Here is a 72089-nt window from a genome sequence, read left to right as displayed (position 1 = left end):
CTCTTCCTGGGGAGTCCCCAGGACGAGCTACTGCCGAATCACCGAATGCAGCAGTTGTACTGTGGAGGCTCCTACTGTAAGCACATGCCTTGGGCACTCAAGAATCTGCAGTGGCAAGCTGTTAGTTTTCACCTATAATTACCAGAATGGCTTGGGATCTGCCTGTCTGCAAGACATTTCTCTCCCCAGGTGATCAGACTGTTACAGTGGCGCTCAGCAGATGCGCTCAAGCTGTCGCCTTGCCAGTTTAAGAAAGAGCAGGACCTGCCTGCAATGATTTTGCTAAAGAGGGCTTCAGGCTTTGAGGCATTTTCCTTTAGCTTGAACAGAAAGATAAAATTCCTGAGAATCTCTTGACTTTTACAAATACCCCACAAAATCTAACCAAGCTTTTGTGGTGCTAAAGAGGTGGCATCCAACCAGTATTTGTGAGTTGAACAGATGATTGTTTATCTACAGTTCCCTACTCAGCACTTCGTAAATAAAAAGGGCACCACTGGATTATATATCCAAATCGGAAAAAATAAAGGACTGTATGTTTTTGGAGAACTTTGAGTGGAGGAAGAAGAGTACACTGGCAGAAATCAAATTAACAGTGCAATTTTCACAGGCAAAGAGATTTTACATTCCAGAGTGGGACACAAGAGCCCTGCACATTTTCATTAACAAAAGATCTCATGACCTACTATTTCCAATCAATCTTCCCACAATGTTCAGATCAAACACCCAAACTACCAACACTGTGAGAACAAAAAATGTAGCCTGAGTTTAATTTAGTTCATTTTTTCCTTTGTAAAGCACTACACACCTTAGCCTGATACTTGTTATGCCTACAACTCTACCTGATTTACATGCACATGCCAATATTCCTGCTATCAAATTTGCTCACACCATTTCCTTGTAGACCCCAAGAGCTGAGCACGGAAAGTTAATGGTGGTGGTTTAATGCCTTGAGAGGGAGAATTAAAAGCTGTTCTCCTAGCGTCAAATTAACCCCAGCTTCTTTGAATGTAAAGTGTATAGCAAGGGGTGAGTCCTTTGATCCTTATCAGATGGGTGAAATACGCCCACATGTAAAGAGATTGAGATTAGCATGAATTTACATAAAACAATACAGACCTCCATGGAAGAGTGGGCTGTATGAGGGAATAGAAGCACACACACACCACCCATAGGCAATCACTATGCAGCAGGAATGGTCACATTTGTTTTGTGTGATGGATGAAGAGCAATTTAACTGACTGTGTTTTGACACTAATTTTGGAACAGATCCTTGAAATTAGCTGGTCTAGATAATGGGGTCAAAGAGACTGAGGATATGAACTTACTGACTCCAAATAATAATTTTCTCAGTTTTTAACTCATTCATAGAGCCATATCCTTGATGTATGTCCTACTTCACCACCTCTGGTAGTTGAAGAGAATAAGGTCCCATCTGTGGCTCTCTGGAAGCTCCCCAAACTCAAGAGATTTCTGACAACCTCAGAGTAGGGTAAAGTGACCTGGCCTTTGGACTTAGACACTCAAAGCACTAATAAAATTCTTCTGATATTTGTCCAAATTAGGAGGATCTTCACAGGATTTCTTTGCTGAGCTATAGGGGCTTTTAGACTCTTAATTCAAAGCTGCAGCTCATTCTGAGTTCTTATAGGAATAAGCCAGCAACAGGCTTACAAACTAAATTAGTTCCTGCCTTCTTTTGAAGCATTATGTTCCTCTGGGTAAAACTTTGTTTTACTTTACATGCTTAAGTTTGCTTTAGCTCCTTTATGGGAGATCATAAGAGATCTTACTCTGTCAGAAACAGAGCTTACTGGTTAATACTCAGTGATTAATGTCTCAAGCAAAGACATGTGGAAGAAAACATTAAGCAAACAACACTGTGGACCTTACCACAAAAATAAGATGCAATGTGCAACATTATCCACATTTGTCTTAGAAAGAGATGGAAAAGCTTCTGATGGAATTATTATTACAACAGGCTAGCAGTATTTCTTAAATGTCCTAGTCATAGTGTCTCAACTTGGTTGAGGTTGGAAGGGACACCTGGAGTTTGCCTAGCCCAACACCCAGCCCACAGCAGAAGCAACCAGAGCAAGTTGCTCAGGGCTAGGTTCTGACAGGTTTTGAGTTCTGACAGGTTTTGAGTACCTTTAAGGTCACAGACTATACAACATCTCAGAAGATGCCATGCAAGTGTTTAACCACTCTCAGTAAAAATGTTTTTCTTCTGTTCAAGTTCCATTTCCTGTACAGCAGCTTGTGCCCATTGCTGTCACTGGGCACCCCTGAGAGACGTCTCACTCCTTCTTCTTCATCCTATGTCCCATCAGGCATGCATACCTATTGATATATCTCCCCAGAGCCTTCTCTACTCAAGCTCTCTCGGTGTCTCCTTGTCTACCAGGTACTCCAGACCTTCATTGCATACTGATCTCACAGCAGTGCCAGCATCACAACTCTGAACAAGCACAGCATCATTTGACAATGCCAGTGTCTCTGTTTGTTACACTTGCCCCATGCCTCACTGTGCCCCTGCCCTGTCCCATGTGGAGCCTCCTCACTCCCCAAGATGTGCTTCCCTCCTCTTCCTCCTCCCTCTGGGACATCATGGCTGCCAGTCACCAAAGCAGGGCTGTTGCCTCAACAGGGCTGGTGAGTAATGAAAGACAGTACAGAGGCATCCACATGAGAAAGGAGGAAGGAGAGGGAGAGGGGAGAGGGGAGAGAGGAGAGGAGGGGAGGGGAGGGGAGGGGAGGGGAGGGGAGGGGAGGGGAGGGGAGGGGAGGGGAGGGGAGGGGAGGGGAGGGGAGGGGAGGGGAGGGGAGGGGAGGGGAGGGGAGGAGAAAATGTCCTGGTGCCATCCTGTGCTATGGCACCTACCATAGGTGTAAAACCCATCCTCCTCCCTCCCCCACCTGCCTGACCAGACCAGACAGGGAGCAGGAATTGAAACGCCACCCATCCTTTTTGCAGGTATGGCTGTATTTGATGGCTTCACAATATCAAAATATAGCCCATGTCTCTGCCTCCTCACAGTCCTGCACACCCTTCAGCCCTGAGATGTCACTCGGGCCAGTATTTTCCTGGCCTTACCCCAAGTGAGTGATTGACCTCCAGGAGCTCCCAATGGGAGAGGAAGTGGTCCACTCCTTGTCATCAGCGATTCCCATGGGTTAATTACCCCTCTTTAACATAGCAGTGGCAATTTTTTCAGGATCATATAAACAATGCCTGTCTCCTTATCTATTGAAATTTCAATCTAGCCCCTCATCACCATACTTTCTGGCCTGTAATTGTAACATTATTAATGGTTATCTATGCTCTGTGAAGTAAAGTAATCTTGACTACACCAGTTAATCAATACTTGGACAAATGAACTGAGCTTTTCCCTGGGCTAGGACAAGTAATTGTAATTATGAGATGTGATCAGCTGGTGAAGTATGGTTACTAACACATGCAACTGGCAGAGAAGTGAAGTTTTGAATTTTATCGAAAAGCTTTAGTTTCACAGAGACAGTATTTCTTTAAGTCTAGTTATGCACTTGTCAGAAACCATTAGCTTTAGCTAATCAGTTATCATCCTTCTGAGGAATGACAAGCAAGAGTCTAGTGGACTGGCTATTGAGAGCCCTTGCTGGCATCATAGTCCATCTGTCCATGCACGCACTGAGCAGAAGGCATCACATTCGCAGCGAGGTCACAGGGCATCGAAGAGGAAAGCATCAGAAGGCAGTGGATATGGACCAAAGCAAACAGTAATTTACTGCAAGTCTTGAACACTTTGCAGCATCTGGTAGTCAAGATGGGTTAGTTACATTATGTTTGCTCTGTTTTCTGCATGAGAACCACACGTGCAACTTCGCAGAACCCTGGGCAGCAATCATGACATAGGAAAGCATAGAAAAATCTGCTCAGAATATAATCTGGCCTCTTTTTAATTTACACATACATACATACGCACACTGAAAAACTGCATTGCTTAACTGAGGAACCACACATGATTAATTAGGACAAATGGTAAATTAAACACAGAGGGGAAGGAGGGCAATAAAATATCAGTTTCCTTGTTTGCTTGAATCTTCTAAAAAGACTAGAATAAGTCAGTTTTTGTTTAGGGCTTCACAGATCCCAGTAGTGGGAAGTGTTCAACAGCGAAGGATGTGTGCAGGCTGCAAGCACTTAGGCAAATGTGTGAAAGTAGATGTACTGTCTGTCATCTTACCACAAAACATTTTTCAGGAATCTGCAAGAAATAAAGTTCCTTTCTGCAGAAGCAAGGATGAAGTCATCCTCTGAAAGGGAAACACGAGTCATCTTTCACCATGCTGTAGCGCTCCAGCAACTGAAAATAAGGTTGCAAGAGGGAATCATGGGGAACAAATGCTGTCTACAACAGCTTCTGGGGTGAGAGTGCCAGGGAGGCTGCAAGTGGAGCAGTCGCTCTCTTGAACTTGTGGAAAACTTTTTTTTTTTCCCAGTTAGTGGTTTCTTTCCCTTATGCTATGCCCAGTAGAAAGCAGTAACTCCAGGATTTGAAGGAATCCAGAGAAATCTGCTGCACCTCCTCAGTCACAGTAATGGCTTTGTGCAAATTCTGCCCAGATTTACTTTAAGACAACCTTGGGGCCACCACGACCTAAACTTCTTAGCTCCAATAGCTACTTAGCTGCCAAGGACCATCACACCACGGTAACTCTTTGGGCAGATACTTCCTGCTCCTCCAGATATGTGATTTATGCCAGAGATAAACAAAATGGCAGAATTGACTTAAATTCAGACCACTGCCAAGGTTTGCCTGGAACTAGGGAAAGTCAGAAAAATACAGGGTGAGAGGCATCCAACCAAATGGAGACACCTAGTAATGCTACATTTGCAGTAGTTACCCATGGCTAACTTTACAGGGAAAAGCACTCACAGGTTGCATTTCATTTCATCCTGAACTAAGCACCTCATAGGACAAATTTTCCCTTGTTGCCCTATATTCACTCCTGCAATCCAAAGGGAATGCTGCAGTTCTCCATTTCAAAGGGAGCAGATTAATTGTACCACTGCAAATCCCAGCCATGAAGCCAGTACTGCCGACTTGCCCAGAAAACCCAGGCCCAGTGTGCTGTTGACAGAAAGGGCAGCAGTAAAATCAGCCAGAGACTCAACAGACATTTAACTGGACTCCTCTATTCCAGTGTCATTAAGGGAGGTAGCCCTGGAACTGTTATAAGAAACAACCAAAAAATGGCATTTTTTTTGCTAATTATGCTAAGATTGGTTAACTCCAATTCTTCTGCTATTGATAATCTTAAATTTCTCTCCCCTACCAAAGTCATACTGGCTAATTTTTGTTTAACTTTCTGTCCCTTTTCCATTCTACCTATAGGAAAAAGGCAGATATTTTCACTATGCTATGCAGAGCTCCCTTGGGTTTCCAGGAACAATGTGCAAAATGGGTGCTGTGAAACTCATGCTCTACGGTTGCTCTGAAGCCACTGACGGGTTCCATTCTCAACAAGGCAGATCCCCTCTGCTGCTGGTCCTACCTCCTCAGCAAGATCTGAGATTTCAGCACCCACACTGACTGCTGCTGCTGCTGCCATCAATTTAAGCAGCTCTTAGATTAAAAGCATTTTTAGCATCAACTTTATACTTGTTGTTTATGGAGAGCATAACGGGTGGACTCATTCTCCCATGGAGTGACAGTATCATCGCCATCTAGCGGAAGGGGCTGCCACAAGTATTATAATTGCTGCTACTGACTTCTGACTTTTGTATATTTTAGCTATGTAATTTGAAATAATACTCCTAAATCCCCAACTATGCAGGCTGTTAACCTTATTAATAGCTTTCATAACCATCTTTATAGCCATTGCCTGCTTCCACCCAACCCATTGACTCTGACTAGATTTTAAAAGCTCTGGTGAATAAAACTTTGGAACAAGAATTGCTCTTTTACAATATATTTGTCCAGAATCTTTTTTCTAAATAGCCCTGGTAAGCACTAATGTATCATAGTCAATATTAACAAGTGACTAATTACACTCTTCCAGAAGGCTGTTCCTAGATTTTCCTTCATTCAAACACTCTGATCCCACAAGCAAGAAATTTATGCAGTCAGGGCCAGCTCACAATCATTTCCAGATTAAAAACTAAAACTCTTTATAGTCCGAGTGACTTCTATTCTCAATAAAAATCGGGTTAAAGGCAGAAAAATGTCATCCTGTCTTGTAAAGCAGCTTAGTACATTTACTAAATGCCTCTGGGAGAACCATCCCGTTTTAACCAGGGCTTTATGTGGCCAATTCAGCTGTAACAGTTCTGGCTACTTTACTATCAGCATTTTGACAAGTGGACTCATACAGGAAATGTTTTGTGATTTCCTTTCACAAACCTGGATGGGGAAAACATTAAATAGAAATTGAAAACTGAGTTTCATTGTCGTTTTTCTTTTGGACCTATTTTCCCAGGGAATTTAACTTCACTTTTAGAGGAGTGTTCCAATAGACCACTGGAAAGATAGCACTTGCTTCATTTCCCTTCCCTCCAGCCTTAAACAACCAGGATTTATACAGTTATTTTTATTCTTTTCAGATACCACAGCCTTGCCTGTTTATAAAACATAAGAGGTAGACAGATAATTGTACTATTTCACTAGTAAACAGGGAGCTGAATATGAAACTCAGCTCAGAATTGGAAACCCTGTCAGAGTGTTGGTGAATCATTGTATGAAACAAATTGTTCACTTTCTGTTCAGTCCATTAGCTACAAGGATGGAAAGAATTGCTCTCACAACGCATAATGCTGCAATTTCCTATATTCACTTAGCACTTCCCCTTTCCCTTCTGCAAATCAGAAGCATTAAATTTGAGATTTAATTCGCTCCCTCTAACCACGTTTTCATTCCCAGCTCTTACAAACCAAGCTAGCTATCACTCAGTGAAAATGCAACAGCTTTTATATAGCATTCAAGAATACAGTGCTCTTCCTCTCCTTTGGAAATACATTAATGGCAGGAAAACACAGAGAATTATATACAGGTGCCTGTGCCTATCCAGCTGCAAACAGCCTCCTTTTTGCTTCTCCTGAGCTTTGTGAGAGAGGGCATATCAAAATTTAATTCACATGATCCCCATGTCATTTGTATGCCAGGTTTTGTGCTGACATTCTGATGAGAAAATAAATACTTGCCTACAGGTATCACACAGTTCCCCATGCCCTTGTGTTTTTAAGTCTGGGGGAGCTGTTGACATTTTTAATAGTCCCTAAGTGCTATGCTTCCTAAGCAAGGAATTTAAAGCAATTCAGCCCTTGAAATGGGACAAGGAAGATTGTATAGGTACATCTGAGAGCCCTGACTATCCTGGAGGGCTTCACTCCAGCAATGAAGCTGAGCTTACCACCTCAGGCAGAACTGTGAGCTACCACGCTCTGTTCACCCTCAGGCCTGCCCCGGGCTGCCTGCCCCAGCATGGCAATGATGTCCTGTGGGGAAACAGCCCCGGCTGAACAGCTGTGAGAGCTCACGCAGCCCTTCAGATCCATCGTTCGCTACTACTGGCCTCAGAGAAGAGGGGGATGCACTTGGACAGGCTGAGAGTGACCACCTACATGGTTTCTGCAGGGTGACTGAAACGGGAGGGAGACCTGGAAAGGGTGACTATGTCATCTATGCCTAATAGGGGTGGTGGTGATGGACCTCTGTTGTCCTTTTTTTCAATCAGAAGCCAGGTATGAGAAGAAAGGATTTGAAAGCAGACCTATGAAATAAAATTCTTGGCACTTTTCAACCTCTCTTTACTACCTTTCCTACAAATATGACAGCACACATTAATTGATCCTGCTACACACACATCCACAGGCAAAGCCTGAGGAGTTGCTCTGTGGAAACAAGTCACAGAAGACAGTGGGCATTTGAGGCCACAGGAGCAGCTAAGAGTGGCAGCTCTTGTCTGGGACTCAGGTGGCTTCATAACTTCTGCCCCCATCAATCAGTATGGGCCAAGAGTCTTCCCTTGGATGCGTGAACTGTGCTGACCAACGCTGCAGGGGAGCAATGAGATCTCAGCAAATATCAAACCTCATTGCCTCTAAATCTTCTGCAACAAGATAACATTGTAAAAGAGGTTTTTAAAAAAAATGCCTGCAAATGAAATAAGGAACAGGCCTTGTGTGTATGACCTACAGCACTACCTCCTGCTCTGGCAGATACAGATCTATGTCAGCCAACAGTGGGTAGATTGAGACCTGAAGGTAAAATGTAGCCTTTCAGTCCAGCAACTATGAAATCTATTTTGAGCTACTTCTAATTGAACTGACTGGCACTAAAATGCCTCTTGGAACATGTGCTGGTTTTGCAGCAGTTGGGAGTTTGACTCCCCCATTCCCAACTGATGTGAGACACTTGCTTTTTCACAACTTTACCTGTATCTATCAGGATTAATCATTAAAAGGGAACTCAACCAAATTGATCCTCCAGACAAATTCTGCTAGAGTGGCAAATCCACGTGCATAACCTTAAACTCATTTATCATTAATGAGCCTAATTTACACCTCTGAGGTTTGCAATTCACTACAAGGAGGGATGCTGAGGGAGAGTAGTATTTTAGGTGTGCCCATCAGTTGTCAAGCCCTGGAAAATGACATTATCACATCTTCAGCATTACTCTACTTTCACGCAAAGTAGCAAGATTGGGTAGGAAGTTTCATGACAAGAAAAGCTCAAGGCAGACAGTTCTAAGAATGTCAGCCATTCCATAATTAACATAGCTCTTCATAATCCTTATGGGAAAATAAAATAGTAACACATTTCAAAAGGTATTTTGCACAAGAAATAGAAAACCAAATTGATTTAACATTGATTGTGTCTCCTGTGGGGAAGTAGGGCTGTTTGGCTGCTCTGTTATCAGAATTGTACTCACGCTGCACCTCACGCAGAAGCCAGTGTTGTGGGCATTATTTGGTTTGTGTTTCAGGTCATGTGCCAGTTTAACATGGAGAGAAATCTACCTCCTGCTGCTTTGTAAACTCAACCTTTTTTCTCCAAAGGTGGAGTGCAGCAACAGCAGCTTCTTCTCCATTATTTTTCCCAGACATTAGAAATTTCTGACTGCATTTAAAAAATGTCCACCTGAATATCCATCACCCACTTGCACGCTGAAGTACCTGACTATGTAATGCATTTCACGCTTATTCCACCTGAATAGTTCACTCTGGGCCAAAACCCAAGAACGTGCCAGCACTTATTTTTAGTCTCAACATCTCAGCTGTTGGCAAATATTAATTCTTACTCTAAGATGTCAGAGGGCCTTTTTAAACTAAACATAGCTGTTGCAAGATGTTTTGAATAGACGTCACTGAATTCTGATTATTTTGTGTTTACTTACCTTTTCTCTAGGATCAGATACAAAATGAAAAATAGAGGTTTCATGGAGTATTTCAACTGAGGAGGACATCATTTAGTATCCAAGCTCAGTTAGATTACAAGTAATTGCCAATGAGGATATCAAGGACATCTCTACAGCCTCTATTATGTCAACTAGAGGGACTCGTCACTAGTAAGTATTTGCTACTATAACCAGAATCTCTCCCACAGCTCTGTGTCTCAAATGTACTTGAAAGCCCAGAAGAGGGATCTGTCACTGTTGGCCTATTCTTTAGTGAGAAGGCAAGAATTTGTTTGTGAAACATCTCCAGAGTTGGAGTGATCGATAGCACAGAGTGGAGCCATTATTTAACAATACCAAATTTACTCCTTTTGCAAATTATTTGGAAACACAATAACGGTTCCTACTGAGATAGAAAGGAAGCTGCCATATTTCTAAAAGGTTATCAACTGTCCTGCTAAAACAAGAAGAGCAGTTTCCTGGTTGGGCTGGAAAGCTGATTTCCTGAATGTAAGAGCCTAGCATTGACCCTTACCCGGCCCTTAATGTGACAATGGGCTGAGCAGCAAGTATGGGCCCCAAGTTTCCTGGTCAGCTACATCAGGGGCCTGAACCAAAGCTCCCTTCTAGATAAGTCCCTTGGAAACCAGGGGGATTAGGAAGAACAGTCTCTTCTGTGCCTGGATTTCACCAAGACCCAGGGTTGATGCATGGCTGGAGCCCTCAAGCTCAGGAGCTCCAGGTTCTTCAGATTGTTCAGTCTTCCTGACAGCCCAAATGCAGGTACAGATAGAATGAAATATGTATTTCTATTTTGTTTATACAAAGTTGAGCAGCTTTAAACTTCATTTACAAAAAGAACAAATGCTGGCTGCTCACTACCAGTCTTTGCCTCTGGGTAGCTGTAACTAGCAGGTAACTCACACACACAGCTCTCTCAAATGGCCTATGAACTTAAACTAGAGCACTATAGTCAGCATTTAAGGCCACACTATGGATCCTATTAATTTCCTGAGGGAAGAAGGGAAGATGAAGAACCACTCTTTAGGGTTGACCAAAGACCAAAGGAGGAGGCAGAGGTGCAACAGATGTACAAACGCTCTGCAGTGGTGGCTGCTGACCATTACTGCTGAACCCTTTTCCAGGCAGTCGCTCTAAGAGATTTCAAGACATTGTATAGCCTCTTTCCTGATCTCAAGGCAGGACTGACTGTGGTAATATCATTCCTGAGAGACAGCTGGCTAACCTGTTTTGTTAAAAAATGATGGAGGCTCTGCTGTCTCCCTAGGCAATCTGCCCACCGTGTTTCACTGTTACATAACTTAATGCTCCTTCCCTGCAATTTACTTCCATTAGTTCTTGTGGACAGAGAACAGCTTGTCTTTTCAGTTTTTGCAGCTATTTCTATGTGTTTGAAGAAGGTTATCTTGTCTCCCCCAGTAACCTCAACTCCAAACCAAGCAATCCCAACTTCCCAGTTCATCACAGGGAAGCCAGGCTGCTGCTGGCTGGTGATAGCTTTCAGCAGCTGCTGACTGGGCTGGATTTGTACCAGCAGCCTGTAGGTGAAAGCCTTCAGCAGCTTTAGCTCCCCAAGCCAGGCTGTCCTTTCAAAAATGCGAAACTTTTTTCCGTAATCCATTGCAGGGTATCAGTAAATGTGCATTACAGTACAGTAACTTTCTGGAATTTTCTCCATCACATTAGGAGATGATAACAAGAAGAAAGGAATAAAAAAAACCTCTATTTTGTGAAAGCATAGAAGGCCTAAACTTAAAACAGGATTCTAAACAGGTCTCGAAGAGTAGAGAGGGAAAACACAATATATTGTGTTAACACCTTCCTCACTCCATCCCCTCTACGGAACAAATGAAATGAAATGCATGAACCATGTCTTGGTTTGCAAATGAAACTTGATATTTGTACTTGCTGCAGTGTCTCAGAGTGGTTTTCATTTTAGACTTTGCATGGTAGTAAACACTGCAATGCTTTACATTCATTAAGCTCGGGCCCATTTACTGTGCAGGCAAAGCAAGCACATATATCTCAGACCCATAAAGCATCAGTTCAGAATTACACAGAAAATAAATGAGCCTAAGCCAGAAGTCCAATTTCCAGAGTCCAGCTCACTAAAGCTAAACAACCACCTTAGATAAATATGGCCTGTTTTAAATGAAACTTTAGTGTAATTTGATAACTGTCAATAATTCCCTCATTATGCCTAAATGAGCTTGTCATCCAAGGAGACTGCTGCATGGCTGATCTTAATTTGCTAATAAAAAACGCAGAGAAGTATTTTAGCGAAGCTGGAACTATTTGATTCATAAAAGTGCAATAGTGCACTTTTTAAAGCATTCCTTCCCAGTCCTGGCTTCTCACTGGCTGAAGCCCGAAGTCAGTTTGCTCTGCAGCCTGTAAGAAGGCAGCTTTGCTATGTAAGAACAATGAACAATTGTCTCTCTAAATCACTATTATTCCTTAGCCCATTATATTTAATTTATTTTTAATCATGTTGTATAATAGAAATAAAATCACTGGATTAAGCATATATCTAGCAGCAGGAGCCCATTATCCTTTGACAATGTTCTGTTTCATTGACATTATATCTTCATTGTAGACAGTTTCCTCGCCATCATTAGTCCTAAAATAACTATTGGATTTCAAGGGTTTCTCTCTAATCCATAATAAGATTTACTTGCTAACAGCACAAAACAAAACAAAGATATGCTTCTATTGTTTTACTGCTGTGGAATTATTATTTTAAGCTATTCAGAAAAGTCAAGAATAAATCCAGGTATTATAAGTATTTTAAGTTTTTCTGCATAATTCTGATTCAAGGGAAAGCCTCAGTAACTTCATAAGCTTTGGATATTTGTTACTCATTGGGGCTTTATTTTACTCAAGCAAGCAACAATGCTTTGTCAGTTCTTGAATGGAATAAGATCTGCTATTCATTGTGCAATTATTTTTTCAGACCAGTTAAAGCAAATCTCACTACAGTCTGTTTTCTTCAGAAAGGGCTACGAGAGGTTCATCAGATTCCATGGGAAGAAAGAGGGAGAAAGTTCCATGCCAAGGTTGCCAGTGATTCCTCTGTGATAAGCGCTAGCTAACAGACTCAGCACTGATACCAGAAAGTTAAAAAACTCCTCCAGCATGCTGATCCCTGTGGGATAACTCAATAGCTCTTCATTTGTACCAACAGCAGTCACAGTTAAATCTAAAACTAGAATTTTGCACACCCTATTAACAGCAGCATAACAATGCAGCAGGGACCATGCAGAGGGAGAAAAAAAAAAAAAAAAGGCATTTTCTGTTATCTCATAGTTATCTTTGAGGAGATGGCAGATTTCCCAGTGAAAATTATCCTTATAGATTGCCTCTTATTTAAGGATATGCTAGTTCTATCAAGTGATGCTCTTTTTATCCTGAAATTGCTGGCAACAATTAAAGAGAATCTGCATGACTCTTTCAGCTGGGAGAGCAGCTTCAATAGATACCTATTTTCCATATATGTAGAGAAGTTATGACACTTTCACCCGTACTGACATGATCTGCATAAGCCATGAGCTTTCCATTAAGAAGGGTCCACACAATATAGTCAACTCTCCATTATCTTGGCTAATAGGAGAATAGAATAACCCAGATAAAGGAAAGACATGCATAATAATTGCTTCCAGATAAGAGTCGGCTCAAATATTTCTGCACTGTGCTCTCCAGACAGAACTTGTAGTTCTGTCAGACCTTGCTAACTTAGAGTTTATTAACTCAGGCATTACCTGCATCCATCCTGGTACAAGCTAGGCAGCTTGGGTGTCTCTATGATTTAATCACCACGCAAGTAATTTACTAACTGATAATCATCTTGGCTATAATTAAATAACGGTTTCCATATTCACCCTTTTATATGTGCTGATACAAATACAGCGTAGACCCAGTCATGCACGGCCATGTCAAGGTTGAATGTGGCATAATGAGGAAAGGCAAATTATGCATGAAATGCAGGAGGAGTACGTTCAAAAGACAAGGGAATGCAGAAGGCACACTGTGATGTAGGAGGGCTTTATATTCACATCTAACAATCTGGAATTAACACAAGAACTTCCTCTTATTCCCAGAGGAAGCGTGCTCAGGACTGTCACAGGTAACACACGCATGAACTACAACTGCCTTTCTACATGAATTGTCAAATGTTTGGGGTTTTTTTATTGTGTTACAACTAGTCAGCCACATTCAACAGTTGTGAGTTTTCATAATCTGTGATCTCCACAGAACTTTTAGCACTGATACATAGCCTTCCCGATCTCAGCATTGGTATATAAATTGTGTTGTTCAGTCATAAGAGTCACTCAGTTCTGTTACAGACATATGGGCAAAACATTGTCTTCACCACTATAGAAAGAAATACAGATTCTCTTACAAAGGAAATGAAAATGTTGCAAATATTTTTTTATGGATTCTTACGAGAGGAGAAGATCATAAAGAAATAAACTCAGACCTAATGAAATCAGCAATACTATTTCTTACACATTCAAGTGATTCATCTTATGGAAAGCAAACCATTGCCAGGCAAGTTTTTAATCCTGTATTTGTACATGACACTGTGTTGAGGAACTGATGATTATATTCTGCCACATTCCATGTTACATTTACAAATCAGCATTGCCTTGGTTTGTCTGCACATTACAATTAGACAGAGCTACACAATGATGCAAGCCACAGGCCAAGCTGTAAAGGGAAAATTGATGGGTTTGAGAAGTTAGCCATTTCACGTGATGTTACTAGACTGGCCACAGAAAAAGCAGCTCATGGAAAATCACAGCGTCACATATATCAAATCCCTAAATATCTGTTCATTTTGCTCAAAGCATCACATACAGTGTTCAGATCGCTGCGCAGGTCCTGGACAACGTTTTCTATGCTCCTGGTATCCTTCAGAATCTCAATGCTTTGTGTATATGGATTGAAATAGACAGAGAAGGGACGATTGATTGATTTGGCAAAGTCTCTGAAAGAAAAAAAAAATTAACAACTCTTTTCTTTCAACCACTAAAGAAGAGAAAATTAGATTTTTGAGTCAAGGGAAATAATTTACCTCATCTTTTCTTTGGCTTCTTCAAAACTTTCTGAAACAAAGTAAGCTTCCTGGAAAGTGGTGATAAGACATTCTTGCAAACAGGTTGTCTTTGGATCGAATGTTTTCACATTGGCCTTGTCAGAGAGAGCATGCTGCAAAACACGCCACAGGATCTGTTAAAACCATATTTTGATATTGCTGTGCATCTAGACAACTGTTCATACATGCAGCTTTTATATCACTGTGCTGTATGTTTCCCATTAGTTGATAGTCTCTCTTGTTTTACATACAGTGATTTTTCAGTTTGATCAGAATAAATAATTTGTTTCTTTAAAAAAAAAAAAAAGTCTTTTTATGAGAGTAATATTCTTTCCCAAAATAATTATTAAAATAATGAAGAGGAGATTAGAAATGCTCTTGCCATGTAGGTATGCAGACCTAAATCTTCAGCTGCAAACAAGAAAGTCATCAAATAACATTCTTGAAATATTATCTGTACAACTACAAATATCTATGTTCCCAAAACATCACTTTAGCAAAATTGATCATAGTTTTGGTGGGTGAATTGAGTCTGACCAAACCATTCATATAATCTGTGCTTTACATTTTCAGGCCAAAATCATATAGTATTTTCCTGACATTGAGTTTAACAGCGAAACTATGTATCTGAAAACCCATTAAATAATGCCCATTTATCACATGTTGATGAAATGTGTTACCCTTCTGCCACATATACCTCAGCAATAATGCTCCATATAATAAAGAAAAAGTAACTAAATAAACAGACATAGATAATAAGTACAGAGCAGACACAGGGCAGACGAGGCACCAAACAGTGTCATCCAGAGAAGATTTCCGATAAGCCTTTCTTTATATGTGACTGGTAGAAGCCACAGGAAAGGACACAGAGGTTTCAAAACTGAGTATCAGGTACTGAGACATTTTCCAACACAATTTTTTTTGAGCTCCCCTTTCCATTTGAATAATTGTGTTAGCTTTTGGATCTACCTTAACTTTTAGAGCGCACGTATTTTCATTCTCAGTGCTCTGTGCAGAAGTACAAGGTAAGGAAGGAGAGCATATTTAGGTCAACTTTCAACCTTCTTTAGTCCCCTAATATCTATCGATAGTGAAAATGTGCACGACAAGCATAAAGAAATGACAGGGAGGGAGCAGATCCCTGAGGACTGAAGGTGTCTCTTATTCCTTTACTTTCTTTCTGCATGGACATTCTTCATAGCAGAGTAAGGTATTAACCTCAAGGTATTCACCACATCTTTTTTCTGAGCTCTTGCTTATGCTCATTCCTAAATCCCTGTGAAAGGTTCTGAAAATATCACAGTAGCTCTCAACCTGCAGTCTCCAAATAGCAGGACATAAAACTGGAACAAGAACCTCTTCCTCCCACCTCCTCTCTATCCAAAAATAAATACATGAAAAATTAATGCGTGGAATCTTAAAACATCAGGGAATTAACTTTAGTACATGTATCTTTTCATTCTGACAAGGTTTGTTGTTTCTAGACAGCCATCAATTAAACAGGTTTGAAAACAAAAAATCAAAAATGGTCCAGTCTTAACCAACATCCCCTTCTAAATGCATTGCAGGAATAGGCTCACCTTATTTGGCCTCTGTCTATATCCTTATTGTCACTGTCCCCTTGCAGAGCCACGACGTAGCTGAGTGCCTGCAAACTTAGGTATTTACATCCTTCTATTGAAAGGAATTTCTTTTTCTTCACTGGGAATTATAATAGGTTCCCTGGGAGGCTAACTGTAGATAAAAATGTCTCTTAAGGTGCCTTTGTACTTCCAATTGAGACCTGATACCTCAAATGTCTAAAGCACAAAGTTTTAAAACTCTGAGTGGACTGAGTGAAGCCCTGTGCAGGGAATCAAGAGAGTGATACTGGCCACGTTTTCTTAGGAACTGAATCAGCAGGTGACACATCTGGCTCAGGGATTCTTTCCTGTACTGTGACAGCTTTGACAGAAAGGGTGACAGTGTTGTTCTCTCCTCCTCCTCTCAGCAATGGCCTCTGCTGGGACAGGCTCACTGTTTCGGATTGAAGCCATCAGAGGCAAGAAGGGATTCAGCCTGTGGCTCCTACATCATGAAGAACTTCTCTAAGCACTGAGCCCTATTTTTATACAAGGGGAGAGTTTAAAGAGAAGAAAGAGCTAATTCTTTATCACAGTGGATGTTGTCTGAGAAAGCCTTTCTGGTTATTCTCCTCAGATTATCTATATGAAATTCCTGTTTTCTGGATCCTAGTTTAGTTTATGCAGGAGCATAGACTGAAACATGCAAACACCAGGAAATACACAACCTGGGAACAGAGGGTAAAGAATTCAGATAGGCCTTCAACATTAGGTGACAACTGATCATTTATTCTTAGGATTGCAGATTGGAAATGAAGCGCCTGAATTCTGATTAATTCCCACTCAAGATACCTATCTCCCCTCTAGGACATGGTCTTTTGGCTCTTGGATGAAGTAGGCATTGTCATGGCTACCAAAGCAAAGGGAAATATCTATGCAAGTCTGAATAGCATTTTCAAATTCTGCAGCCTGGCATCTGTAACATCTACTATTGAGTTGATATGCTGACACCAGCAATGCCAGAGTTCAGCAACTGACCTGAGCTTGCAGCAAAACTCCAGACAGACCATAAACTGCCTGTTGTCAACTCGGGTGGTCAGGACACTGACTCAAAGCTGAACTAGAGTTTGTTTTTCACAGAAACATTACAGTACTCCAAAATGTTGGTCCTTGGCACTCTCAAAATTCCAAAGTACAGAATCTCAATGAAAAACTTTGTCTGGTGAGCCCAAAAGCTTTAAAGTTCAGGCCTGAATTTTTTAAATGAATGCTATTCACTTGTGTTTTGGTTGGACATTCAGTTCTTCAGTGAATTCAAATGAGTAAGTATCCAACAGGGATTTCCCATCAGAAACCTCTTCAATTATGCACCTCTAATGAGATGCCAAGGCTAACAATCATATGGAAAATAGCTTTCGGTCAAACAGAGCATCTTACCATCTTGTGGATTTGTGGTAACTGTCTCTAATGGTCCATTCATACAAACTGTACTGCTTATGCTAATACAGCTATTGGTGATTCTCCTTCAGTTCATGCAACAAGAGGTTGGAGTGAAACTTCCAAATGAATCATCACTGATTCCCAGGAAAAGTAGCAGTACCATTCAACTGGACAGCTTAAGAATTAGACAACTACCCATACTGGAAACCAGCATAGCTCTAAAGAAATGCCTCCACTCTCAGCTAGATCAAATATTGAGAGAGTGATTTAGGTCTCTAGGACCTAGGATGTCTAATGCATCAGTACAGGGATGGAAGATATAGCACAGGATCTAAAGAAGACTTAGATGCTTGTGGAGTAGCAGCTGGAGAGCTGGTCAGATATGCTGGGGCATCCCAGATGGCACCAGGCATTCACACTGAGCAATCATGAATTATTCCTTAAGTGAGCACTGTCACTGACACATGAAAAAATACTTTGGTCTTGTAATTTCTCCTTTGAGTATAAGAAATAGAGAGTAATAGTGTAATAATACAACTTGGAGCTTTTCAGTTTCACACACACACACACAAAAACAAACCAAAAAAACCAAACACCACACAACAAAACAAACAAACCAGCCAACCACACAAAACTCAAAAACCAAAAAGCAAAATCCTCAGATAGCAAGGAGAAAAGTTAAGATGAGTTATAAACGTCTGAGGAGCACAGGAGAGCACAATAAGAACACAGGTGAGAAGTTACCTGTGTGCCAGTACTTATTTTACCTCCCTGCTATTCTGTGGGAAAACTTGGAATCTTGGAAAACTTGCTCTTAAATGTTTTTCTGCTTATCTACAACATGGGACGCTTTCAGATTTGCAACCTGATTTTACAAGAAACTTCTTATGTTATCAGTGTAATTTCATGTACTGTTTGGACAAATAGGAAAAGACTCTCTATTAACAAAACAAAACAAGATGCACTAAAATAAGCATCTAAGATCCAGGAGTTTTTTTTTCTCCACCACCTTCATCCTCTTCAGAAAACAGAACCAAAACTTCTATTTTAATCTTTTTGGTTATAAAGGCTAATGTTGCCTCTTCTTAACACAAACTATCATAAAAACAAAACATGAGTGGATATTCCATTTGACTTTAAAAATCTGTACAGAAAGATCTGAAGTCTACCTCTATTAAATATAAAAGCATATAACAGGGATATAAGACTTGATCTACAGCCAACTGAAGCTGATAGTAGACTCCTTTAATGAAAGGGTTCAAGAGAGCATCATACAAAGTAAATGGATTAAAGTTTCCAGAGACATTTGGACTGTCTTTTAGAAATAGTTTTAATAATGAAAATGTACATTATTTCTGCCTTATCTCTAAGCCCCAAATATATACTGAGTAATAGTGTTAGCTAGAGTTAACCTGACTATATCAGGCAGAACATTTTATAACTACTTACTGTATTATTCATTTTCCCCCAGGCTTTATTTTTCATCTTCTCTTTCTCCTTATTTTGTTGTGCTTTTAACACTTTTTCTTGATGCTTCCGTAGCATGCACATCAGGAGTTGCATTTTTCAGTACCCAAAATTTGAAGTCTAAATACTGAGCAGGCAAAACAACTTGAAGGGAATCCTATAATGACAGGCTGGTGCCAACATTCCTATAGCTTTTGCAGTTCCTTGTTGCTAAAGCCGTTGACCAGATTTGCAGAGTGGAGCAGTGTAACATAGAAACAGGGAAGACTGAACAAGCCATTCTCTCATCCGAAAGGCACAAATACTGCTGGCCATTTCCACCCTGCAAATAGTGCAACTCACTTATTTGTAGATATTTCTAGAAATTATACATAAATTTGGCCACCGTTGTGTTTCCTGTGAATAATGTTGCATTGAAAAGAGGGCTGATAGGGAGGGCAGCTGGAGAAAGGCTTCTTGCTGAAAAACACATATTCCTGTAATATCAAATGTCTGTAAAGTCAAGGCGGCAAAATTCAACACTGAAGCAAGATCTACCTTCCTAGTGACAAGGATAAATAAGTATTTTAACTTATTCATAGAAGGCACCAAGGGCCCCCAATCTCTGCTGTGTTAAGAATGGCAGTAGTTATTTCTGAAAGGACTTCTTTACTCTGACTCCTATGAGAAGTATAGGGGTTGCACAGACGAGGGTCACACTTCATGGCCATGCAATCTGAGTCTCCTATTCATCCCCACTCACCGCAGAAATAGCTGGTATTGTTCTCATCTTTTTCAGAGCAATTGCTGCCATCCATTAGCATTTCAGTTACAATCAGGATATTGATATCATCAGGATCTCAACTACAGTCTGCTATATTAACATTATCTTTCAGACACCTTCAGGTCAAGGAAGAAATTTTCCCTCCCAAGCGATGTTAGAAGATTAGGGCAGAGGCAAAGGAGATTGATTTCCCAGGAAACCTCAGAGATTGGCAATGGCTTGATGCAAGGCTGTGCACCAGTGTCATGGGTGCTCAGACATTCTCTTTCCTAAGCATCTGCCTGATGTATCTTGTTGACAAGAAGCACACTCATTGCCAGGTTTCTGGCCTAGAAAGAGCTGCTTCCATGGTCAGATTGGTAGAAAACTTAGTAGCTTTTTACATTCTCTTCCTTACCTTTTACCTTCTTTTCTACCCTGGAGCACAGCCCCACAAAGGCTTTGCAGACATTTTTCACCTTGGTAGTTCCTTCATGGAGACAATGCCTATTTGTGGTAGGGTGCTGTTCTGTACCTCCAGCACATACGAGCTTAGTCTCTCAATAACTGAAGTGTCTAATTTAAGTCCCTGTGCATGGTATATGCAAGATCTGGTGAAATTTAACAGCTTATGATACACAAGAGGTCAAACCAGATGATATAACAGTCCCTTCTGGCTTCAAATCTATGAAATATATAGGTAGTATAATAGAAAAGTGTATCATATTATTGATTCATGGCAAAATTATTATGATATATATGGCCATACCTTTGAAGCAGATCAATATAGTCTATTAATGTGCACATTATTTAATTTTTACTGTTGCTTTTCAAAAAGATTATTCCTTGCACTTATATGTTATTGCTGAGTGAAGAACGCAGATTTGAGATCACAAACATGTGGTAACAAAATATGCACAGCTGACAAGAATGATGTGTTTGTTTATGACATTGATGGTAGAAGATTTATTATGTTCCTAACTATTCATTTCCTCACTTTTATGCCCTTAGATTTTGTAAATGACGTGACAGGTATTTTCAGGGCCATCACCTAGTGATTGTAACTGTTAGTTTCAATAAAAGGCCTGATTCTCCGCAGAATCCTGGCCAGAGTTTGGGGCTCAGCACTGAATATTGTTGGGCCAGAGGAAAACAAGCATGACATGTTCATCTCTTTGCATTTAACCACCTTTGCACTATGGCTATAAAATATTGCCAGGCTGATACAGAATGCTTCTTTGGCTGACGTAAGCACTGGACTTAGAGCAACTGTAGTACAGTCAAATAAAAAAATATTTGAGAAAGTAATTTTTTTCAACCTTTTTCCTACTAATGAAAGAATAGCAATTTGACTAATGAGCTTCACCATGAACACACTCAGTTACAGGTGAAACAAACAGCAAAAAGAGACTCAGATGCTTCTATTAAACTGCCAGGTAGTTCACTGGAAGCCAGGCCAGGAGCATGGGAGGATATTTAAACACAAATAAACAGCAGGTATCTTCCAAAACGGTTTGTAAATACTATTCTGTGTACACTGTCTAAACCCAACCTGAAAAGCCACCAAGAGTTCATTTGGGTCCCCACAGCACTCTTCCCTCTACTTCCCCTTCCCTCCCATCTCTCCAACAGAGATGTATTATGGCCCAAAATACTAGCAACAAAATACCTTTTTGCTTCTTTCCTAGGCACAGAAAGAGGCAATAGAAGATCCACTACAACTACGCGCACACTGTGCAAGGTTAAGTATTTTCACCTTTTCAAGAATAGGGCTCTATGTACTGTCACATAGGCATGTACTTCAAGTCTAGCGTGAGTTTATATGCACTCCTTAATTTTAAATATGATTAATCTACTGAATCAGGACCTTAATAAACGTTGTTCTTTTAACATCAATAACTAATCCATTGAAATACATTGGATTACTTACAACTGAATCATGCCCAATTTCAAAACAATTTTTTTGGTGTGTATTAAAAATGTATGCTTTTCTTCCAAACAAAGCTTTCAGAGCCCTAGGCACCCTTACCTGTTAGAACCTAGGAGCCTCCTTTTACAAGAAATGCAAATTCAAACAGAAATAAGTTTTGTAGTTTATAGTTGCTTTGGTACTTTGGTGCTGACAAATCCATTTCATGCTTCAAGTGCCAGCTGATATTTCAAACAAAGCTTTTAGGTCAATATCACGTTTTTGAAGTAGGCTTTTTATCCAGAAAACTTTAAAATTTGTTATTTGAAAGCCAAAAAACTTAAATCCAACTCTGATTTTGTTAAGATTAAAAGAAAGCTGATTCTGCTCTAAGGGCACATACCTTTAATTCGCCAATAGAAGACAGAAGTCCTGCCCCATAAGCACGTAGCTGTCCTTCTTGCTTGCAAAGGCCAAATTCAATTGTAAAAAAATAGCACTGTAAAATATACAGATATACAGATACATATAATGTAGTTGCAAACAGGTACTTCAGCAATGACAATTGTTACCATATTCACTTGATTAACTCTTTTGTACAGAATTTCATATCTTTAATATAAATTCAGATAAAGAATGTTTTACTGCTAAGTACTTTAAATGTCATGTTCTGCAGTAAGGGAGCTTTGTACAAAAATGTGAGATTCTGCTTTTATTCTGGGTACCCGAGCAGTTCACAGGAATGGTCAGTTGGGAACAGACAAGCAAGTTCATTCAGGTATCAAAGGCACTGAGAGTAATCTGCAGAGATTTTTGAAGTTTTCTGAAATAAATGAGGTGCCTTAAAATAAAATCCTACAAGGTAGCTGGTCTGCCTGTCTAGGAACCTCTGAAGATCTAGTTCAGAGCACTCAGCTGTAAGCTCAAGACAATGCCACTTTGAAGTCTTTCACATATTTAAGTGCTTTCTTGAGTTAGAATGAACTTATATGTACGTGCTTAAGAGTCTTCTTGAGCCAAGGCCTTAGTCTTCACTAGATTTTACTGTCATAAATGAAGAACCAATATGCCACTTGGTTTCTCAAATTACAGATGGAAAATTACAGTCAGTTGAATATGTTCACTTGAACAACCCATTACCACTGTTCCCTAGGTCTACATTCAATCAGGTAACACTTCTGAGCTGTAAAACTGCTGAGAAGCTGTAAAAGAGATGAGCTAAATCAGCATAACAGTACTGGATCTAGCTTTGCTGTACCAACAAACAAAGTTAAATATTAGGAAGATCATAGGAAGCCCAGATAGTTTTAGTTTGGCTTTGTTATGACACATCAAGACTGGTTTTTGATGTTATATCAACAAATGTGATTAACAATATGAAGGTTTTAAGAAGTCGATTTCTAGCTTATACAAAAATACTGCATATATATATATATATCTATATCTGTGTGTGTGTGTGCGTGTGTGCGTGTGTGTGCTTATTACAGTATCTGACAACTTTAGTTTTTGTGCAAAGGGACATAACTCCGCTGAACCTAAGAGATTTACATGTATTTGCAGGAAATACAAATTTAGGATAAGAAACAACCCAGCGTTTGGTACTAAATATTAAGTTTTTCTGAATAACTTGATCCTAACACGATGAGGTTTTTTTGCTCCATTTCCTCTTTAAACCACCACTCTTCCAGGCCAAATATCATACTAAATGCAAAAGAGCAGAAATTAACAGCTCTTTTAAGTTCAACAAATGTTTAGAAATTGAGAAATGATTCATTTCTCTGCCTCTCATAAAAGTTCTTGTAGAGCTAGTGATTCATGCAGCATGGCACTATGTAGAAGGGTGTAATAAAAAAGAATGAAAACATGAGCCCTGTGTCTGATCCAAACCTGCTAAGTCAGCTGGGAAGAAGGAAAGGTTGCAGTGACTTCAAATGTCTTGAGTCAGATCCCATCACAGCAAAGGCACAGATATGCACAAGAGGACGCAAAAGCACAGCACTGTCAAACAATAAAATCAAAGCTCCAGCTCTGTCTTTGGTATTGACTCTGGTAAGCCAAGTTCCATATTTTTGTTACATGCAATGAGCTGATCTACCACTTAAAGGAAGGTCAAACAAGATGCCTCAGGAACAAACAGCCAGACAGACAAAATGGCAAAGACATCACTGTAGGAACTGAGCAAAGCTGAGAGACCTGCCTTCAAGAAGAGTGCAAATTTGGCTTTCCTCCCTAAATATTTTGCTAGAAAAACCTTCACGAGGCTGCAGTCCTGGTTCTGTCCTTGCTGTCACCGTCAGCAATGAACCACTCAGCTTCACACTTAAATCCCACTAACATCTTTGAATTTGCCACCTCCCCCTCAACTCTCTTAAAAGACCCCATCTGGTAGTAGCAACTATGCTCTGAACATGAACATCCCAACAGATACATAGTAGGACCGGGCTCCTGAAAAATAAAACACAGTGATCACAGTCATTCTCCTTCTTAAAACCAACAACAGCAAAAAAATAAAAAAGGGGCAGGAGGGGGTCTGGCATTTTTCACAGAATCACAGAATGTTAGGGATTGGAAGGGACCTCCAAAGATCATCTAGTCCAATCCCCCTGCCAGAGCAGGAACACCTAGGTGAGGTTACACAGGAAGGTGTCCAGGCAGGATTTGAATGTCTCCAGAGTAGGAGAATCCACAACCCCCCTGGGTAGCCTGTTCCAGTGCTCAGTCACCCTCACTGAGAAGAAGTTTCTTCTCATATTTAAGTGGAACCTCCTGTGTTCCAGTTTGTACCCATTGTCCCTTGTCTTATCATTGGTTGTCACCAAGAAGAGCCTGGCTCCATCCTCATGACATTCACCCTTTACATATTTATAAACATTAGTGAAGTCACCCCTCAGTCTCCTCCTCTCCAAGCTGGACACCCAGCTCCCTCAGCCTTTCCTCATAAGGGAGATGCTCCACTCCCTTAATCATCATTGTTGCCTTGTGCTGGACTCTCTCCAGCAGTTCCCTGTCCTTCTTGAACTGAGGGGCCCAGAACTGAACACAATATTCCAGATGCGGTCTTACAGATCTGTAAGAGCAGCCACGACTTTGTCCCCATATGTGGGACACCTTTACTGCAGATCTTCCCCACGCTGAGAAGGGCCAAAGTGATGACATGTTGCTGCCAGGAGCTCGGAAAGCTATCCAGCCAGTGGAGGGAGGGAGGAGAAATGCTCTCCGCTTCCCTGAGGATGCGCATTCACAGGGAAGGAAGGGGCAAAAAGCAGAGAGCTAAAGCTGGCACAGGAGAGGGTGATCCCCAGTGCCCAGGGGCAGGGTGTGCGCTAGACAGAGGGACACCTCGATTTCACTCCCTCCTTGATGGACAGACAGCACACAAAGAGGGATCTTTCTTACTTACGTTGAAAAACTATTATTCTAAAAGGAAGTTCTATTTATGAGTCAACGCTGATGAGAGCCTATCTTCAGTACTGATAAGACTTGCACTCCCAGTGTAACTAAGTCAAATAAATTTCACACAAAATGACCAGATGATAAAACACGACTGCCTACTCCTAACTTGTGGTATTAAGCCATAGCATCAAGAAAAGCTCTTCAAATGAGAAGCTGCTTTTTTTTGATAAATTTGCCATATGCAACAACTACAATTTCTGTATTTAAAAGAGCACTGCTTACCCAAAAAAATGAGATAGCTCACCCAATGCTGCCATCTTCAGATCATTAGTCAGCAATACATGATTCCCCCCCACCCTCCCACTCAGACAGACGCACAGAGGCACCTCAGCAAGTTACGAGACTCCACAGACAGAGTGCAAGCTGCACTTTCAAGTCTACAAACATCTAGGCATACTGATAAGGAGCTTAAATATTAACTATATAGAGACACTTCTTATAGATCAGACACATAAATACCCGCTATATGTCTCTCTCTCTGTGTTGTAAACTATACTAACTGTGGTATTCTATCTTATACACAGGACCACTGCACTGGAGTGGGAATGACTGAACAAAGAAATGGCTGTTGAGAGGAATAAATTTTCTTAGAGCCTCAACTGAAGGTAAATAGCTGATTATCACATTGTTACATGCAGGCTGGACAACGCCAGCAGAAATGGGGGCATGCAGGTTACCCTGTTCTCCTTTCAAATCTTAGACCTGTCCCCAGCACATTCCACAGCCTGTGGCCCTGAACACATGGCTCCTCTACAAGCTACAGCAATGTTGTTTCACCTCCTTTTACTTCCAGTTTCACCTCATCTTTAGGGTGAGGTGTGGCTTTGCTACAACCTATAGGTAGGCTCTTGAGATAGGAAAGGTGTCTTTCCACATCATATAAATTCTGTAGTTCTTTAAAAGCCTTGTACTAAAATGCCACTCCGTTATCCAAATAAGCAAAATAAGATGAAGAATTCAAGTGCCAAATGAGGGATTAAAAGTAGTTTTTAAGTCACGAAACATCAGTGTAATGATCAAGATTAGGATAGTAGGATACGATTTCAATTTATTTATTTTATTTAACTGAATTATATGAAAAAAATAATTTGTAGTTATGCTCATGAAACACTGTCTACATGGGTTCAAAAATGACTAAACAGATCCACAGAAGAAAATCCTGTCAAGGGTTATTAATTACTAAGGTAGCAGATAGCTTCAAGTCCCTGAATCAAAAGTTATTGGCAACTAAAGCTGAATACCAGGAAAATATCACCACTATATGATTTTAGACCTACACTGTCCTTTAGGCATCTGCAATTTGCCAGTGAAGACAAGCTTCTGGGATGGCTGGTCTGGCCCAGTATATATGTAATTGTAGAAGAAAAATCAGTTGTCCTGCTATTGACAGGAAACATACAAAACAGATCAAGCCCTGGCAAACTCCAAGCCTGTTCTCCAGGGTAAACACAATGTCTGTTCTTCATGTTCAGTCACTGTCCTGCATTATAAACTGGGCTACCAAAAGAAAAAGAAAAAAATCAGTGACAGTTATGACAGCTAATAATAATAATACATATATATATATATTCGAGGGTGTTTAAAAATTTTCAAAGGCAGGAAAAAGGTCTGACAGTCTCATCTGACTGGTTTCTAAGGCTTTGAAAATCACTTCTTACATCACATCATTCTGCATTTGGGAATCTCCCTCCTGGGACCTGTGGAAAGAGTTTGTGTAAAGTGCTGGGTGCTAATGTCACCAAGTCAGTACTTCAAAATCTGACTTGTCCATAAAAAGGCCTTTCAAGCCATTCCACTTGGCTTAGTTTTCTTATGGTATAGCTTAGAGACCAATATTTGTGTTCACTTGGCAATTTTCAGCATGATGTATAACACAAGATTCTATCTGCTCTCTAGAAGTATCTTGTAATGGTGTTGCCAGGATGAGTCCTGAGAACAACCACCACATCAAGAGCTGATTCACTTGCATTCCCTGTGGCAAGGGGGAAGAGGAAAGATTGAGTAACTGTATGACTGCAACCCTAGCACATGGACAGGAATATTAATCACTACAGGAACTGCTAATGGGATGGGGCTACAGCCCCAAGCTGACACCCAGTAGCACAATCACTTTATATACATATGAAATTAGTTATACTGAAGACAATACAACTACTAATGTGTGTAAATACTTGCAAGACCAGTGCCAAATCAATATGCTTATGTAAACATCTGTACATTCTGTCTGCTGGATTTATTGTTTCAAAATATATTTGAATGGATCACTCAATTCAGATGTGTGTGATAAGTCCACAATATGCAAAGATTAATTCCTTTTTCTTTAGAAAAGGAGACGTTTAATATTTTAAAATTATTTACCTAGAGATTTAATCTCTAATATAGTTGCAACTAACTCATAGGAAGATAGTTACATACAATTGAAAGATATTTTGAAAAATTCCATTGTTAGAGATTAATCCTAAGAATTAATGAAGTAAAGGTGTTTTCTTGCCCCTTGTAAAAGTTGCGCAAAGAGCAAGCAAATATTGATTCAGAGATCTTGGTGATTCTGCTTGTGCTTTCTTTAGTCATTGAGACCTGGCACAAATACATTTTTGAATAGTTGCTTATTTTTCAGTCTCAGATATATCAATAGTCACCAAGAAAAACAGGTGGCATTTCACATTTGACTGAATTATTCAAAATTCCCAGTCTGTTGAGTAGTATCAGCAATGTTTCACTAAAAGAAACAGATAGATATAACACAGGTAACCCAGGCAACTAGCCAGTACAGCCCAACGTTGGAGTCCAGACATCAAGCAATACTGGCTGTTTGACAGCTATTCACACAGGAACATTATTGAGTAGAAATTCAGGGAGATTTTTTGAACAACAAATAAATCTCATGATGAGCTTGTGAATAGATCAAAAGCAGAAAAGAAGTAAAATTCAATAGCTAAGTCTTCCATTATAGATGATTTGCCAACCTCCAACAAAGGCAGTGACCCTATTCACAGCCAACAGCATTCCTAAATAAGAAAACAAAGTTTAATTTTTCAGAGTTACCTTCTTGAAGTATTTTGTTTAGTCTGCCACTTTGAAATGTATTTAGGCTCACTGAAATGAGGTTTCCTTCCAGGATTTCAAAGTGTATATATTTAACAATATTCTCCTTTCTTCCTCATCTGTCTGTTTTGCATTCAGACCTTTCATTAAGGGTGAATGCTTGGAACAATCTCTTTAGAAACGAAAGTTTGAGTAGATGTGGTGCCGCTCATTAGAGCACTGGGGGATAGACGCACACCAGCCTTCACGTTTCTGTTGACAGCCATAGCACACAGCATCACTACATGCAAATTTCACTAATGCAGAGGCTTGGAATGCTCAGAGAAAACATGCACTGCAGGGAGCACAGTGGGGCTTAACCCCTTGCGAATGCTTTGAAATTATGCGTTTCTTTCCAAGAGTTTCTCAAGAAAAACTCGTAATGGTAACCAAAATAAAATTATCATCATGAGTTTGTAAGGAAGCAGAATATGTACCTCAAGCAACACAACCCTACATTGGTATCAGTAAGGAGGTAACTCTCTACCTCCAACACCAGGGAGCCCAACCAAGCCAAGACAATGTGTATGGCACTTGTCTACCTTGCAGGTGTATCCTGTCTTTTGGGATAGAATCTGGAGGACACTCCTACTAACACCTTTGTGTCTCTTGAGAGAATGTTTCTTTCTGTTGTTCATTCTCACATGAAGAAGGCCCTCTTGCTACTCCAAAGAGCAGGCAAAGAGAATGGAGGATGGAGCAATTCTAAGTTCTTTCTGCTTTTGCTGCTCCAAAATAAGTTCTCACAGAGCTGGAGCCATGGATTTCCCACTCCATGTTTTAATTACTCCTAAATAATCTGAGTTTAGGTTTGCTCTGCACAAAGGCGGTCTATCCAAATCCTCTCACTTTATTTCAGTGAAAAACCTTAGAAACACTTGGAGCTGCAGAATTGGGACCCTCAACACTTGAGCAGAAATTGTTTCTGTTTAAAAGGCTGGTGTTTCTTTGCAAGGCAGCAATTCCCCTCCACCAAAGATAGTGGTCACAGAGATGACATGAAAAATCAATCCCACAAAAGGACACTTGCTTCAACTTGCTCAGCTTCCTCAGAAAAAGAATTCCTAGTTTTTTCAACGTAATTAATGAATAGTGCTGAATATGCAGCTAAGGAGATGAAACCACAGAAATTATGAACTACTCCTTAGACCATAAGGCATTGAAGCCCTAATGCCTTACTCTTCCTGTTTCCCCTTCCCTATCATTTGACTCTTATCTTGAACAACTTCTAAAATCTGGGGGTTTAAGGTTTATTAATTTCATATGGAGTTATTAAGAACAAATGATGTGCAATAACAAGCCATTCCCTTTCCACTTAATTTTACAACACGTAACATGAATTCACGTCCAGCACTCCCTACGGTAGCCGAAATGAATATTTGCTCATTTCTTTTTCAAGCTGTTGCTTCGACCTTCATCCATCTAGAGCTTTCACACAACTAACACAGGAGGCACAGTCAGGTCTTTTGACATGTTAGCTCGGACTCCCAAGAGATGGAGTCCTGTGAAAGCCAAGCTAAAAAGAAACCACACTCTTCAGTCTGCACTGCCTCACATGACACACTTAATCCACCATGATCCTTCACAACTTACAGGCTGCAAGCTGTGTCTGTCTTTAGGGCTCTGTCATTCCTGTTTTCCAGATCTTTATCTTGCTACTCTTTCAAATGAGGATTTTGTGTTAACAATACCTATCAAAGCATGAACATTCCTGATTTTATACACTACAAGGGCAAGGGCTGGTAGCCCAGAAATGCTCCCTCAGCATTGCAGCTTATGCTACAGTTTGGACAATACGACTTCTCTAGCAAAGGGCTAGAGAACTTGAACACTGACAGGTTGGCATGACCCAAGAGAGAGGAGAATTTGGAACAAACACAGATAAAAGACATCATTTAGCTGTTCTTCGCCTGACAGAATTCCCATTTTATGAGGAGTCATCGACCCTAGGACTGTTGCCCCAGTTGTGAACTGCATTGCTTGGAAGAACACCCACAGAACAGACAAGAACAACTTCAGACACTTTTCTTCCTCCAGTATCCATTTCCAGCATCTCTACAAAAGCCTATCCCAGCCCTCAGGACCTGTTTCCCACAATTACCTGTGGACCTCAGCACTGGTCCAGCATAGTTTCCCCTTCTCTAGAAAGACCAGCTTCCACTCGCCAGCAAGCACATTAAGAAGGAGATTAAGAGAAGGCATAAGGTTGCAACACTCCCTGCAATACCAAGAAAAACTCCTAAGGCTGGGGAACCAGAATATGTCCATGCTGCAATGCTCTAAGGAAACTGCACAAGGGGAAAACTGGTACCGAAGCCTCTTCTGCTTATCCTCAGAGAAGCTGCCCTGTGTCAGCCCACTGTCAGAATGAACTACTGTGGGCTGCAAGACCTCTTTAATAACTACCCTTGGCCAGCCCAGAGACAGACCCCCAACATCACCCCTGACAGATATTCCTTTGGGAAAGGCACGAGGCACGTGTGGTGATTCTCATGATGCCATTCCCTGGAGCAGGCTGTGTTCCACCTAATTGCCAGACCAATTACTGCACATGGAGACTGCACTGCAGGGAGTGATGCAGAAGAGTCACTGAGCCCCCCATGACATTTGAGCCAAAGAGGGGTATGAAGTTCTTGTGTACACGCTCCGCAGCAAAAGTCCTAACATATCTGCTAATGAGGTGGAGTCATATCTTCAAAAAGGGGAGCAGCTTTCTGGGGTTGGATCTCAGAACTTTTGCAAGCCCTGAAACTGTGGGGGCAGAAACACATTGAAGAGACAGGGACAATGGCTAGCAAAGTTTTACGTCTTATTTTAAAGAAAAAAGCACTATTTCTTCAGAGTTGTATCCACTTCAAATTTATTTTTGAGGACCAAAAAAGGGTAGGACTTCATTCCAAAAATAACAGCATCCACCCTAACTTTCTAAAAATTAAAAAAAAAAAAAAAAACAACCCACCTTCTTGTGTCTGTTTACTGAAAACTGGTTTAACAGCTAAGACTTGTTTTAAAACATTGCAGTTTCCAACAGCAACACTGCATTTAAACTCAATGTTCTTTTAATAACATAAATGCAAGGGGACTCCCAAAAGCTTTTGTGGTTCTTAATGCATCTGCTTAACCTGCCTTGCAAAAAAAAAAAAAAAAAAAAATAGTAGGCATCCACAGAAAGATATAAGTTCTATTCATGTCAAGCTGACAGCTGACAGATCAAAGAAGAAATATAGCTCATGGAATTCTAAATATCTATTAATTTTGCTACTAAAAACATATCCAAATTGAAGATGTTTTTCACAGCCCCAAACAAAATCTTTTTCAAGTATAGTTGAGCATTTCCTTGTAGGTCCCTGATTTTCAACAGCAAGGGCATGTAAAATGAATCTTTCATAACCACGGAGAAGTTAGCTGAGTCACCATTGAGTTATTTGCCAGAAGTCTGTAAACACAGAGCAAATCTCACGAACATGTATTCAGCAAGATGGGAAGAAGTTATACTGAGCAAGTATCTGTAAGCAGCGAGATCACAACTCTTCACTATACCAAAGTCCAAGGAACTTACAGTGGCTACAGTCTAGGAGTCACTTACCAAATGTGAAATGGTCATTAGTGATCAGGTTCCCACTGATATGCAAGATTTCTGTGCTCATTTAGGTCCTAAATTCAGTGCAGCTGTATAATATGGATCTGTTCATAAGCTAATATGTTTTTACAAATTTGAAGAAGTAATCCGATTAAGGTGTTTACAATCTGGAAATGTAAAATGTCTTGTCAAACTACAATTTTAGCTACTTTATATATATATATATATATATATATATATATATATATATGTCAAAATATATAATTGTAACAATTACAGCCTACTGATTCAAGGGAGGAAGGAAAAACCTTTAGAAAAAGAGTAATATGTTTTATGGAGAAACAAAGGATAGTCTGGGAGTATCCGCTCTTTCCAGCATGTCATGAAAAAGCTCTGAGTTCAAACTGTTTTATCTAGCACTATTAGTAGACATCATCTTTATCGATGCCACACTGATGAGCTATAGAAAGTTCTCTATAATGTGTAAAAAATATAAATCTCACAGTTGCTAAATGAAACAAAGTTATTTTGCAAAACTAATACTTCATCTTCTGCAAAAGCAAAATCCCAAACTGAGCTTGAACCTAACAAACAAATTGATGGTGGGGGTTGTTCAAACTGTTCATAAAATGGTGCTGTCCTGTTGTTGTTGACATCACATGGAGACAACTTCAGCCATTGCTGGAATCAAACCAAAACAAACCAAATTAAGCAACACAAGGCCTTTCTCCATAAATTTTCTTTGGCTTCAACCATGTTCTCAGGTTTGGAGTATTTGCTTTAACTTTCAAAAATCATCAACAATTCAAAAAGCCCTTTATACAATACAATCAGAAGGCTTGCCAGCACTTAGCAGCTAACAGAATGTGCTACATGCTATACCATGTGAACTTGGTTTGGACAGAGAAAGAGACAATTGCAAAATCATGTCCTCCGTAGCTGATTCTTTCCCTGCAGAAACCCATATTCCTAAATAACAGGGTTTGGCAAGCAAAGGATTAATATAAATTTTATAGCAACAAATCCTACTATCATTTGCATATGTAAAATCATATTGCCTTTTAGGAGACTGTATACATAGAAATGAAGGTAGTATTTAGCCTACAGACCTAAAATCATTTAAAGTAATGGCAAACCTCCCCTTGGCCTTCTGTGGTGTCCGAGTTGGACCTAAAATATATAATTAAGCTATACTTACAAAATCATTATGCTAGATTGCCTAAAAATATCTCCGTTAAAAATGTATGGGACCATATTCCATCCAGCACTTTGATGCCATTTGATAGAAAGATGGTGACAGGCACAAGAACCACTTTTCCAAAGCTGCAGCATTAAGTAATTAAGCCCTAGGCATAGTTAGCTCTTTATGGATATCAGCCATATTTTGTCTTACTTCCATACTTCTATCTGTGCATAGAAAGAAAATACCCAGGAACATGCTGGGTGAGAGAATTAGACTGAACACATGCAATATGCTCAGTCATTGAGTGAGTATTTAAAATTATTCAGACTGTGTATGGTTGTGAATATTAAGTTAGGATCTTTTCAGCTCTGTACAGACTTGATTTTTAAGACACTTTTCATAAGAAGACGGTATTTGGGTTATGCATAGGAGCTACATGTATGAATGTCACTTCTGGAAGCAAAATTATACACTGAAATATTCCAGACAATAAAAAGATCAGTGCATGGTTTGAGGCCTTCCTTTATTACACATAATCGGTTTGGTTTCTGCCTGACAGTAGAATCTCCTGGTTTTCTTCTCCAGAAGACCCCCATAAGGAGGGCCAGGTGTACAGGGTCGCAATGGTGGTTGCCCTGCACAGGGCAGCAGGGTGCACAGATCCCGAGCAAGGGGAACCTGGGCTGGCCCACCCCAAAAGCAACACAGGACCCAGCCAGAGCACCAGGCAGCTACACTGAGGAGGCTGCTCCCAAGAAAACCCCACCTGCAGTCACCAAAGACTGTTTTTTTGTTTTTTTTACAGCACTCTTTGGCTGCACTGGCTCCATGGATAAAGTCAGCTCCTCCATCTGTGCACCACCCACAGCACAGACGTTCTCCTGGTCCTCAGTGAGACCCTGACATGGTTGACAGGACTTGTCACAGCCTGAATTCCTTAACTTCCCCATACACCTGCCAGAGGATCCCCATGTCTAGTACAAATGCCTCAATTACCGCTCCATTTTACAGAATCTTATGGATTTTAGTAATAATAAACAAATTAAGTATAAAATTTACTTTGTTAGTTTGCTTTGACACTGATAGATTTCTCTAAGAATTCTTCCAACATAATACGGGACATACTATGGTACACAGATAAAGCTTTAGTGGCATGAGATCCCCACAGTTCTGGACTGTACATTAATGCTTTCTACAAGGGAGTTTCACATGTATGAGCTACGACCAAAGAAAAATCAGTGTGGCAATGTCAGTATGAATGATATCTACTCAGAGCCCAGGATTATCTCTCTCCTTCAACATAACAGGGAAGGCACAGGCCATCCGGCAAGAGCAGTAGTGATATATTCTGAACCTTTCTTCTACTGCTTTTTTCCTATTTTCTTTATTTAAACCTTTATTCTTGTAACTTACATCCTTTGTTTACAGTTGTTACCCAAAACACTCGTGCAATTGTTGCTCACTTAAAGCTTATGCTGGGTCCTTTCTTTTGTCCCAGTTACCTTTGTTCTATAAAATCCACTTCATACCTTTTTGCTAATACATTTTCCTACTGTAGGTCAAAAGATAAAATAAATAGGCAAAAAACCCTATAAAAATTCATAGACACCTTCCATCTATTCCTCAACCTATCTCAACTGGATCCAACACTGAAACAGAACCATTTTGCTTGGAAGAGACACTCAGGATCATAGAGTCCAACAATAACCTAACTCTAGCACTAAACCATGTCCCTAAGCACTTCATCTATACGCCTTTTAAACACCTCCAGGGCTGGTGACTCAAACACTTCCCTGGGCAGCCTGTTCCAACGCCTGACAACACTTTTCATAAATAATTTTTTCCTAATACCCAAACTTAAGCTCCTCTGGTGCAACCTGAGGCCATTTCCTCTTGTCCTATCACTTGCTACTTGGGAGAAGAGACCAACACCCTCCATGCTACAACCTCCTTTCAGGTGGCTGTAGACAGTGATAAGGTCTCCCCTCAGCCTCCTTTTCTCCAGGTTGAACAGCCCCAGTTCCCTCAGCTACTCCTCATCAGACTTGTGCTCCAGAACCCTCAACAACTTCATTGCCCTTGTCTGAACTCTCTCCAGCACCTCAATGTCTTTCTTGTAGTGAGGGCCCCAAAACTGAACACAGGATTCAAGGTGGGGTCTCACCAGTGCCAAGTACAATGGCACAATCACTCCCCTGGTCCTGCTGGCCACACTGTTCCTGATACAAGCCAGGATGCTGTTGACCTTTTTGGCCACCTGTGCACACTGCTGGCTCATGTTCAGCCAGCTGTCAATCAACACCCCCAAATCCCTTTCTGCAGATTCTTGCCACTTGTGTGCACTCCCAAGTTCCACAAATCCTTCTTGAGCTCTTTTTTTGAGGCTCACTTTCATCACTGTTCTAGCAGAGCACACTTCAGAGTGTGAGCTACTGAACTACCAGCAAAGATTACTATTGCAGAATCTGCAATTTCTTAATGAAAATGAAGTTGCTTCTGAAAATAAACAAATGTAATTAGCAAGCCAGCACTGTGTGAAATTTGCACCATTCTCTTGTTAACCTATATGTCAAAATGTATTACTTCTGCGCATGTAAATTTGCATTTGCAGTTCAGTAACCTCACAGATTATGATCTAACCACTTTCAGAAACATAATGCTACAAGAAATAAAAACAAAACCAGTGTCTGGCTGTAATTTGCTATTTTATTAGAGGCTTTTTCTTTCGTGTTTCTAACTGCTTAGGGCTTGATCTTCCTAAACCACATCCTGTCTAAAAGGAGCTATATTATTTCTCCAGTGAAATTTATAATTCCTTCCCTGCTCCCAATTAAGTCAAATTAGTTCTTTCTTGCATCTAGCTTCCTCATTACAGTCTTGGGCCCAAGCATGCAAACATACAAGTATTTTATAAAACTGCAGTATTTCTAGTTACTCATGAGTGCAGAATTTTGTGTGTTAGGGCAACCCGAGATCCTCTTAAGAAGCAGGTCCCTGACCTGACAAACTGGGCACCCTCATAGCAACAGGCGAACCCTCCTTCACATTCTTAACTTGTGAGTGACACAGTACAAAGCACAAAATGTTTCAGTTCCAGATGTAACACGTCCTACATTGACCTACTTAGCCTAGAAACTAGTTAAAGCAGGAGGTTTGTATTTAAAAATGTTCTGCAAAACAGTATTTTAAACCACCCTCTACAAATCAAAAAATAAAAAAATTTTTAAAACTCCGACATCCATAGTCTAGCTCCCCATCTCCACTGCAGTGGTTGACACATGATTTCTTCACCATCTGAGTGACCTCTCCCATCCCCTCACAGAATTTGCAGCAGCTGGATCACCCCTTTGTACCCTTTGCTAATCAGAAAACGCAGGGACTCGTAATCCTTGAATAGTGATGCTGATTGACAAAGATGGATCCACTGATTTCTACTTCCCTCCTGCACCTGGATGCAGCCCATTTCTCCCCTCCCTAAGCAGTAAACCACGTCAGCTCTACAACATCAGGTCCACTCTTCCTGCCACACAAAAGGCTTCCAATTCTGTACCAAGCACATCCAAAACTGGCTTAACTCCACAGTGCTTCTCTCAACCAAAACTCAGATTAGGGTTCAAACTGCTCATTTACCCCCCTCCTCAGCCTGGTGATTGAGATATCCTTTTTATTTTCCAGTTCTATCTGAAAAGGTAGAAAGAGTTCAGGGAAGAAATAACATGCTCAGAGTTACAGAGCATCTTCCACATGACAAATAACCAAACAAACAATTGATTTTCAATCCAGAAAAGGAGACAACTAAGGCAAAAAAATGAATCAGTTCTGTAAAGCAATGACGGCATAGGGAAAGCATACAGAGATTATTTGAACATTCTCTCTTCAAATACGAAAAAAGCTAGTAGGAACCAAGTTAGAAACAACAGAAAGAGACATTTCACCAGACAGTGAAGAGTTGAGCCATAGAGCTCTTTGCTAAAGTTAATGCAAGTACTAAAGATGTCCATGCCTTCAAAGATAAACAGCTGTCTCTGGACAGAAAGCCTATCAGGATAATTAAATACATAGAAACCACATTTGGCTCAAGAGTCCCCTGAATTTCTGAGTGGTCAGAAACTTGGAAAACATTTTAGAAGAATCAGTTATGTTCACCTTGTTCTTACATCTCTCCTAAGTAGCTATTTATGACTGCACTTGGGCACAAGGCACCAGACCCAAACGTGGAAACAGACTCTCCCCAAACCCAGAACAAAGGCCTCAACAATCACAATTCCTTCAGAAAACACTGAGCATTTGCTCTTATTTTAGCAGCAGAACCCTTCATATTCTCCCTGTAGTAACTTACCTGAAGTGTTAGCTTATTTTTATATAGTACAGAGCCATTTGGTTTTGAGCCACAAAGCTAGTTAGGTATCACTGCTGGTATTTTGTTCTTGTGCCATGAATCTCTGATCCGATGACTGTGAAAACACACTATAAGAGAACACTGCAGTATTCTAAAATATTAAATATTGATCCCTGGAATGTGCAAGGATTTTTCCCCTGTAGTTCTGTTCGATGATATACGTAATATCTTTTCTGCTCACCTCTTTGATTACGCATAATGTAGGAAGGACCTGATATCCATGCTTCAGTTACTTGATCAAAAAGTATAGCTGAAAGAAATCCTTAAAATATTGAGACTGTTGCCTGTGATTAATTCCTTTAGAACAGAGCAAACCCACAAATTAGGGCATGCTTTTAGAGCAGCAGTGTGCCCAGCAACACCTCACCAGTCAAAGGAAAGTAATCCATCAGAAGGTTACCTTGCTCTCCTGATTCAAACAGACCTGTATGACTTTGTAATGATTAAGAAAGCCACAAGGCTTCACCTTCTGCTTCTTGTATCAGTTTTAGGTTTTGCAGCTGGGCAATTTCCAAATACATCCACACATGGGTGCTTTTGCCTGGTCAAAGTAAGGAATGGAAATGTAGCCCAGGCCATCTAGTGATAAACAATATGGATCGCAGTATTTCCAGACTCATGCTGTGTGGCCAGTGTCTGTCTGTAGAGATTCATCAAACCTGATTTTAGCTTTATAGTGCTAGCATTCACCTTGGTTCATCTTCCCTAAGTGACACACATCCCAAATCAGAGTCATCCCATGTGTCTCCTGTAAGTCTGTCAAAATTTACTCAAGCAGTTGTTAAATCATACTCACTCCCAGCTCTTCATGCTGCAGCTGCTTTATTCACTAACTACAGGTGTAGCTGAAAGCAACTCCTTTGCAAGAAACTCCATTATGTCACCACTGGGCTCAGGGTACTCACTGTGCTCACTCCTGGCATTTGTCACACAATCATGGCATGTGACTGGGAGACAGGAAAAAGACTAAGCAGAGATTCAAATGTTAAACTTGAATATGCTCAGTGAATGCCAGAGCTCTTGGGCTATAATACAAGGTTTCAGTTGGCCAATAGGTAATTATTTTTATATGGCAGGATAGCTTCAGCAGGGGAGATGATCACAGGCTTACCACAGTGTTTTGTTTACTATCATTTTGCAACTATAAATGGGAAACATGCAAACAGTCTTGATTTTTCAGATGCACAGTGAGAATGTTCGAAATACCAAGTATTTGTGTAGCTTTCTTCTCTGTTCATTCATGGAGGAAGACAGTAATCCAGTTCACAAGCTGGACTTATGGCCTAGCACTATGAGATAGCCCCTCTGGGAAATCTAATCTGTTGTTTGTGTAGATGAGAGTCTGCAACAGTCTGCTCTGTCTAGTGAGACCATGAATGCTGCATCTACTTTAAGTTACCAAATGCAACTCAGTCTTTATCTGCAATGCTCCTGTTTCTTCTGTTCTGTTTATCTCCTCAACAAATATAATGTGTAATTGTCCTGAACTATGTGACAGTTGTTCAGCACGGGAGAAGAACTAAAATGAAGCCAACAAGACCAGATAACATAGATCCTGAGAGAAGGCAAGCAATAAGCTCCCAGGAATTACCACTGACTTCTCCCAGGGAAGCACTTCTGAACATTGTTTTTATCGCAGCATGGATCTTTAAAATATTTTGTTTGAGATACGTACACAGATAAATTAAACTCAGCTTTAGAAATAAACCATTGACCTCAGTCATCATCCATGCATGGTAAAACATTTAGATTCATAACAAGCCTGAAATGCATTTGCAAGACCTCATCACACACAATTCTTTCAAATTCAGAAGCAATTTGCTATTGTGGTTTTCCACATAAAGGACAGCAAAAACAAGAGAAATTTCTTGATTTCTGTTGTCCCATGCTTTTCAAATATCAGAACAAATATTATGAAGAAAGGTGAAAAAGTTCCAATTTCACAGTTCCAGAGAACTGAAGGTTTGAATGTGACTTCCAGTAAAAAACAATAGGAAAAAACTTAGTGCAACTGAATAGTCCCTGATGACCAAATTCTTGAGTGGAAAGATTTGGTGATAAACTGCATATAAACTACAGACACTCTGTTAGCCTTCTCTTTTCTGAACCACCACCACCAATTAATGCACCCCACTGAATTTTATATACACAAACACATCCTATACACAGTGCCTCACGAAGGAGCAACCTAAGCGATGCTGAAGCGACCTGGCAGGAGCTGGGAGTCACTTCTGCCTTTGGCAAGAGAGACAGGATCCTGCTTATCAACTTGCAGCTTTACAAAGACAGCTGCTATCTGGCTCCCAAGTCCACAAATTACAAAGTAATACTGAAATGTAAACCAAGGTATATTTTTTGTACAATTTTCCTGACAAAATGTGATGCTGTTAAATGTGTTGTAAATGATATATTATATAAATTAGCTGAAACACCTCACGTCAAGTCCTCCCTACAGCTTACGGTTTGATAGCTAAGCAGAAAAGACAGTCTTTGTTTATTTTTGTACTATGCGAAAGTAGAAAGACCAGGCATGCTTGAAAAAGCAACTCAAAAGCATCTTTAGAAAATCACACAGAGTAGCCCAAGACACTAACGATGATGATGATAGCAATTAGTACCCAGATACTCATGTCCAATATTGTATTTCCTCAACTAGTAACTGTGTTATACTACACTATAAGTGAAAAAAAGTGGATTCTGCAAATATTTTGTCATGTTTCAATAACCTACCTCTCAGTCATTTGTTTTTTGTGTCTTCCCTCTTCCTCACTCTCCTAAAACACCGCAAAGGAAACTGCATCTCTCAAAAAACACTGCAAAGACAGTCTTTTGTCTCTTTCAATATTTGATTTTCACAGTAAGAATGATTAAGTTTAAAAAAGGAGCAGAAGCCACTCCTTTCTCCTTGCCCTAGTAGCCTGACTACCAGACTCAAGAGGATAAAGAGACCTCAGTTCCTTCTTTTTCGGTTCCCTTCCCCTGCAGCTGTCCTTTCCCCTCCAGCTGGCTGGCACCAGGGCCTCTGCAATGCTTTCCCATTTAATCCCTGCTCTCAGTGGGGTTCCACAGATGTGACTAATTGCAATTTAGCAAACACTTCTAGTCTGCCCAGGGACCAGGTTCCAGCCTGTTCTACACCCACTGTGTCAGCTCTGCAGGAACAAAAACATCCGCATGTTTGCTTTGCAGCTCAGGACTGATGTGGTACCAAGAGCAGATCTATCAAGGCCAATACGTGGCAGCTTTTGAGAGCAGAACAGATTGGAAGATTATGAAATCACCTGTAATAATTCCTCCCTTCCTGGTCTGAATTCCTAAGAGGTGTTTCCCTCTCTTCCTAAAGCCATTGTCCTCCCTATAAAGGCTCAGCTGTTAATGTCACCATCTTTTGAAACAGGTCATGCTAATGGCAACCTTGCTTTGGGCATATTGCTTCAAGCTCATTAATATGCATGTTCCCTCTCCATTTGTTTTTCTTTATTTACTTTGAGTTGCCTCACTGGCACCTGCAGTGCTTTTCTGTGTTAAGAGTCTTGGCTGGCATTTCTCAGCTCACTGCACCTCTGGTTGTTTTATAGGATAGAAATGGGACCGAACATTGCAAAAGTCAGTTAATAGCACCTGAGGTGACATTTGGTGCCCAGCTGAATGAATTTCTTGGCCTCCTCACCCTCACTGCTGAGAGGTGTTCTTTCTGCTTGCTCTCAAGTTGACTGTTTACATTGCAAATTTTAGGGCAAGGAACATCTCTGTATTTTGTCAAACACCTGCTCCTGGGGAGTACAGCCCCTCACTGTCCTTCTACGAAAAATAACACCATCTGGGTTACCTTAAGTCTCTCTCTAAATGTAACTTCTGCTTGAAAGAGCTATTTCCAGCATGGGAGGAGAAATCAACTTTGACTCAGATATCAAATTCTTAGTGTGATAAGGGAAAGTGATTTAGCTGTCTTATTTTATTTTTGGCTTCGTGATTCAGGAGCAGCTCATTGTTCTGATGACACAGTCAGTCATAACTGGGAACTTTGGTGAGGAGGAAGAGTAAAAGCACTTATATAATATTCAGAGGTCACTTTATATTAATATTTCTACCCAAGCAGATCAGACCCAACATTGTCCTCTGCAACAAACCCATGCCATCCAAGGTTATTTTGGGGTGAAAGACTTGGACATACTCTTTTTGGTAAAGTATGGACAGGGACAGCCAGTTAGTTAGCTAGTTTCTCTTGAGGCTGCACATCATCACAAGGTAGGTTTCCTTCTTACTAAGTTCCTTCCTAGCAAATGTGTAAATAGACACACAACTTTCATTATTCCTCCATACAAACAACAGTTTCTTCTCTGTGGACATCCATCAAAAAGTCAAGGAACATACCCTGAAGCACGTGAGTGGAACTGGCCATGAGCAAGACATTGAGCCTTTCTAACACTAAGGAGTGAGGCCCATTTGATCAAATAAATTCGGTGGCCACTTTCGGTGGGCTAAGGAAGAAAAAGCTAACAAACAGGTAGAAACTCCTTTTTCAGCAGATGGGACTCTAAGCCACTGCTAAGCCAGTGCATCAAAATTATCACAGTTTAACCGAACTTTGTTTGAATCTGCCTTCAACACCATGCCCAAGTTACTTCCGTGTCCTAGTTATTTCCATCCCTTTAAATTCTCATTTCCCTTCTCATATGGAAAAGCAGTATATGCTGGATAAGATTTAAAGTAACCTATTCTTTTGCTGGTTGTCATAGTTTACACTGTCTGCTGATACGTGCCTTATTTGATGCAACTCAAAATTCATCTCACATCCTGAGGCGTTTGACCTAGGTCTAGATTTATTGCTCCACAGCCTTTGCTTAGTAACCACATATTCTCCAACAGAAGCAATAGCAAGGATGCAACGCCACCTTAAAATACATCACACACTACAACACAGCGAACAGCTGCAAAACAGAACAGTGAGTACAGAAATACCAGTGCTAAGAGCCAAAGTGGACACCTGTGGAGGAGCTAACAGTGTAGAGCAGAGAGCATGCACCAATTCTTTTTTTTTCAAAATTATCTTGCTTATGTGTTTTCAGCACCTTAAAGTAGACAAAATCCATCTCAGCTAGCCCTAAAATCTGGTGATTATTGCACATAACAAGTAAAACTGCCTGTCTGAAGACCAGCGTGTTCAGCTTTACTCCTGCTAAAAACAATGGAAAAGTACCTAAAGCTCTGTGATTGTCACATCATAGTCATCCGCAACCTGAAATCGCAGTCGGCAATAATAAGACAATGCATGTCACTTTGTCAACCAAAGAGGAGGACAGATGAGAGAGCGTGTCACAAAAAGATTTTGACTCACAGTGGCTAATTTCTGAACATCTTCATCAGATGCTCCCAGTGAAGCAAGTCCTATCTCTTGTGAAAACTGTGCAAACTTAGGATCAGCAAGTAGAGGCACATGTCCCAGGAGTTCATGGCATGTATCCCTAAGGGAATGGAAATGAAAAGAGTCATTACAGAAATTAATGCCATAATCATTCCATAATTCATATATGTCATTTTACATGGGTCTGACTTTTACTTTGAGTGTCTTACCATGAAACATGTTTCTTACAGTGTAGCTGTTCTTCCCTGTGTATGGTTCTGTGGAAACATACACATTTGCTTCCATTAAAAGGGTTATGTGTCATTTAACCCCACCTGTTCTGTGATTTCCCCATCATTTCCAAATTGAGTGGGAGGGCCTGATCACTGATGTATTCCAGGTTTAGTACCATGAAGACTGAACTGTCCAAATACAAGACAGAAATCTCACAAGTACAATTTTGAGCATTTCTCTCCACATGAATCAAGTTCAAAATCCAACACATTCCCTCTTTCTCTTCTCCGTTCCCCTTTCCACACCTGGGTACAGCTCCGCAAGCATTTTGCCACTTGCCACTAGAAATTCAGGGCAATATTTACAGAGGTTTCTGTGTGCTTAATTTTTCATTTAGTCCTGAGTTCCTCCTGCAATTACTGCGTACTTTTCTTATGTGGTCCACTTTTCACCAAGAAGATTTCAGAAAAAGCAGAGAACCCAAATTGTTTCAGAAAGAACTGCTGTCCACACCTGTAAGTGCATTATTAGTCATGACAAAGTGCAGATATAAGTGTACGAAAAACTGCTAACCAACCTAACAAAAGTGCACATGCATCATCTACAAAAGCTCTCAAACAATTCTGAAAGTTTTGGTGCATTTGTTCACAGAAAATAATGGGCTTGGTAGTAAAGTTCACTTTAAAATCAGATCTGACATTTCCTTTGCTTTTGCCTCTTCAAAGACATTTCTCTCTTTTTCCTAAGCTGTAAACAAATGTTTTAAAGGCAGGGAGAAAACATCAAGTTTTCTACCTTCTATCCAAAATCATCCAATTTGTCTTTTATAAACTATTTTTGTTTGAAAAGACACAGAACTTGACACTTCAGATAAATCATGAACAGAAAAACAACCTTCTATATAAAGTCTCCTTACTCAATACCCTTCACCAAGAAGTCTACACCAACTGTGTTGAGGTAGATGGTAGTAGTCATTTCTGAATACATGCAAATGAAGATAAGCATTTTGGGCATTCCTAGTTTGCCTCACCAAAGCTTAAAAATATAGTTCCAGTTTTGGTGGGTCACATATAAGTCTCTCTTCTCAGCCCAGATGGCCTCACTAACAGGTGCTCAGCAACATTTGCTCATGTTATATTCACACTTTTTGGTGAGGCTTTCAAGTTGTGTGTGACAAGTCTGAGCCGATTTCATATATGAGTAATTCATTCAACAGTACAGAAGAATTACCAAATATAATTTGTCTTCCTTCCTAGATGTACATATTTCCCAAAGAAGTAGGGGAAGTAAACAGATACTCTTGTGTCTGACATGATAAAATAAACATGGTCCATGGACACGAACTAGAGGTTCAGTTGTAGCAATACAGACTGAATGGTCAAGTTTACTGCACACCAATATTTTTAGTCAACACCTACGAAACATGTTTGATGTGTACAGCTGCCCAGGAATAGTATCAGACATCACACTTACATAAGGTAAATGGTTTGCATTTGTTTTCCAATGCCTGGTAAAGCTTGTCCTGAAAGTAAGATCTTTCATCTTCCTACATTATTGCAGGTCCTTTCAGAGCTTGGGATATCCCTGATTTCTTCAAAAGCAGCTGGCAAGAAGACTTCTCTTTGGTGATACTCTGAGTCTTGGAAGATAATCAAACTCCCTACCACAAGACCCATACCTTAGATAGTTCTCCTTCCTCACTGGAGCTCAGACCTGAAAAACTGGCTGTTTCTGTATGGTGTCCAGGTCTTTGTTCAGGAGATGATTTGCATCGCTTGAGTGGATAATCAGCAAAGGTTAATGACCCTTCTTTAATTAATTCTTTAATTAATTCAGTTTCAGTCACAACTATTTCTTCTGTCATCTCCTGCAAGACTTAGTTTGCTAACAATAAAAAAGCAGAGAAATGGAGTTTGCAGTCTGACAGACATACCCAGAGAATTCCCAGTACCATACAATTCACTGGAAGAACTTGACTCCTCCAGCCATCACCTTCCAACATAGCAACGGGCCACAAAGACCATTCTCTGAAAGTCCAGAGCTCTACCTCCAGTTCAAATCTTCACAGATTGCTGAGTACTTCACGTACACAGCACTGCATCAGTCCAGGTATATTTAACTTCATATCAGTAGTTCTAATAACAAGAGCAAAGACATAGTGGGACTGGCTTCAAGTTCCTGGCTTCATATAAGCACACTTGTCTCCAGCCAGACTTTCACAGTAGCATCACTACTATTGGTATCTAAGCAGATGTCTACATCTCTCTCTTCCTGTGCTGAAGTCACAACTCCCAGAAACAAACAGGTAAAGATGTGTTATTCTTAGTTTTTCACTGGGTCCCAGGCTCTTAGTGTCACTTCCATCCTTGCAGACAGCATCAGGACAGAAAGAGACCAGCTCCATAAACTTGTCTCTGCTGGCAAGGGGAAGAGGATGAGGAGGCAGAAGATACTTTTCTCATGCCTTTATCTTGTAGATTCTTCCATTAAAACTATGCAAAAATAGTACTTTGAACGCACAGTTATAAAGAGGGGAGCTTGAAACAAAAACATACTAACAAAAAATAAAACAAAACAAACAAATCTTCCAAGCAGAACCATGAACCAGCATTTGGTATTGTCATTGGAGACTCTTAGATTTTGATGCCAGTCTGGTCTTTTATAGATAGCCTAAACAATGTAATTCTTCACTTAGCTACCAAGGCTTGATTCTTTTGTTTTATTCAGAAAATAATTAAGTTCCTTTAATTTATTCACACACATTGCTCAGAGAAAATAAGATTTTTGTAATGCACTTTTCACAGCAAAAGATTTTTCTTGGAGTAAATTAGTTAGCAGAGCAGAGGAAATCCATATAGCTCTGTGAATGTAGTGGAAACATAATGAAACTCAGGAAGAAATGTTTTAAAATGCATATAGTAGTGATACAGATCAAACCAAATGAACTCTCTAATTTGTATCTAGCTCTATAGCCTGGGTGCTAAATCTGATGGAAAGCCCACTGAAGTCAAAGGGAATCTTTTTACCAGGTTTATATCATTGAAATGCAACATTCACCAAGCCAGGGACCCGCAGCAAACCTCATTATGGCCCCATATATCAACCAGATCTCAGGGCACTGCAGCTGCTGCGGAAGATGAAGAGCTGTCCCCACTCAAGTCAATTTAGTTTTGCCGTTGGTTTCAAAAAAGTCAAGAGTTCACTCTACATTTCTGATAACACTTACTACATGCTCCATCTTATGAAAAAAAAAAAAAAATACATTTTAAATGGGACTTTCAAGATTTTCCTATGGAGTTCCTGATAGTCAATACACATTATTTAATTTATGTGAACAAGTAGGGCTGCAAGAAGAGTGTAACATCATTAGAAAATGACAATTCCTGTTAGTCATACTTAGAGGTGTTTAGATCTTAACCTGGATTTTTCAGTTCAGCTCAAACAAGGAATAAAAATCTTTATTCTAACTGAACTATTATTAGTCCACAGTGACTTTCCAGACACCATGACCAGATAGGCTACAAAAAAGTAGTTACTGTTACTACTAAGGATCAGCTATGATACACTGCATAATTCTGAATGTAAGCAGCATCCTGAAAACTACAGGGGTCTCAAATATACAGATCAATGAACCAGAGAACATCAGCAAAATCATAGATGCACTTAATTGTTTCCTGGATGATGTTCCTTCCTTTGTTCTTGTTGGAGTTATGTACCTAAATCTGCTATCAATAGATAAAAATATTCTTCTAGTTTGTATTAAGTTAATGAATGTTATAATTCTTTTGCTGAACATTGGCTGAGACACTGGCTTCCCACAAGAGAGGAAATCATTGGTGCAAAACCTGGTACTTCCTAAGTATAATTTCTTCTTTGGAAATACTACAGATATTTTCAGATAGACAAGTCCAGCATATATACCGAAGCTCTTCTTCCACGATTTTATGTTGTAGCAATTTGCCTGAAAACTGAAGAGACTAAAGTTCTAATTACAGAGGTTACAAAAGTGAGTGAATTCCTCCAGGGATTACCACCTTTTTTCCAAGCGAAACACGCACACGAAACCAGCCTCGTAGCATTTCAGGAAATACTTTACCCAGTTCACACTCTGAGGAATAGAGTAGATAAGTGTCCAACAGCACCACCTGGTGACTGCTGATAGGATAATGTTGGAGCATCTTTACATACAGCTTCCATTAATCCTCTTACTTTCAAAAATACTACTCCATGGTTTCAGCAGTCTATTCATGAAATCAAAGTTAGGCATGGGTCCAAATGTTTACATACTGGAGCTGAATATATATGTATGAACTCTTTGTGCAAATTTTGGCAAAAATAAAACACATTCAAATAGTCCAAACTGACCAATCCACAGCTACAATTTCATGCTAACTGCCTGATGGCTGATTCACTGCAAAAATGCCATTCTGCAGTTACAAGATCAGTGGATGCCTTTGGTAAAACTGCCTCCGTATTATCTGACATGTACTGTTCTGTTATTACCGCACAGAGCACGCCATACATAATACAAGACAAGAAACACAATAGCTTCGATCTTTTTTTCCCCCGCTTTTCATCAAGAGACCAAATGCCAAAATATTTCATCGAAACTTGCAATATTGTGGTTTGGGAAAGCTGCAATGCTGTCCCATGAAAGTCATAATTAAAGTGTCTCTTATTTCTACCATGTTCCCTGTAACAGGCTTCATATCTAATAACCTCTTTGGGTGAGAGGATAGTGCCTCATGACTTGCTTGTGTTGTGTTATAGGAGAGAAATGAAGTTCAGCTGTGGAGTCTGGCCCACAAAAGATAAATGAGGACACAAGAAGACTAAATTCTAATTCTGAAAGAAACTTTTTTCAAGGGATTCAAGGTTTTTTTCCAAGTTATTTCATTAGCTGTCCACCAAAAAAAAAAAAAAAAAAAAAAAAATTTATAGCCACTTCTTCAAAATTTTTAGTTGAAAGCTCTTTATTCCACTGAAAAAATAATCCAGATGATAGAATTTTTTTACCCACTATATAAATACTGTAGTTATTTAAGACCCTTGTAAAAAATCCTAAAGAAGCTTTGAAGTAAACTCTGGCTCACTAATGTGAAGGATTTTGCCATTAACAGTGTTAACTAAATTTTGACCTTTGTGGGAAGATTCCTCTTTTTAATCTTAGCAAATTCAACAGGCACTTTTAAGAATCCAATGAACTTATTTTTTTTCAGCACTAAAGCAAATGTAGCAACTTACGGTTCCGGTGTGTAGAGAGGATCTGAGCCATGTCGTATATACTGAGTACAATGAAAAACTCTATAGGCTAAGCCAGCTAAAAAATCCCGGGGAGACAGGTATCCGGCAACAGGTCTCACTGTGAAGCCAGACCTTTCTGAAGTGAAGGAGATAACAAAAGACTCTATTATACATCACTATAGCAGTTTCTGAGGACAGGTAATTACCTGTAGCTAATTATTCTACCAGAGGCATGACACGGGCAATCTTGGCTCAAGATAAGCACACATAATTTTCACCTATGACATACAAGAACTATTTTGCATTGCTAGCATATGTTTAATGGAAACAGATAGAGATATTTCAAAGTTGGTTCGAACACCTTTGTCTAGAAAAGATAGTAAGGTACCATAAGTGATGTTCTCAAATCACAGAGTATCTGATTTTTATGTCTAGTACCAAATGGGAGAGAAGTTTCCAAAACAGAAGATGAGTTCTGTAAAATATATTAAAAACTAACAAAACAGAATAGGGTCAAATCTAATCTGTCCATATTTTTACATATAAAATACTGTTTGTGATAGTAAAATACTGACTTTCATAATTGAGTTCCTCATTTAAATCTATGAGTGTTCCTTTGTCAAATTAGTCCCAGTGGGGAATAATTTTAGACTCAGTGACTTTGAAAAGCACATTTCTCTCCCAAATTCATGCTTTACACTTTCCAAGTATTTACATGAGAATGTTCCAAGTTTTTTCTTCAACAGACACTACTATTATTTTATTTAGTCTGCAAATATATTTCCGAGAGAAGTGTGAGGTTTTGAGTTTCTCGTTAGGGAGAAAGAACCTGTAAACTTCGGCATTATTCTTTAGAGACCATAATACAATATATGAAAGACCCAGAAGGACACAACCAAATTTCCATGCACATTTGGGACAAAACACTTTGCTATTTTTTCTCATAACAATTAACAGCACTTAACGGTTTTTTACAAACAGCAGCTCCAAAAGCTCCAAGCATATGTATCTGAAGAGATCTTTGAGGAGAAAATATTAACTGAACTCTTTATCAGCTTTTCCTCTAGAGTTAAAAACATCTGCCACTTCTTTTTCTGTATAGGATATACTTCCACTACAGATGAAAAAGAAGCTTAATTTCAAACTTAAATATGTCATATCCTGGCCCCCTAAAAAATAACATGAAAGAGAAGTACCAAATCACCTATGGAGTCCTAGTGTATTTTTTCAACATACAAATATGACTAGCTGCACAAGGTCTTGGGCACTCAGGAAAGTCTCGTCTTCATCTAGGCTGTACAACAATGTGCCAAACTGTTTAAATTCCGTTATTTGGGCATTTTATTCCCTCTTTTACCTGCCTGGGTATTTGGGGGATGCCTCCTGTGGTTATCAGAACACCCACTCTTTGGGAAGGAGAAAAGTAGAGCTAACTTTAGTCCCCTGTGCAAGAAAACATCATGTGATACGTGTTGATACAGCTGTTGAATTCCTCTCAGCTTCATACCTGCAGGTACATGTATACAACTGTCTTGACTCAACAAACTTTCTGTCACAGAGAATGTCAAAGTCAGAATGATACTCCAGACTAAGCCAAAGTCCACTGACAATGCTGGGGGTCTTTTCATTCATTGTGCGTTGTATTTCATATTAACAGAAACAGAGTTCTCATGAAACTGTATCTATTGACAAACCAAATATTAATTCTTACCTTTAAGAAAAACAGAAACGTCTTCCAGCTGAGGCACATTGTCCTCTCTGTATCCACAGTACTTGGTCAGCAGAGGAAAGTTTTTTAAATATTCACGACAAGCATGGGTGGGATAGAGTTTACTGAGTTCTCTAAATACCACTCCCCATGTTTTAATTTCTTCAGGTGTGTACTCCACTCTGGGAATGGGTTGACCACTGTAAAAAATAAAATAATACAAAATACATTTGTATATAACCAGATTGTGGACAGATTCTGGATGACAAAATTTCTGTGAAAAGTATTCTTTAAACAAAGAAAACCAGACAGAGCCTATTAAAACTATTAAAAACTATTTTAAAATGACAACTAGATTATTTTTTCTTAGAATTGCTTATTGATGTTATATTATACATACTACATTTATTTCTCAAGGACTATATTTCTTCTTAAGGAATGAGAATACTTCTTGATCTTTGTACTTATCAAAGTAGAAAGATGGATTTCTTATACACCATGTTCATATAGCAGAGTAACATTTCTCTGTTTATTGCCACTGATGCCTTTGCAAGTGCTTAGCTGAAGGTCCTGATTCAGCCTAACCTGTGGATTCAGTTAGACCATCAGCAAACTGCTTGCTCTATGCATTCTTTAAAATACAAAACATAGCACCATTACCTAGCATTTTACAAAATGAACAGTAGGCAATTGCATAAATGTTTAGAAATGTGTGGATCCAATAAATATATATATATATATTTATTGTTTAGACTGTTGCTTACATGTGCAGATACATTTGGAACCCCAAATTCATGCAGGACTACGTTATGAGGAGGGTCACTTCAGAGCCAACAGCCTAGGATGGGTGAAACTAAACTTCTAAATACATCTCTTTCTTTCCTTCTGCACTGTTCCTCTGCCTCCTACCCCTAACACAAATGCACAGAAATTACAAAAGCAGGAACCTTCTAGGATGCCTGCTAGTCTGTCTCTGACACCCAAAATTTGCTTTGAGTGGTTACAGTTAATTCAAAACTGGCTGCCTGCGTGAATAGTGTGAAGGGCTCCTTCCAATTTGCACTGCCTTGTATTTAGATGGAAGGAATCTCCCATGCCATGGTCATGGGCCATCATATCGCATCATTAATTCCCCCTGGAAACTTTAAAAATCTTTCTCTGGATTTAATGTTCATATACTCTAGTATGTAACCTATGCAATCTGCCTTCTCCTCTTTTCCCACACTGTAAGCAAGTACAGAGCAGCAAAGGGATTCACAGGATCTCCTTCTACCCCATCAGCCCCTGTCTCCTGTTCCCTTGCCACAGGGCAGGCAACATGGGTGCTTCCAGTCCAGTGCTGTGGCTTCCTCAGTGTTGCAGACAGCAGCCAAATGGGAATATCAGGCACAGGGAATCCCACTACAGCAGGAGATGTGCAGTGCTGGGCTTCTGCTGGGGCTTGGCTCTCCATCCCAGCTGTCACCCGATTTGTAATCCTGTCTCCACTATATGAGGTGAGAAGGAATGAGCCCTCACGTCACATGCAACTGCTGCTTTGCAGTTCCTGCGTGCACAAGAGAAGAGCATCCATCCTACATTCATTGTGGCTGTCTCACCTTTATTAAAAACTTAGTATTTAATCCCCTTGCCTTTCACTGTGTCAAAGGATTTTGATCCACGGAAGTATCTGCCACTCCGGGGTTACTTTGTATGAGGTACTCGTTAAGGACTTACTGAACATTCAATATATCCACGAGTTCCCCTTCAGTCACTCTTTTGCAGACGTGACGAGAATTGCAACCCATTTAGTGACGCATTTCTCACCAACAGAAGCTGTGCTGGGTCTGTGCCCACTCTGTGGTGGGAGTCAGTCCTTCTGTCTTCACTGTTGCATTTTATCAGCCTTAAGCTGCCTGCCAGCTCATGGAAAGCAAAACACAGCTACTCTAAAGTGTACCATACATGACGGACACAAGCAGGTTGCTACTCCATCCACCTGGGGTTGCCAGAACACGGTGCAATGGCCTCGTCCCTTTAGCTTAGACCCAACCTCTGCTACAGATGCTGCCAGTACAGCCAGCACTGGCCCAGCAAAGAGGAAGAAATGTGTGCACCAGGGGAAAAACTCAGGTTTCTATTTAGCCTGTCACTAGAGAGAGATAAACACAATAAAGGATCTGAAGCTTGTTCACTGCTCACTAAAAGGTTTATAACTTAGTTATTGTTTCAATTAATTCATTAGTACTGAAGTAAAGTTCACTGAATGTTAATTCCTTAATAGGATTTATGCCTGGGAGAGCTGATCTTATTTCCAGCTGATCATGATATTGCTTTCTTTATTGAGAGGATCAAGGCAGCCAGACTTGAGGGAGGACCTGTGCTGTTCTCACTCAGCTCTACAAATCTCATTTTTCTCACTCTCTTACTTCAACAAGCAAGACCCACCTGGCACCCAAACTTTTCCATAAATCACAAGAATGGCTAGCCCACGTAGCCATTTTTCTTGTGTCTGAGAAAGATGACTCTACAAGCTAATTTATCCTGAATTTTTATTTCCTCTTATTAAAATAGGGTCTTTCCATTTTGCCATGGTGATAAGCTATCAACTTATATTATGAATTCCCACTTAAACCTCACATTTTTCCTCAAGATTTAATTTTCTCAACACTTTCGCAATCCCTGATCAGTCTTAGAGGACTAATTAGCAAGATTAACACATTTTCACTATCTTTAGGATAGAAGCTAAGTGAAGGAGGGATTAATTTTTTTTTGGTCCATTTATTTCATACAGCTGATCTTCACTGCATGTCTTTCCCTCTAACATCCAGCACATATCTGCTCCTCCAAGTTGATTTCTTAGTGTTTTTTTCTCTCTCTCCCCACTACAGAAACCTCTTTATGTTCAACCAAGGCAGAGCATCTACCACTATAGAACAGCAGCAATTCATAAAAGAAATGCTGATCCAGTATTTTCAACTCCACAATTTTTTTACAGAGCCAATTTCTTGCAGCCAAATCTCTTTGTTATGTTTTTTTAAGGAAAGAAGTGTGGAGGTTTTTTTACACTGGAAAATGAAAAGTAGAAACACATTAAATAATTAGGAAGGTCACTTACCTGGAAGACACTGAGAGGTTCAAGACAATGCTTTGAATTTATCTCTAAGGGAAGCAGTCCTTACAACAGAGCTGTTCTTTTTGTATAAATAAGCAAATAGCCATTAGACCACTAAAGAGAATGTGATGAGACTGCAACCTAGCGTTGAGACACCTACATTAATTCTGAGTTCCCCAGGGCAGCAGAAACAGTTTAGCTGTAGCAACACAATGTCCTCCCTGAGCTGATCTACCGTTCGTCAGCCTGGCTTAGGCTGAGCTCTGGGGTGCTGGGGGTAAATGTCTCCCCAGGCTTCTCCACAGGCGTTCCCAGAGAGAGACCGACTGTTCAGCCCAGCAGATATGGCACATCCCTGAGGTAAGGACAACCACTACAGCAGGCACGAGGAGCATGAACGAGATTTTGCTACATCTCAGTTAACTGCCCTAACCACCGGCCTCCCAGCCATTTTGTGGTCCCTGGGTGAAAATATTTGGAGCATCTTGTTTGCCCTCTGCTAATAATAACAGAAAGAGTTTAAATCTTTTAAAGGTTTGAAAAAATCAGTGGGATGAAGGAGTACTTCTGAGCAGTTTTGCTGAAGTACAAGATCTGACTCCCGAATAACCTCTGGTTTGGGTTGTTTGATTTCTGCAATGTGCCTGCAGAAATGGTTCTTGAGCCTTCAAAATCTGAAAAAATAAGTTTTTTCCTTTATCTGTTTTTCTGGGAATATGCAGGATTACTTTACGTGCTTTTTGTGAAAAGACATTCCTCATTGGTTTCAGCGTGAAAGAAAAAACCACCTTCGTAACAGAGGACCAAATACTGCTTAGTGAGCCAGCTGCATGACCTTTCCAGCACTTAGGCAGCTGAGAAGGAGAAGGGAGGAAAATATTTCCAGCAACTTAGCAGCTGTGAAATGCATGGCACTACTGCTACCTTCATGGGTAAACGGAGAACTTTCTGACTTACTGAAAGAGCTCTAGTAGAACACAGTCTGATCTCATCCACAGGTATCTGCTTGACATTTCAGACTGCAATAAATGCTAGGCAAGAAGAACTAACTCTACAGCAAGCATTAAACTGAATATATATGCATATAAAAAATAAATCAATCAGCTGTAAACAAACAAAAAAACTGTCTCAGTTTACATTTGAAAGCTGGCTAAATTTAGAAGGTACCTGGGTCAGCCTAGGATGCTTCTCTACCAGCCAGTGCCCTGACCCCAGCAGGCAGCAGCTCAGTGTGCTGGATGAATGTCATGAGCATCCAGTTAAACCATGGGCAGAAAAACAGGAACTAACACTAGCACCTACACATTGATTGGTAATAGCTTAATGACAGGAATGGGAAAAAAAGAGGAATATAATCAGCATTATATTCTCACAAAGCAGAGTTAATTCTCCTGTTCCCCAAGCCTTCTGCAGCCTGTATATTACCCTCATATTAAAAACGAACAAACAAACAAACAAACAAACAAACAAAAACAGAACTTAAAAACCTTCAAAAATCCATTTATTAATTGCTTCCTGACAAGATGTGCCTTCTATGAAAGGAGCAAAAATTGTTGTGTTTTATATTCTTTAAACAGCGTGGGTACAAATCTCAAAGGAGAAAAATGAAAAACCTGAAGAAGTGTGTTAAAATGGAAAAGACGTGTTCTTTCCCTTGAGAACGAGGGTGTAGGCCTGTTGCAAATAAAACCTAGAGTATGATTAGAATTAGTTGGATGCTTCTGTGACAAGAAAATTGCAACACAAGAAGTATTTGTAGGTAGCCCAGAAAGTTTACTTCCAGAGATGGCAGTAAATTGAAAATACTGACTTGACATGGGAAAAAAAAATCAAAATGAGAATACATATGAAGTGTATTTGTGCAGAGACACCATCTTCACTAACTACATAGAAATCCATTGACTAAATTCTGGTAAGTTTAGAGCTGTGTTGGCAAAACTGATAGATGCCATTTTTCAGTGGCCAGTATAGTAAGCACATGAAAAGAAAATAATTTCAGTGTTTAGTAAGTTCATCCAGCTACGTGGGGACACTGGGCATGTGTGATTCATTAGTGCCTGAGTTTGTCCTTAAGACATCCAAGCATTGGTAAAAGGGTGTCTGAAGTTTAAACATCTATGAATAAAATGCTGAGGAAGAAGCGCTTACCTTTCAAATGCTCTGCTTGCCTGTATCTGTACCAAAAATGTAATGGGATTTCTAGGATCAGGTTTGTCGTTTATAGCCTACACTAAATTAGTCAAAGTTTAAAGGATGACTTTTTCTACTGTTAAACTTCAACCTACAGAATTAAGTACAGCATGAATTCTAACTAGTCAGCAGGATGGGGAAGAGTTATGCCAGTACTTACTATTTATAGCTCATGGCAACATCCACAAAGTACTTTCTTCTCTGTCGATAGACATTGTCTTTAAATCCCTTAAGCAAGGAAGAAGAGAGTAATTTACAATAAGGACAGAAAATTAGCTGTAAGAATTACAAAATAAATCATTAAAGTGTTTATTTAGTACCTAATTGTATTGTATTTTGATTAACACCATCTACTGACTGCAAGGGAAGATAAGGATTTTCTCACTTTTTCCCCACCAAAGTCCCATGGGAGTTTTTTTCACGACAAGTTTGTGCATAGCTACAGAAAATCATCCAAGATGCTGGAAAAAAGAAACTTTTTCCTTGTCATTTCACCTCACTCAGGTTTTCATTAATCTGAATGGAGATAGACACACAGCAAAGCAGAATAATTGGCCTGTCCTTAATACATCTTTCTTCGTCAGAAGAATCAAGCACCCAGAATTCACACACAATTCATTTTGAAAATTCTACTTCGGCAGTTGCCATCTTAACCAATGCATTAGAGACTGAACCACCAGCCTCAAGCAGCAAATATGCATATTGCTCCAATTTGAGTTTCAGAGGAATGGCTCACAGACTACAGTAGGCTCATACCTTTTGCATAGTAAATGCAAAAAAAGAGCTGTACAATACATACATAGCAGCCAGTCACAACCCTTTGAGCTATTCAAAACTAAAATAAAATCTCTTCTGTACCTGTAAAAGATGTAGACACTTCAGGTTTTGGACTACAAAAAGAGTTATCTATTTTCAAGGCAGGACTGTCAAACTCTTGAAGATAAAAAAGGGTAAAAGTTTATCTGAGTTCCCTAGTTAGTAGCCCAGAAAGTGCATTAAAGTTTTCCCCTAGTCAGAGCTGAGAAGTAAAATGCATTTTTTCCTTACTGCTCACATGCACAAACACAAATCACTGAAGGAAATAAAAAGATAACATTGTTTGATTTGAAATATTTGTGTGAGTTCCCAGAAAACTCAGAAGGCATTTTATTTTCCCATCACCAAAGCTGCGCTACTGAAGCAGAGAAAGAGAGGATGTCAAAGGACTGAAGAAAACCTTCAAGCCTCTACTCCTACACAGAGAAGTTTTTTGACTGGGAAAAAGTTCCTGTAGTCTGGCAGAGCCTCTTTGTCCACTTAATATCTTCTGACAAAAGCACTGAGTTACTCAGCTGCAGACTGTTCAAGAGCCCAAGTGGGATAGAAGGCAGCACAGGGGTCTGAAAACACTGTCATGAGTAGTGAAACTGAGACTGAAACCATTAGTCAATATGGAGTGGGTTAAGACTATGCTGCTGAAGTGGTGCTGTGCTGGTTCTGTAACAGGGTAATTCACTTTGGTCCTCCAGCACCTACATGCCACTGCTGAGGAACAGGGCAGGCACCAGAAGTAGCCTTTGAAAGGTCAGTCACAGATTTTTACAGCTTTTTCCCCCATCCCTAATACCTGGCATGCTGCATACGCTAACAAATGGTGTGTAAATTATGTTTATAAGAGTTCCCCAAGTGTAAAATATATATTCATGTAATGCAAATGTCTTTTTTCATTGTAAAACTGAAAGCAGATTTTCAGCAGAGCACTCAAGTATTTAATGAAGGCACCAGCTCAGAACATAAAACAGTATCAAATGGCCCATCACAGTCATTGACTCAAGGCTAGAATGAGCCTGCCACTAAGAGCTCTGTTTGAACCCAATTACTGTTAACGGTTAAAGGCAATCAACAGATTTTTCCATTTTAAGAAAATCTGAGGTAAATCCTTGTTTGTCATCAGGAAGTACATGGCAGAAACCAGGATCCAGGAACACGCTCCCGGGCTGAAGGCCCACAGTGTGGGAAGGGCTCACACATGGTAGAGGTGGCTGGGAAACAAGTGAGACAATGATGCTTGTCATGGCAGATCCAAGGGCAAGTGACACCAGGGACAGGAAAGTGGGGCCGCCAGAGGACATCACATTGACATCCATTTGCTTGAGTGCACAGACGCGAGGGTCTGTGCCTGAGCCCCCGCCACAGCACAGCCACTGTAGGAGCTGTGGAGCAGACAGGACAGAAGGCAGCAGTCCAAGTGCCATTTCTGCACTGACATAGAGTCCCAAACCCAGGGCCACCAGGAGTACCTGCCTCTCCTCAGCCAAGGCAGTCACCAGGGAGGAGTCGGCACAGGCACTGTAATAACATGGTATAGCATAGATGCATCACCAGAGAGTCCCCTCTATTCTGCTCTGGTGAGACGCCACCTGGAGTTCTGCATCCAGCTCTGGAGCCCTCAGTACAGGAAAGACATGGACCTGCTGGAGAGGGGCCAGAGGAGGCCACCAAGATGATCAGAGGGATGCAACACCTCTCCTATGGCTGAGAGAGTTGGGGTTGTTCAGCATGGAGAAGACAAGGCTCCGAGGAGACATTATTGTGGCCTTTCAGTACCTTAAAGGGTAGCATAGACTTTCTAGCAGGGTCTGTTGTGATAGGACAAGGGGTAATGGTTTTAAACTAAAAGAGGGGAGATTCAGGCTAGACATGAGGAAGAAGTTTTTTACAATGAGGGTGGTGAAACACTGGCCCAGGTTGCCCAGAGAGGTGATAGATGATCCATCCCTGGAGACATTCAAGACCAGGCTGGACGGTGCTCTGAGGAACCTGATCCAGTTGAAGATGTCCCTGCTCATTGCAGGGGGTTGGACTAAATGACCTTTTAAGGTCCCCCCACAACCCAAACTATTCTATGATCTTCTGAATTGATCCTTCTGCTGTCACTGACAATCTCTTTGGGGCCATTTTTCACCACCTTGCACCATACCAACAAAATGTGTGCCACAAAACCCACATGAGACTCTCACCTACAAATACAGTTCAATGTGATTCTATTACAAGACAACCTTATGGTCAGATATCTTAGTTCATTACCTATTTCTTTTCAGATGGAAGTTTCCTACAAAACCAGATTTATCCAGCCTATTTTACTTTGGAGTACGAATGAACACAACTAGCTACCACCAGTGTCTTTCAGTCCACTGGTCCCAACATAGAAACTTGGATTTATAACAAATTAAGATGTTTTTACACAAATGCTTACCATCATCCGTCATCTAGACACTCATAAGTTAAACATTTATGGACATCAGCCAAAATAAATAAAACAACAGCAAATTATTTTTTTGCCTTTTGCACTGAGCATTTGGCACTACTGCAGACTTGGCTTGTGTGAAATGTCTCCTGTCACCCAAGTCAGGAAACAATGTGAGACACCTTCCCATCTGCTGCATTCATGCAGAAACGGGAATGTGTTTCTCTGATTTATTTTGCAATTATCTCTTGAGTGCACAAGGAAACCTTCCTTTATAATTCTTTCTTCTCTGACACCTAGGTTAGTATCAGCTCTTAACTAAGAGCTGTGATGGGACCGAAGGTCACGTTGACCTAAACTTGTCAGAGTCCGAAAGCTTCTGTCAACTAGCTAATTTAAAAAAAAATCAGTAAATGAAGCAGTACAAAAGGGGCCATAGTTGTTCAAGAGTAACTACTACAGAAAAGGAATATTAATTCACTGAAATCATTGAAGAGAACTAAACCCCCATCTTCTGAAAAACACATGCTCAAAAAAATACTCAAAATCTGCAGTCACCAGGCTTTTTATTTGACTGGCAAATAACCTGAACAAATTATCTACAATACAATTTTATGTTACACTTACAGGGTGATCTGCATCCAGCTCAGATCCATACATCAAAACTCTCTGCGAGCATTTGTCTAATTCAGATATCTTCCTGGGGAACCAAGGGACACAGTCGAGATCTGCAGAAGACAGAATGTGAGTTGAATGTACTGGAGTGTAAGATTATGGAGATACCCACACAAAACGTTCGTCAGTGTCTAAACCAAGTGAGAGAAAAGCAGCCTTGCCTTCTTCATCAGTCCAGATGTTTTCCGGTGGATCGAGAGATACAATATTAGTTTGAAACTTGAGCAACTGGATTAATTCATTAAATTCTTTCTTACTGCAGTCACAGTCCACAAAAATTTCCACCTCCGAGCTCCTTCTCTTCGATTTTCGTGATTCAATATGAACCATACTCACATGTTTCTCCTGTGGAAGGATGAAACAGCATATGAAATGTAGACATACCAGCTAGAAGGGGAATATTGATGGCATGTTCCTTAGGAAAGTTTTTCCCGGTTATTAAAAAGTGTTTTCATTTAAAGTACTCCCTCTAGACCTACATAACTGGTTAGTCACACTTATTTAATAACAAAGACAAAAAAAAAATCTGTATACTGAATGTAAAATTAATACTATTGTGTTTAATGAAGAAAGTTAACTTATGATCTAATTTTATCTAAAAAGGCAATCTTTTATAAAGGACAATATTACTTCATAATTTTTAAAGAGAAAACAATTCTAATGCGATCGTATATTTACCTTTGTTAAACATGAAATGCAATTTTATTAGGCAATGTGCACAATAATACAGTTAATTTAACTGTATTTGAGTGTGTTTACTTAGACACTATTAAATGTGTACTACTTCAGCATCTCTCATGAATACAAGGGAGAAAATTTTTTTTTTAAGAGTTACTGTTTACAACTCCTCATCTCTCTCTCTCTTGCAGCAACTATGGATTACCTGGAGTGGTTCTAGTAATAAAATTAAAATCTGATTCAGTTTATTCTCTACTATAACATCCTCATCAAAACTAAACACATAAATGTGTAAATAGTTCTAGTACTAAAATTTTCTTATGGGGTATCTCTCCCACCACAACCACTGGTCTGCCAAGGGTGTCGTACAGTGACAGGCAACCATAATGTGTTATGGCTGACCTGATCTAGTATTGTGATAGCCTTGCTTCAAAACAGGAGGTTGGACTAGACAGCTACTTTCAACCAATATTTCTGTTGACTCTGATTTTTCCTTTTTTTGCCAAACACAAACTGTCTGTTACTTTTCACAACTACTCTTTCACTTGCTAAGTGAAGCCAATAAAACATTTTTTAACTTCCAAATGGGGAGAACTCTGCATTTGTACTTCCACCCTGCCTGCCATATTTTGCAGAAATGTCCATTTCAGGTGAAGGTCTCCCCTAGTACCGCCAACCAGCAGTCTCTGCTTTCACACCTCTGGATATAGGTACATAATTCTTTAATTGGCATACACCAGAAGGTACGTATATGGTGTATCTCCTTAGCTAACCCATTCACATAACAAATCCACAGAAGGAAAACACTCCATCTGCTGAGGGTTTTGAATCTGCTATTTGTAAACTGGCAGATTACAAAGCCGAGCAGGATCATTTTGACAATCTACTCCTGAATAACAGAGGCCACAGGACTCCCCTGAGTGTTCTCAGCCAACACAGAGCCACCAGTTTTAGGCATTCTCTTGGGAAGTCAGACAAGTGGCTTTGATCTACTCTAGGCTGAGAAGAGAACAAAACTCTAAACTCCCCCTCATGGTACTCAAATCATTAAGTAACTCCATGAATGGGGGTGCATTGAGTGCACCCTCAATAAGTTTGCAGACAACACCAAATTGGGTGGGAGTGTTGATCTGCTAGAGGGTAGGAAGGCCATACAGAAGGATCTGGACTGGCTGGATTGTTGGGCTGATGCCAGTTGTATGAGATCAAGTGATGGGTCCTGCACTTGGGTCACAACAACCCCAGACAGCGCTACAGGCTCAGGGAAGAGTGGCTGGAAAGATGCCCATGGAAAAGGATTGGGGTGTTGATTGACTGAATATGAGCCAGCAGTGTGCCCAGGTGGCCAAAAAGGCCAACAGCATCCTGGTTTGTATCAGAAACAGTGTGGCCAGCAGGACTAGGGAAGTGTTTGTGCCACGGTACTCGGTGCTGGTCAAACCCCACCTTGAATCCTGTGTTCAGTTTTGGGGCCTCACTACAAGAAAGACATTGAGGTACTAGAGCGAGTTCAGAGGAGGGAAACAAAGCTGGTGAGGAGTCTGGAGCCCAAGTCTGATGAGGAGCAGCTGAGGGAACTGGGGCTGTTTAGCCTGGAGAAAAGGAGGCTGAGGGGAGACCTTATCACTGTCTACAGCCACCTGAAAGGAGGTTGTAGTATGGAGGGGGTTGGTCTCTTCTCCCAAGTAACAAGTGATAGGATGAGAGGAAATGACCTCAAGTTGTGCCAGGGAAGGTTTAGATTGGATATTAGGAAAAAATTCTTCATGGAAAGAGTTGTCAGGTATTACAATTCCTCTCAGTTTTCTGTCAAACACCCTGGTTTCTGGCAGCCTCCCTCCCTGGGGGTTTAACTCACCCCCTTTTCCTTTGCTGAGGAATCTAGATATCGGCATCAGCCTTGGGAATCTGCTCCCAGAGCCAGCTCCTATGAGTCAGGATTGGCAATGCCCAGTGCTCCCACACTTACACCCCTCTGATGGTTTGGCGTTAGAAACCAACACTTCACTGTTTACATTCTAGTTAGACACATATAAGCCCTGACCCTGCAAGCACTTAAAGATGCGTTTACCTTCATGACCAAACATTGTCCTGCAGCAAGGCTACCACCACCACCTGACTGTATATAATCCAGATCTTGAACTGCTCTCTCAAAGTGCCTCCTTTCACTGTGGTCTCCACAGACAACTTCAAATCTAATTTACAGTGTTGAGAATCACACGTCAGAAATCTAAAGTGAATAGTGTGAACATTGGCATCACTGTTCACCTGTATTCCAGAAAACTCTTCATGAGCCCAAAATGCTTTGTTGAATGGTCCATAAAGTTTTAAGTTACTTTTATTCGGTTCTGCAGAGTGTAACTGCTCTCTATTGCTTCCAGCATGGTTCATTAGATTTATGCCAACAACCAACCTGACCTCAGTAGCCTTCCTCAGTCCAGTCAGTGTAATGATTTGTAAGCTTTACCTGGAAGAGTCGAAGAGCTTTCACCAATCCACCAACTTCATTCTTCAAGGAAAACACCACGGCTGTCTTTCCACCTTCAGAAACAGATTCACCTTTCGCATTTCCCTTGTTCCCTTTCTTTTCCTCATTTTTCCCAGAACTTGATCTGTTCAGCTACAAATGGACAAAGAACAGTACCATCTCAGACACAAACAGGCACTTCCCAAAATTTAGTCCTTTTAGACAATGAGAATTTTTTTGCTAAAAATTAGCTGAATGGAACTCATCCAGACTTCATTTAAAAGGTTTCTACCATTTGCTTCTAACCAGAACCACAGGTCAAAGGCAGCTGTTAGAGACAATTGTATAAGAGGCCAGTCTGTTAAAAGGATCTTAAGGAAAAGCATATGAATGTTTGGGATACAAACATGAAGCTATTATTAGTGCAATGCTAACAAATACAAAGCACATGGAGATGGTCTGAATTACTGCAAAGCCTGTAGTGATGCTACCCTAACCTGAATATTGCTGCAAAACTGAAGTGATGCTATTCTAAGCTACACCAGTCAATTTATGATGATTTATACTGCTCTGTATTTTTGCATTAACGACTAAATTTAAAACATAAACTTCATGTTCTCTGTTGTAGTACAAGTAATATTGTCATGTAAGGTCATTTTTCCTGAGAAAACAAAGCCTCTTGCTTATAAACACAAGCACAGAAATACAAGCTTAGACTGTACCTCCCAGATGAGCTGGCTGAAGAACTCAAGAAAACAGAGAAAAATCACACCATCCTTAGTTACTCCTGCATTCTTCTCTCAATTTGTGGGTCAAAGACTGCTTTAAGCCGAATTTCTGCCACATTTTCCAAAACATATAATCTCATCAGCTTAAATCTTGCCAGGATGCCAACAGTATGTCCTTTATAGACAATTTTTCTAAGACTAACCAGGATTTTTAGAAAACATCCTGCTTTTTCCAATACCCACATTGTGAGTCCTGGAGATATCAAATCTCCAGTGAGGTGCTAACTGCTTTTTTATCCTCCATAATATGGTCACTAAAAACATGAAGATGTACATTAGGAATCATATACAACTACTTCATGTTGATTAAATTGTCTTTTGGTAAACTGTAAAGCAGCTGACAGAAAATAACCCAAAAATGAATGACATTTCAAAACATGTAACACCTGATAAAAGCCAAGTTAATCCTCTATTCTTATATTTTCCTTACAGGTAGGTTATCCCTCTTGCACAATGTCTGTGGACCTGCAATGACAGACTTCGCCAAAAGGTCTCCTCGTGATTCTAGATGATTTTACAATATTTTATCAAGGGCTTCGTGACCCAGCAAAAAATTAGTACAGTTAAGCCCGATTCTTTTTCAATCTGGATTATATTAAATGGTTTTCTTAAAATTTGGTATCGCTGACAGCGACGAGGTATTTGCATCACGTCCATTTTAATGCATTCATATGGTTAATGTCAAATTGTTTTAATTTTTTACCTGATCCTAGTCCACTCTAAAACATCTCCCTCTACTGAACAGAGCACCCACAGCCCTCAAGTCAGCTCACACTGGATCTTCTGAGATTTTTTCTTAAGCTATAAGAATGCACTGAATTAGAAAGAGTGCTAGTTATATTGCATAATCTTACCAAAGGCCACTCTTTAAACAGCCTGGGTTAAAGCAGCCACACTTAAACTAGTTACTGAACATGCTAAAAAGTCTCTGTGGTCTTCTCTCACCATTTATTAGGCTACACAGAAACAATCTAAAAAAGCAATTATGACTGTAGAATTATATATATGAGGGGTTTCAAATATGTTTATTTTTCAGTAATTGAGCTTATTTGATTCTGCTTCATAGGAGGTTTGCTCAGGGATAGTTTAGGGAAGGTCACTTTTGTTTTGACTTAAATAATATTTGGGATTTGACTGAGTCATTTTCACATGCATCAAGCACACACAACCTCCACATAAAGTGACAAAGATGCTTTTTTTACAGCATACGTGATTTTTCACTGCGTGCTGCTTTCTGGAAGCTATGTGCTGAGGGTCACATAATCAAATGAGTGCCTGAGAATCTCAATATCATTGATTCCCCTGGGAAATGAGGGCACTTGGCACTTTACAAAACTGTCGCAGGTTCCCTAATACTCTCAAGTGAGCATTACCTGAATTTATGACTGAAAAGACCCTCTCAAGCACATAAAAAACAGAATACCTCTTTGTTATGAGCACAGTAGAAGAGATTGTGATGTTGCAAGAACTCAAATCTTATCAGCCATGCTCATTAGTACACTTCATCATGAAATCATGACTAGCAGATCAACTTGCCTAATGAAAACAGATTATCTGGAGCAAGCACAAGTACTCACAAATAAAAGTCATCTGTAGCAGAACTCAGTGAAGAAAGTAACTCAAATATAGAGAGAGTAAAACAGATTTACCCCGTTTAATTCAATATTTCCGATAGAAGCAAAGTGTGCATAACTAGGGATGTTTCACATTTTACCATGCAGACAGTAGGCCAGTTCACAACTGGTACGAATTGGTGCATAGTCTTGGTTCTACTCAAGTGATCCAAATCTTCATGTGTTGCAAAATTTTATAGGAGGCAAAGTCTTCATAATTCTAACTATCTCACATATCCAGAGCAGATTACATTATTATTACCTATTAACATTCTTTGTTCTTATTAAAGCACACCTGTTCAAATATGTTTGCTTGTGAGCATACAGGAGTTTATCCTGTGCTTGAAAGGGATCCAAGCACCTGTCGCACCCATATCACCATCTTACACGGATCTGCTCCTACCTCCCAACGGGGTTTTCAACAGGGAAACGCACATCCCCTGCACGATGCTCCCGCGCTCCTGCACCCCTGCTAGTCGGTGTGAGCTGGGAAACCCCAAATCCAGCTGCTCAGCAGTGAAAGCACCACAGGCACCAACGCAGTTTAAGTGCATACAATTTGCATATTGCCAAAAATGTTGCGCACATCGTGCTGCAAGGTTTGTGAGTGCCTTGAAAGAGCGGATTCTGCTGACACAGCAGTAGTGCATAAAGTTGGCAGGAATTATTAAAGTTATTATTTTATATATATATATATATGTATATAAAGTTATTATTAAAGTCGGTAGGCTTTCAAAATTCAAGCATTTAAAATGCCCTAACTGGACATCAATGCTTTTATATTATTCCAATAGCAATATGGTTAATTCCTGCAGTAAAGCTTTCATTTCTAATGAAACTTTTACTACTGTTTGAAGACATGTCTAAGGCAGCGTTTTGAACGAGGGCCGATCAGACTAAAAAGTTGTTTTCATCGGCCCCTGTAACAGCTGAAAAACTATTCACCTGGCCCTAAAGGTGAGAGGAAGGGACACCGCCCCCCCGGTACGGGCCGGCTGAACCCGACCCCTCTCGCCGCTTCCCTGCCCCGGCAGCTCCCGCTCCTGCCCCCGCGGGGTCCCCGCAGCCACGGGACTCGGCGGAGAAGCCCCGCTCCCAGCCCCGCCACTTACGGTGAGGCTGCCGACGGCGGGGCGCTCCTCCGGCAGGGCCGAGTCCAGCGAGAAGCCCCTCCGAGCCCAGTACTTACTGGAGAACATCATCATGGCGGGCTGCATGGGGCCGGCCGGGCGGGCGGGGGGCAGCGCCACGCTCTGCCCGCCTGGGCCCGCGGCGGCTCCTTTTATACCCCCCCGCGGAGGCTGATGGAAACCCGATTAGGGGACACCCGTCTCCGGGTGACGAGAGCCGCCGGCAGATGAACGCCCACGGTCCCCGCTTACCTCAGCCGCCGCCGCGCACCGCCGGGGCGGGACGGGACCGGGCAGCGGTGTCGCCGCCGGGCGCTGCCCGGCCTCGCCGCTCCCGCCCCGGCTAGAGCCCCCCGGGCCGGGAGGGCGGCGGGAATGCCGGGGGAGCCGTGCCGACCGCAATGCCAAAGGACCGCGCTGCGGGAACGGTCCCCCCGCCCGCCCCTGCGGCGACACCTTCACCTGCCCCTCCGGCCGCTGCCCGCAGGGACCCGCAGAGGGACAGAGCCCGGCCCGGGCGGCGGCCTTGGGCAGGGGAGCACCGCTTAGAACCCCGCCCGGGAAGCCAAACTAGCCTGGCGTCTAGACATCAGGAAAAGGTTCTTCCCCCAGAGGGTGGTGGAGCACTGGCACAGGCTCCCCCGGCAGGTGTCACGGCCCCAAGCCTGACAGTGTTCAAGAAGAGACTGGACAAGCTCTCAGACACATGGTGTGAACTGTGGGGTTGTCATATGCGGGGATAGGAGTTGGACTGGATGATCCTTGTGTGTCCCTTCCAACTCAGGACATTCCATGATGATTCTGCCCGGGACAGGGCAGAGACCAGGGTCAACCTGGCACCGTGGCCACGGGAGCTCTGGCAGGCCCTGGGGATGAAAAGAGCCAGCGGTACCAGGACAGGACCCAGTGGGGACATGGGAACAGTGTGCCAAAGAAGAGTAGGAGCTGAGTTTCTACACAGAAAAGTCGTGATGGGATTTTGATGTGAGAAATTCTTTGATGTAGAAGCTTGTATCTCTCTCTGTAGTGCTTTGAAAACATAGGCTGGTTCAGAGAAGACTTTGACATACCTTATAAATTGAAGGGTGACTGATGACATGCAAAGAGTACTTCCACTGAAAGAGAATGTTTAGATGGAAAAAGCTTTTTAACCGAGACAGCAATGGCTGTGTAAGGGCCAGGCTCAGATCAGGAGACTCTCTTCTAACCACAACATTGATAAAACAATTAATCACCTGTGAAGGTAAAACAGTCCCTCACAGATCCCAAAGATCTTTTATGTTTATATGTATATGACCACCTGTATCTGAAATACTCATAAAGACTTATTTTAAGAATTTGTTTACTACTTAATTTCAGGCTACTATAAACTCAGAAATGGTAAATGAGCAGAAGGTAACTGCTGAAACAATATCTTGACTGCATTGTTCAGGTAGTGCCTCAGTCTCTTAAATATACTTGTGAAATTGTTTTAGGATTTTTCATTTCTCTTACACTAACACAGTGATGTCAAACACTCATTTCATCACTTTCTCACCCTTTTGTGTTGCTCCCTGCTTCTTTCATTTCCCAAAACTTTTCCATGTCCTACTTTGAATAAATAGGTTACCTTACAGAGTGTAGGACTGAACAATCATAGAACCCTAGAATAGTTTGGCTTGGAAGGGATCTTCAAAGGTCATCCAGTCCAACCCCCTGCCATGAGCAGGGACATCTTCAACCAGATCAGGTTGCTCAGAGCCCCGTCCAGCCTGGCCTTGAGTGTCTCCAGAAATGGGGCATCTACCACCTCTCTGGGCAACCTGGGCCAGTGTTTCACCACCCTCATTGTAAAAAATTTCTTCCTTATGTCTGGCCTGAATCTCCCCTCTTTTAGTTTAAAACCATTACCCCTTGTCCTATTGCAACAGGCCCTGCTGAGCAGTCTGTCCCCATCCTTCTTATAGACCCCTTTGAGTACTGAAAGGCCACAATAAAGTCTCCCTGGAGCCTTCTCTTCTCCAGGCTGAACAACCCCAACTTTTTCAGCCTGTCCTTATAGAGGAACAACATTGAATTTGGAGCACTATTGCAGTAAGTTTCCTTCAAATACAGAGAGTTTTCACTCTTCTAACACATCAGGCAGGTGAGGAAAACAGTCACTGCTTCCCCTTGCAGTTCACCAACAGTGCTTTCCTCTGTAGCCTCATCAAACCAGGGCAGCCTCACTGAACACAAGAGCTGCCATCACGTGTCCTTAACTTGAGGTACCTATAGATCACATTCCTGTGCAATCTACTCCAGGTGAACGTGCTTTAGCAGGTGGGTTGGACTAGATGAACTCCAGAGGTCCCTTCCAACTCCATCCATTCTGTGATTCTGTGATCACACAGATTGAGAGGAAAAAATTAAAATCAGATCCACTGAAGCCAAGACACTGAGCGGGGAGCTGCACAAGGTACGTACTAGGAAGTATTGTTCATAGTACTAGGCTTCATGTCGCATCTAGCTCAACTAAGAAGTGCCTCCCATCAGAACCTCCATGCCTTTAGCCTTGCTACACTTAGCATCTTATAACTAGCATTTACATAGCTGCATCATTAAAGAGTTCATTTTGCTCTTAAACAGACCAACACAGAAGCACAACAAAAGATTTGAGACTGTTTCATAGCCCCCATGTAGTATCACAGGAATGTACTGTTCATCGCAACTAACAAAAACCAGCAAAAGCTTCCAGTCTAAACTGGCCATTGCCAGTCAGATGATCCCTTTCTTAAAATGGGTGGTCATGCTCAGTGTTTAGGACCGGGACAGGTTCACAGCTTTCTCCAAACTCATGGGAGGCCTGAATATAATCCTTTGGCTCCACTTTTTCAGAGTTTCCCATGAGTGAAATGTAATAAGAATCCTTTCTTCTGCTTGACAATAAGATTGTAATAATATTTGTTTCCTCTACCTGATCCTGTAATGCAAATCAATCATTTTCATTCTGCTAACCCACAAAGTTCTACTTAATTCTCCCAGTTAGGGGAAAGTAAATCTACATGTGACAGTTCAGTCTCATATCCTAATTTATCAAGAGATATTCTGTGCCATGTTTATTCATTATTTTTAATAACGGGAAAGCAACTTAGAGTCTTTGGACTTTTATATTCATACCTGCTATGCCTGAGATACCTAGATACAGTTCATGCAGCTGAACAATTTATGAGAGTGAGATCAGTTAGCACTCTCTGGATGCTCCAGCAATGAAACCAAGCTCTACTAAGCAGACTTTTCTCCTACCAGCATGGCAGAGCATGATGTTATCTACTGCTAGATGCTAGCTCTGCAGCTGGGACATCACACAAATCAGCGAGCCCCTAGCCTTGCTATCTCTCACAGCTCTGTGCGGTAACTAGAACACGGCAAAGCTTTTCTGTCTCTCACAGCCTCTTCACGATGACTCATGAACACAAAACAAACAAAGGTTCATTATGTTGGCAGGTGCTATGTAACAGGCAGGGAGCACACAAATGATCCGACTATTATAACCATGCTGCCGGCCCATGAATTCTGCAGGGAGACTGATTCTCTCTGGAGAGGAAGTTCTTCTTTTGCAGCTTGTATTTTGTAGGTGGACTTTCTCATATCAATGCCAGATTAAAGTTCACATATTTATTCACTAAAAATGTTTATTTCTTCTTTGTTCTAGCTACAGTACAACAGAGCTGGCATATGGTTCTGGGATTACTGGTAAACTACAGATTTTGTTTAGAGTTCAACTATTAGGTTGGTGCAAAAGTAATTGCTGTTTTGGACCATGAATTTTAATTCATTATAACCAGGCTCAGACACATCTTTGTTAATCAAAATAGGAACCATTACAATCAACATATTTTTGCCAATGAGAAATACATAAAAATCTGTGCTTCAGGATTCAACAAACTCTTGGAAAGCATTTTCTGCATCCTGCTGGTTGTGGAAGCGTTTTCTCTGCAAAACATTTGTCAAGATGCTTGAAGAAGTGGCAGTCAGTTGACAAGAGGTCAGGTGAATATGGCACATGAGGGAAAATTTCATAGTCCAATTGGTTCAACTTTTGAAGTGTCAGTTGTGCGACGTGTAGTTGTGCATTGTCATGAAGAACGAGGCCCTTTCTGTTGACCAATGCCAGCTGCAGGCATTGCGGTTTTCGGTGCATCTCATCCACTTGCTGAGCAGACTTCTCGGATGTCACGGCTTTGCCTGGATTCAGAAAGCTGTAGTGGATCAGACTGGCAGTGGACCACCAAACAGTGATTGGGACCTTTTTTTGCTGCAAGTTTGGCTTTGGGAAGTGCTTTGGAGGTTCTTCTCGGTCCACCCACTGAGCTGATCATCACCAGTTGTTGTATAAAATCCACTTTTTGTCACACATCACAATCCAATCAAGAAATGGTTCATTGTTGCTGCACAGAATAAGAGAAGACAACACTTCAAAATGTTTTTTTTCTAGTTTTGGTCAGCTCATGAGGCACCCGCTTATCAAGCTTTTTTACCTTTCCAATTTGCTTCAAGTGCCAAACAGCCCTATAATGGTCAACGCTGAGTTCTTCGGCAACTTCTTGTGTAGTTGTAAGACGATCGGCTTTGGTGATTGCTCTCAGTTGGTCCTTGTCAACTTCCCAAGGCCAGCTGCTACACTCCTCATCTTCAAGGCTCTCGTCTCCTTTGCAAAACTCTTTGAACCATCACTGCACTGTACATTCACTAGCAGTTCCTGGGCCAAAAGCATTGTTGACGTTGCGAGTTGTCTCCACTGCTTTATGATTGCTCAAATTTGCTTTTTGTCTAACATCATTTCCATAGTCTAAAATAAATATAAAATACACAGCAAGTAATAATTCAGTAGGAAAAAGACATAAAGCGAGAAAAGTGCATTAAAATTATGTGTAACATAACCCCATTTTTTCAAGAATGTATTCCAGTATCAAATGGCAAATTTCAACAATGCAAAAATGACCATTACTGTTGCACCAACTTAGTTGGTTGGTGCAATATAGCTCCCAGTGCCATACAGATAACACAAGTGAACACTTAAAATCCCTAGCCAAATACTGGGAGTTCATGGAAGCAGTGATTCAAAAATATCTGTTTAATAATGTATGTCAGGGTGCCACACAGCAATCTTATTTCACTTTGGGAGATGGAGTTAATGCTGATAGAAATAAAGGTAGCTGCATAGCACACAGAGATAAGTTTACTTTTATTTCTAAAAGGCATCTTGTTGCCTACGATCAGAAACTCCAAGGTCTTCTTTAGTTTACATACATATGTTTTCCTCTCCTCCTTTGAGAGAAGAGAGTCACCATTGTCTGAACTTTAAGCTATGCACTTTTTAAGCTTAGAAAATGCAGAATTCTCAAGTGCAAATTTAAATCTGAAGCAAGTCTGTGAGATGTTTTTCAATGTTTGAGTCATTTTCCCTCTTTAAAGATACCAATTGTCCATTTCAGTATAATTTTCCTTTAAACTATTTGTAACATTTACCATAGTTTTGTGACATTTACTAGCAATCTTAAGACCTTCCATTTGATTTTAACAGGAGGATAAAATTCACAGTGCAGAGTGGCTAGTATATGCCAAGAAATAATCTGAATTCACCTCTGGCTCTACCAGATCACCACCAAGTCTTTGTCTACAGGCATGTTACAGCAGAAAGGAGAACTTTGAAGTCGTAGATGTGGCAGAACAGGGAAAGAAATGAAGCTATGAAAAAGTATCAAAAAAACCACAAAGAAAGGTAGACTTCACAAAGAACTAAAAAGGAAAACAACATTATTCAATGTCAAGTCAAAAAGGCAAAAAGAAGAACAGTTACTCGTATTATTGATGTAAGAGATGTTGACACAAAGACAAAATATGTCTCAATACATAACGACATCATCATTTATTTGGTGAAACAAGTACTTTGCAAAATAATTGACTAGCCAAAGGGGCTTCTTAAAACAAGGAAAGATGTACAGTCTTTTCCCAGGTTATGAAAGATACACACACCAACTCAAAAATCTATTTCTCTGAATGAGACAGGTCTGCTGAAAAATATGTGATGAGAACATAGACCTAATTTTTAAGTCACAAAGATACAGGAAGCACAGGCTTTTAAGCAAACAACAAAATCATCCCATGTTCTAACAGCATTAAGAGGACTTTAATCAACCAACAGCTGTTGCAATAGCATATCTACCAAATTACAGACTGGCTAGGATGATCTGGGAATACCAATGATCAATTTTGATCCACGATTTGGAAGAAAACAATTAAAAGAGAGACTGTGGTATATTTAATTTGAGCCAACAGTGAGAAGCTGTTGAAAACCTTAGGCAGATGATGGACTGTGTGAAGGATGAACATCAAATGAATCCACAATTTTCGGCCAAAAGTC

The 72089-nt window shown here is 40.6% G+C and overlaps 1 protein-coding gene across 1 annotated transcript; it reads right to left on the bottom strand.

The window, feature by feature from the left end:
- Window positions 1–13561: 13561 nt before the first annotated feature.
- TPH2 (tryptophan hydroxylase 2) lies at window positions 13562–65941 on the bottom strand. Its single transcript, XM_071799294.1, has 11 exons — window positions 65687–65941; window positions 62174–62326; window positions 59190–59373; window positions 58981–59081; window positions 55288–55355; window positions 49847–50043; window positions 48136–48271; window positions 42652–42778; window positions 22018–22113; window positions 14474–14607; window positions 13562–14386 (listed from the first exon to the last, which is right to left on the bottom strand). Exons 1-11 carry the CDS (start codon window positions 65789–65791, stop codon window positions 14212–14214), a joined length of 1476 nt encoding a protein of 491 aa, XP_071655395.1. The 5' UTR covers window positions 65792–65941; the 3' UTR covers window positions 13562–14211.
- Between the last annotated feature and the right edge of the window lie 6148 nt (window positions 65942–72089).

Source organism: Patagioenas fasciata, chromosome 1 (genome assembly GCF_037038585.1).
Source record: "Patagioenas fasciata isolate bPatFas1 chromosome 1, bPatFas1.hap1, whole genome shotgun sequence".
NCBI lineage: Eukaryota > Metazoa > Chordata > Aves > Columbiformes > Columbidae > Patagioenas > Patagioenas fasciata.
This window is presented reverse-complemented; position numbering and strand designations above follow the sequence as displayed.

Bases quoted from the DNA above. Each gene is read 5' to 3' on its own strand.
- TPH2 (XM_071799294.1), bottom strand. From the start codon at position 65,791: ATGCAGCCCGCCATGATGATGTTCTCCAGTAAGTACTGGGCTCGGAGG. The intron at 59,082-59,189 runs GCAAGGCTGCTT...TGTCTTCTGCAG, and splicing joins CATCTGGACTGATGAAGAAG to ATCTCGACTGTGTCCCTTGG. The intron at 42,779-48,135 runs GTAAGTTGCTAC...CCATTCCCTTAG, and splicing joins CCTCTCTACACACCGGAACC to GGATACATGCCATGAACTCC.